Source organism: Microtus oregoni, unplaced genomic scaffold, assembly GCF_018167655.1.
Source record: "Microtus oregoni isolate MIOR12 unplaced genomic scaffold, Mior012 000011F_ref0000422, whole genome shotgun sequence".
Taxonomy (NCBI): domain Eukaryota; kingdom Metazoa; phylum Chordata; class Mammalia; order Rodentia; family Cricetidae; genus Microtus; species Microtus oregoni.
The window spans coordinates 8,424,215-8,496,303 of NW_024543070.1; the positions used below are offsets into that span (position 1 = coordinate 8,424,215).

Genomic DNA, 72,089 nt, shown 5'->3' on the forward strand with positions numbered 1-72,089 from the left:
TGCTTGTTTTTTTTTTTTTTTTTGTTTCTTTTGTGATTGGATTTAGCAAATTACCTACAATTAGTTTTCTCTTCTTCTGGATCATATTCCACTGGGACTTTTTCCTTCAGTAGTAATATATAATCTATTTTAGCTGAGACTCTTAAATTCTTATTAATATATGCGACTCAGAAGTAACCTGCTTTAGAATACAGTTGGGATGAAAGCTGAAAAATGCAGACCGTCAAAACTCAAGACTGTCAACCCAGTGGCACATCCTGTTGGGAAGACTCCCATGTGGCAACAGAAGAAGCTGGGTCTTACCTAACCTCATGACTCCGTGGATCGCAGGTTGCTCATTAGCAAGCAGTAAGCGTGAAAACACTAATGCTGTGGGTTCTCAAGCATTATTGCATATGAAAATGGTCAACAGGGCGTGTTAGAACAGAGGTTACCAAGTCCCACCCTTCATGGATAGCTGACTCTCTAGAACCTAGTAATCTGCCTCTCTAAGCTCCCAGGCACTACTGAGAGGACCAGAATAGTAACCACAATTGAAGAACCATCATTTAATGGAGAAGTAATTCTTTCCATTTCTATCTGTTGAACCCACCCGAGGTGTGCTGTATGATCCTCATTTCAAGACTGAGCTTTAAACTCTCTGGCATCAGTTTGTAATGGCTAGCTTCCAGTTTCTTCTTCCTGTGCAGAGAGCGCTTGCTTCCTGCATCTCTGATCCTGGAACCCAGTATTCTCAGGCTGGCTCCACAGTTGTTTCTCAGGCCTTCTCTGTCTTAGGTGGGCTCACCTTGACATGTCTCTTGGCCTTCTTTCTGCACCCATGCATCTACCTCCTTTTGCACCAAGAGTTCTGTTGTCCCCTGACTTCCTCATGAAATTAATCATCTATAAAACTCCAGTGTAGTTAAGTTTCGCTGCTATAATGGGTAAAATAAATGAGAATTTTCCTTAGAGGTTAAAGGGAAATAGGAATGCTTATTCGATGGAGTCTTAAGGCAGGGTTATGTAAATTGATAGTGGCTGAATTGTAACAACTAATAGCACAATAAGCCATTGAGGATTTAATTAGTAATTGGCTTCACATACACAAAGACATATTGTTTATTGACACAGTCAATCAATGTATTTATTTTCTCTTGTTCTGTGGATCTCACATAGCAAGACTGCTACAGGTCACTCCTTTACCCCAATGATTGACAACACCCCAAATTTTGTGAACAATAGCGATGCCCATTTATTCTTTTTTTTTTTTTTTTTGCCCATTTATTCTTTACAGTTCTATTGGTTCAAGTTTGGTATAGCAGAGCTGGGTCTCTTGCCTGGAGTTTCAGAAGAATGAGATCAAGTATCAACTGGCTGTATGTTCCTCTCAGGGCACAAGGGAGGAAGAATCTGTTTCCAACCTCGTCTCTGTTATTCACAGAATTTAGTTCCTTGTGGCTACAGGAGGTTTCACCTCTTTGCTGTCAGCTGGACACCAATTTCTACCTTCAGGGCCATTCCTTCTTCCCACACAGTGGTAACAGAACCCTTTGATGCTAGTAAGAGAACTTCCTTCAAGGTCAATTCCTCTCAAGCTTCTACTGATTTCTGTTGTCCCCTGTCAAAAAGTAGCCTCAACAAAATTTGTATTTTCCAGGTTAGAAGCGTGAGGACTAGAATTATTAAGCAAAAGGAACAAAGATATGAGAGAAATAAGAGACAGAAACATAGAACAGCACTGGGAGGAACATTCAGTGAATACGGAGCTGCTCACATTTATTCTCCACATGCTTATATACTTCACTCCAAAGTGGGGTGGGGAGAACAACAGACTTCATTAACATGATGTAAGGATTAGACCTGAATTCTCCCACCTTAGGTCCAGGTGGAGCAGATCCACCTCTACACCCAAAATACTAATTACCCACACCCTAGGTCAGGATTTCTTGTTTGTAGCCACATCTGTTGTCAACAACTTTGAAAGAGCAAAAATAAGTTCAAACTCTCTGACCTCCAGTCAAGGTGGAACAGGCTCACGTCTGTGGACCCTCACAGTCCCCAGCCAGAGAAAACTTTACTGTCAAAGGCTCATCTAATTAGCTAGACAAGGTAGACCTATCAGGCGAATCTTCATCTGACTTAGAACAATAGTCGGCACCCTCACAGATTCCATTTGCACTTGAAAGGGGGATAACTATAAGGCTGGGAGTTATTAGAATACAAGTTCAACTGCTATTGTTTACTCCTAGGCCCTAGGGATCCCCAATAGTCTACGTGGAAAATATCTATTTACTCCAAAAGATTCACGGAAGTCTCTTCCTGTCATGGCATCATTTCAAAGTCCAAACACTTATCTAAAGATCACCAGCCCAAAGATGCAAAACACCACCTGTACCAGGTCCAGATGAGGTCCCAGGGAGGAATAAATTCTAAGCAGATTTCCTCTTTATTCAAAGACCTATCTATAAACCTGAAAAGGTAAGCTACCTTCCCCATACTTTTGACATACCATAGTGAAAGACGCACAGGATAAGTGGCAGGCATTTCAGTTAAAAAAACAAAACAAATGCCGGGCGGTGGTGGCGCACGCCTTTAATCCCAGCACTCGGGAGGCAGAGGCAGGCGGATCTCTGTGAGTTCGAGACCAGCCTGGTCTACAGAGCTAGTTCCAGGACAGGCTCGAAAAAAACCAAAAAAAAAAAAAAAAAAAAAAAAAAAAAAAGGTTACACAGGGCTAGAGAGATGGCTTAGTGCACAAGAGCCCTGGCTGTTCTTCCAGAAGACCCAGATTTGATTCCCAGTGCCCACAAGGTGGTCCAAATTTGTCTCAATTCTAAGGGATCCAAAGCCTTCTTCTGACCTTTAGAGTACCAGACACATAAGTGACAAACAACCATGCAGGCAGAATACACATAAAATAAGTGAATTAAAACACACACACACACACATACACACATACAAACATGGCAGGAGGATGGGGGTGGTACACGACTTCAATCCCAGCACTTGGGAGGCAGAGACAGGCGAATCTCTGTGAGTTTGAGGTCAGCCTGGTCTACAGAGTGAGTACCAGGACATCCAGAGCTGTTTTACAGAGAAACCCTATCCCACAAAACCAAAACCCCAATCAACCAACCAAACGAACAAAACCACACACACACACACACACACACACACACACACACACACAAGGTAACAGATAAATTTTCAGTCTAATGCAAGATATGCATCCACTTAGGCCATTAGGTTTTGAAGACCAAGACTGTAGCAATTCTCCTTGACTCTCCTTTATTAGACGCTTGGCATTTCCCTTAGAGGTTTGTGATCTGCCCTTGGGAGAGGTCATGGAGGAGGATGGTCATTGTGTAGCCCACATTTGCCATATCTTGAGGATCCATAGCACATACGCAGGAATGCATGCTACAGTAGCAAAGCACATAGAAATTAACATTTATAAAGTCAATGAAACGGCACCTCATTTTTTAAGCGTGATAATGCTAACCACCATATGCCACACTTACCGCCATATGCCACATTATGAATAAGTCCCTTGGTCATTTCCCCAGTAGTGATTTCATACCCATAAGTGACAACTCCCTGAGATTTGGAACATTTAACGGTAATGGTGAGCTAACAGATAATTATATCAATAAAGAAGTAGGAGGAAAATCAGAGAATCAAGAAAGATATCTAAAATAAATGTTATAAACAAAGCCCACTGGCATTTCTTTAAGTCAAGCTTTTCTTGAATACTCAACCTCATCAACAAGAAAAAAGTCTACACAAATCTCAATTGCATTAGCCAGTCAGTCTCTAGCAAGAGGAATAAGAACAGATTCCCCAAGACCTAACCAAGGTACAATACCCAGCATGAATGGTCCTCTGGGAGATTTTAAATCATCCAGCCTTGGACAGCACATCCATGCAAGACTGTCCCGAGTGGGACCTGTGGGAAAGATGACAAGAAGATTGACATGGGTGGAATGGGGAGAATGTCATTAATGAACTACAGCAGAGGGGCAGGGAAGGGCCAGCCAGGACCGAAGCCTGGGACCAGCTTATGCATCTGATTGTGGTTTAGGGACAGCCTTTCAGATTTCTGAGTGGAGGCAGCAGAGGGTTAATAGTGTTGGAACAGCAAGCCAGAGGTAACCTTGGCAACAGAGTAGTAAATGGACCAGACCAGGATAATAGCAAGAAGAGGACAAGGGGAGAAATTACAGGATAATGTGGACATTTTGTTCTTCGCACATTAAAACAATGGTTCTGGCCTGCTGTCAGCACAGAGTGTTCTCTGGGGCATTTGTGAACGGCAGTCATGGGTTTGTGCTGATGTGGCCTCCATTTCTTGTTCAGACTTGCTCATGGCCAAGGACAAAGATTAGAGTGAGCTATTGTTACAGTTACTACACTGAATAGGGTTGCGTACAAATCTGGTGTGGGGCAGAAGACGCACACACTTAGCTAGCATAAACAGAATATGAATGCTGGAGTCTGGCCTTACATAATTAGATAGATAGAATATACTGAGTGGCTACTGTGTATAAAACTCTGTTTTTTATGACTGTTACTTTACCTAGGTCTCAAGGCAGTCTTTTGGCAACTGGAACTTTCGGCTTCATGTTAAAGCCGAGGAAGTGGGATGTCTGAGAGAAGCTGTCTTCCTGAGGACAATTAGCAGGTGAGCTGTGGTTGTCTCTGTAGATCTGTGCGCTTTCTCTTGACCCATCTAGTAAAGTGAGTTTTCTGCCTGGGGATGGAGCTCGGTTGGTAGAGTATTACTTGCCCAGCATGTGTGGAGTTTTGGGTTTGATACCCAGCACCTCATTATTTTAGTCAGCTATGATGGCACACATCCATAACTCCAGCACTCAGGAGGTAGAAGCAAGGTCATGAGAAGTTCAAGGTCACTCTCTGCTTCAGAACAAGTTGAAGGTCATAAGACCCTGTTTCATTGAAATAAATTAATATAATAAAATACTTTGCCTATTGATGTCTGTTGCCCATGATGGTCTTAGGGGTCATGTGGGTCTCTCTTAGAGAGAGATTGACTGAACCTTTTGTGGGCAATAGACCTGTGTTGAACTGAGTTTTCTGTATGTATAGTCTGCTGTTTATCATCTGGCCTGATATGCTAACTATGTAAATTCAGTAGCCATAACAATACAAAAATGTATCTGGAACAAAATTAGGCCTAGATAGTACATATTAGTAATAAAAGGGCTTTTAGAAATGTCTTTATCTTCAGAAGATTTCATTCTCAACATTCTGTGATCACTCAAGTTCTTCTTACTGAAGAGAAACTGGACTTCATGAAGAGCACTTAGAAGCTCTTGAAAAAATTCTTTCTTTAATTTTCTCTGTCTTGTCTGAAGAACACACAGAATAATGATAGAAATTCAGTAAAAGTTAGTATGCGTCTCCTGGGACTGTTGCTTGGCATTGGATACAACAAGGAAACACAGATGCTCACAGATCTCAGAAAGTTAAACAAGCTGTTGTGGTTTGAATGATAGATAGATATTCCCTAGGTTCCCAGGCATTTGAAAGCTTGGCGCCAGCCGGGTGGTGGTGGCGCACGCCTTTAATCCCAGCACTTGGGAGGCACAGGCAGGCGGATCTCTGTGAGTTCGAGGCCAGCCTGGTCTACAAGAGCTAGTTCCAGGACAGGAACCAAAAAGCCACGGAGAAACCGTGTCTCGAAAAAATCCAAAAAAAAAAAAAAAAAAAAAAAGCACCCAGTGGGTGCTACTCTTTAGGGAGGCTTAGAAAGTGTGGTCTTGTTGGTGGGGAGTATGTCACTGGAAGTGGGCTTTGAAGTTTCAAAACCCCACACCACTCCCAGTTTGTTCTCTACTTCCTGCTTACTATTTAAGAGCTCTCAGCCCTGTGGTGGTGGTGGTGGTGGTGGTGCAGGCACTTAATTCCAGCACTTAGGAGGTAGACACAGTGAGTTCGAGGCTAACTTGGTCTATGAGCAAGTTCCAGGATAGCCAGGGTTACACAGAGAAACTGTCTTAGGGTGAAAAAAAAAAAAAGATGTGAGCTCTCAGCTTGTAGCTCCAGTCTCTACGGCTGCTCGCTGCCACGCTTCCTTTAATCCTTGATGATGGTAGATTTATCCCTCTGATACAATAAGCCCACATAAATCCTTCCTTCTATAAATTGCTCTGGTTTTGGTGTTTATCACAACAAGGGAGCCCCCAACTAAGACAGTAGTTATGGCAAAAGTGAGGAGCACAGGGCTGTGTTAACAGGCCAGGGGCTCCGCATGATCTTTAGGGTGGGGACAAACAGTAGAGCCCTGAGGTGGCATGGCTAGCTAGGGTTGAGCCACGTGGGAAAGCCTGGCCCTGGAGCAGAATACATCACTACTATACAGATGAGGAGTTGTGGGGGAGGAGAGGAAAAAAAAGCAAAAGTGTGGAGCAGGTTTATACTGAAGCATTACACACACAAATTCAGAAAGAAAAGGAAGCACTTTTCTCAGTGTACTTATTATTGTAAAATGATCAGGAAAAGAATCAGTTCTCAACCATGATAATGATACGAGTGTGAGGACTGGAGTTCAGAATCCCAGCATCCACATGAAGCCTATGCACATGGCAACCACCCTGCAGTCCCAGCACTGAGGAGGAGATAGGAAGTTTCTGTGCAAGTTCACTAGCTAGACTAGAGCCAAATGGTGAGCTCTGGGTTCAGTAGAATACTCTCAGTGAAGTAAAGTAGAGCACAATCTTGGAAGAAACTTGACATCAACTTCAGTCTTCCATGTGAGTACTTACACCACACACACACACATGCGCACACACAGAATGGTGGTTATCATTGTAATGGTCTGTCCTGTCCCTTTAAGAATAAAGCCCCGCCCACTCCCTCACTCTTTTGCCAAGGCAAGTGGATCTTTCTTCTGCTTCCAGCCTGACTTCCTGTCTCTCTCCCAAAGAGGCAGCTTCTGCCTCATACCCTTCTGTTGTGCTTTCCTGTCGCTTTAAGGGACAAGCCACGCCCACTCTCATTATTTCTGACCTGCCCGCGGCCATCTTGGGCCCTTCCTTTTCTGCTTCCTTGACGTGCATGCTTTTTATTATAAGAAAGACCTGGGAATGTTATGGTTTTGGTCCCTTTAAGAGACAAGCCACACCCACTCCCCTCCCCATCCGCTGAGGCAGGCTGATCTTCAGCTTCCGGCCTGAGCTCGCTCTCTTTTCCATCTTCCTCTTGGAGAGGCAGCTTCACTTCTGCCTCTCTCCCCACTTCTCTGCTTCCCCCCTTCTCTGTCTCTTTCTCCTCTCTCTCTCTGTCTCTCTCTGTCTCTCTCTGTCTCTCTCTCTCTCTTTCTCTCTGTCCCTCTCTCTCTGTTCCCCCCTTTACCCTTCCTCCTCCATAACCCCCTGAATAAACATTCAACCTCACCGTGCATGTCTTGTCTATCCATGTTTCTGTCTTCTGCCCTCCCGCCATGTGTCTCCCTGCCTGGAATCAGCCATTGCTCGGGGACAAGCAGCCATCTCTGCCTGGGGCCCGCTGTCTGCCGCCACATGGCCCGCCGCCACCACTCGGACCACTGCTCTGGGACCAGCAGCCGTCTCTGCCTGGGACTGGCTGCTCCCAGGGCCCGCTGCCTGCCACCACATGGCCCACCACCACCATTTGGGACCTACAGCATTTCTGCTGCCTACTGCTGCGGGGATCTTGCAGCATTTTTTAAAAATAACAAATGGTACCAAGTGACTCGGATGATTCGCCTGCCCCAGACTTCCACCTGGCACTGGAGTTCCGGCTTTAGGCGCTGTCTGGGACTCTGAGCTCCCTCCCGGGGCAGAATCAGGACCTGAGGACCTTCTCTACAAAGACCCACGTGTTCCATCTGCCTGGATGCAGCTCCTCCAAACAACAAATCAACTAATCGTGAGTGTCCCCATCTTGGCCAGCTTAACCATCTCTTTTAACCCAAGGGATTGACCGTTGAACTCCCATCAACCCTTCACGGTTTTTAGGGATGGGAGACCTCCAACCACGGGCTTTCAGGGCCTCGGTTGTTCCCTTTGCTGGCATTCAATTTGGCTTGTCTCCTGTGCTAAGCCCGTGCCTGGGACGGCGTGTCCTTAGCCCTCAGCTCACCCGCGCCTGGAGGCCCGGGGTCTCCAGTTCTTCCTCTTTTTCTCTTTTCATTCCTTTTCTTCCTTCTTTTGTCGTAACTGCTGCTACAGTGCAGCACGCCGCTACGGTGCGGCCTGACCTTGGCTGAATCCCTCCTGCCCAGGAATCCCTCTCCCGTAGGAGGCTCGAGTCGATTCAGCCAGGTTATAGTACCACCGACCCCGCCCCCCCCAGCTCGGACGCCTGTTCACAGTGCCTAGGTGTTCGTGCTACCTGCATCTTGCCTTAACGGGGAGCCGTTCTTGTTGTAGGCTTGAGGTGCCACGGTTTTTGCGGGTGTTTTCACGGCCTTGACCATGGGAGCCAAGCCATCCAGACCTCATGCTTTAATGCCTTACACTTATCTGTCTCTGTCTAAATAAGTGGCCCCATTAAAACTATACACAGCTGTTTTTGGGTCCCAGCCTTTTGCCCCTCCCCTCTGCCGGTTCACCAACAGAGCAGACAACATGTGGCGGTCGCCATCTTGGCTGAGGGCCAGATGGGTCAGATGACTTTCCGCCATCTTGGCTGAGGGCCAGATCACATGACCACACTCTCCTGGTTTTACTCTGCCTCTTCACTTGGTTTTCACTAAACTCCTCATGCTAACTCTGTTAAATGTGTTTTGAGCAATGGCATATCTCTGATAGGGCCCATCAGAGTCCACATTGCCCAATTCCTGTTCACTCTTTCTATACATAATAATACATATATTTTAAACTGGTCAGAGGTTTTGCAAGGTGACCTCACCAAAAAAATTTCTTTTTTTTTTTTTTGGTTTTTTACGAGACAGGGTTTCTCTGTGGCTTCGGAGCCTGTCCTGGAACTAGCTCTGTAGACCAGGCTGGTCTCGAACTCACAGAGATCCGCCTGCCTCTGCCTCCCGAGTGCTGGGATTAAAAGGCGTGTGCCACCATCGCCCGGCACCAAACAAATTTCAAACCAAATTTATCTCTTATGCTACAGTCGTTATATGTCTAAAACTTCTGTTTTCACAAAGCCAAGGAGTTCTCGTGAGTTCCAGGGAGCCGAATTAAAGAATCCACCTTAAACAGGTCAGATACATCCCCCTCTCCTCCTTTCCCTCTCTTTCTCTGTCTCTCTCTCTCTCTCTGCCTTTCTCTCTGCTCTTCTTCCTTCTCCCCTTCCACCTTTCCCTTCCATAACCCACTAAATAAATACCCACTTTCTCTGTGTGGCATGTCTCTGTCTCTCACCCGCTGTGCGGCTCTGTGCCTGGGACCTGCTGACCCTCATAGACTGCGGGCCACTTGGGGAACTGCAGTGTTTTCCCACCTCACTCCTCGTGGCTTGCTGCCTGCTACAGCCACTTGGGGAAAGGTGCCATTTTATTTGGTACTTGTGATTTGGCCAGGCATGTTCCCTTCAGCCTGCAGGTGGGCTAGCTGAGGATGTCTGGAACTCTGGGCTTGGGAACTGGGTTTCTTCACAACAGCTCTACGTTCTATCTGCCTAAACACAGACCTCTACACACACCAGCAGCTTTGGTGGTGAGTTTTCCCCTTCTGGTCAGCCAACCACAGCCTTCATGGCTATGGTTGAGCCCTGTGCTGACATTCATCTCATCTCTGGTTGCTTCCCATAGCTAAAAATGTGACCAGACTAATCAGGTTGGTGCTCGCACTAAAACTGCACACGTGTGGTGCCTTCAATGTGGGGCCTGGGGTCCCTCAATTTTTTCTTTCTCCTTTTTCCTTTCTTTTTGACCACTCATAAATGTTCCCCGCTGAGACCACTTGGAGAGGTCTCTAGTCTCTGGCTTCCAAGTCGCCTGAACCTGGAGTCAGTCAGGCTTCATCCACACCCTGCCTGTAGAGAAGAGACATTTTCCTAAAGGCTGTTGCTGTTTCATTAACACCCCACCTGTAAAGAGGAGACATCCTCCTATAGGCCCTGTGGTGATTTCATGGGTTATCACATTTTTCAGCTATGGTATAAACCCTCAAACTATCAGCCACCAGCTTGTGAATGCTCTGCCCATGTCCTGCTGGCTCATCCTCAAACTATCCCTGCCATCGCTACCACTGGTCCCACGGAAACCGACAAGATTAGTTAAATCCGCGAGGCAGCTGTTTTCAATTCCAGCCTTTGTTCCCCATTGTAGCTTGTGGCTCTGTGTCTCAACAACGGGGCAGATCATGCCTCTAGGTCTCTCTTGTTATTATGTTCAAAACTCCTGCGGCTCAAAAATAGTGGCTTTTCATACATGTGACCTGCCATTTTGACTAAGGTCAGGTGACCTTACCGCCATCTTAACTGTCAGCCAGGTCAGGTGACCAAGTCCTACCATCTTTACTAAGGTATACCCTGCCTAGTCCCTAGGTTTACTTATGTTTTTGTCTTTAAATTCCTCTTATTGACCCTGTTACATGTGTGTTTGGCACAGTGGCATGCCTTTGGTAGGGCCCATCAAGAGCATCCACTTCACCCAATTCCTGTTCACTGTGTGTATACATACATGTAACTTAAATGCACCTATGTTTACTGTTAGAAGTTATAATTGTGTATTCATTGTATCTCATTCCAGACTACAAAGCAGTAAGTCTCATGTTTTAAATTGGTATGTACTTTTAAGTCGCTTACAAAAATACAGTACATTTAATCCTATCCTGCTTTAAAATATATTAATTTGTTCTATACTATTGTCAGTCCTGTTAAGCTTTATTGTAAAGAGTTCTTTCCTACTTTGTCTTTTCACCTGTTACGTTGAGAGCCATTACAGTCAAGCTTGGATCCAGCTCTCCAGGCAGATTCTATAACTTATCTATACCCAGTAAACAGTCCTCAACTGCTCAGAGATCTAAGGAGTATGGTATTTAAATGCTTAATTATTTAAAAAAAAAACCTTTCATAACAAAAAGAGACAGGTTGGCTCCTAGCAGCAACACTCTACTTCCTCCAAAGAAGACAGAAGATAAATGGGCACAGAACAACATTCATCCACAATTCGCTTCAATTGCCAAGCACTGACCACTGGACAAAACTGCCTTTCATCTAAACTGAAGATCTCCAGACAGTGGACAGAATCCTAGAATCGACAGCCTAGCTTCTCAGGCCAAGGTAGGCTTGTCTTCCTACCTTCCTACAGATTTCTTAGCCCACAGCATCTTCTGGAACCTGGCAGATCCTGCACTAAACAGCAAAAGAAAAATATGACCCTCAGCGACTATGGAGGAACTTGAGGAGTAGCTCTAGGTGCCAACCAAATAAGTTCTCTGTTGTTTTTTAAACAATAACTCAAGTAAAATTTTATCCTTCTCAAAGATCTCTGATACAGCTTGACAGCTGAGGGGTTTTTTCAGTTTAAAAGGACAACCTCAGATAAGGAAAATGGTACATTTACACGATGGGTACTACACAGTAGAAAAAAATGATGACAGCTTGAATTTTGCATGAAAATGGATGGAGCTAGAAAACATTATTTTGAGTAAGGTAACCCAGACACAGAAAGACAATTATCACATGTACTCACTCATAGGTGGTTTTTAAACATAAAGCAAAGAAAGCCAGCCCACAAACCAAATCCTAGAGAACTTAGACAACAATGCGGACACTAAGAGAGACTTACATAGATCTAATCTACATGGGAAGTAGAAAGTAGAAAAAGACAAGATCTCCTGAGTAAATTGGGAGCATGGGGACCTTGGGGAAGGATTGAAGGGGAGAGGAGAGAGGCAGGGAGGGGAGCAGAGAAAAATGTAGAGCTCAATAAATATCAATAAAATATATATATATGGACAACCTCACCAAACAAATTTCAAGAAGTACAAGTTAACAAAATTCTCTCTCACACTGCCTTTCATAGTCTTTTTTTTTTTTTTTTTTGGTTTTTCGAGACAGGGTTTCTCTGTGGTTTTGGAGCCTGTCCTGGAACTAGCTCTGTAGACCAGGCTGGTTTTGAACTCACAGAGATCTGCCTGCCTCTGCCTCCCGAGTGCTGGGATTAAAGGCGTGCGCCACCACAGCCCGGCACCTTTCATAGTCTTAAAGACACTTTTTATTATGCAAAAATATCTGTCACAGTCATTCTGATATAAATATGCTGCTGTTTAAAACTTATGTTTTCACAAACCCCCAAAATTCTTGTAAGTTTCAGGGAGCCAAATTGAAGGATCCACCTTAAGCAGGTCAGATACACCCCTCTCAATTCCATGGTCCTAATTTTTTTTCCCTAAACTTAACTTTGTCCTCTGTTCTGCCAATAACTTAAACAGGTGTAAGAGACACCAGACATTTCTATACCACAAACACCGGACAGGAACAAAGAGACCAGCTACCCCAGGATGTGATCAGCACCCAGCTTTTCTCAGGCTCACCACCAAGACGTCCACAAATAAGCAGGAAACAGTCTTGAGACTCTGCCATCCCAATTCCTTTAACCTGTGGTGCCTAACCTCCCGCCTTTTTATTATAAAAAAGAGATGGTAATGTAATGGTCTGTCCTGTCCCTTTAAGAGACAAGGTCTGCCCACTCCCTCACCCTTCTGCCAAGTCAAGTGGATCTTTCTTCTGCTTCCAGCCTTAGTTCCTTCCTTTCTGTCTCCCTAAGAGGCAGCTTCTGCCTTGCTCCTTCTCCTGGCTTCTCCCCTTTCCCCCTCCTCTCTCTCTCTCTCTCTCTCTCTCTCTCTCTCTCTCTCTCTCTCTTCTGCTCTTCTCCTTTTACCCCTTTCCCCTTTCCCTTCCATAATCCACTAATTACATACCCACTTTCTCTGCATGGCGTGTCTCTGTCTCTCACCTGCCACATGGCTCCCTGCCTAGGACCTGCTGGCTCTTGCAGCCCGTGAGCCAGTTGAAGAACTGCAGTGTTTTACCACCTCCCTCCTTGTGGCCCACTGCCCGCTGCAGCCACTAGGGGAAAGGTGCCGTTTTATTTTTACCATAACAATCATCATCATGATTACTACCATTGTAACATGTTGGCCATGGGAACAGTCGAATCTTAACATTGTTGACGGGAGTTTGTAAACAGCAAAAGCAGGGCTTTACCATTTTGCTTTCCAAGGACACTGATGGAGGGGAGCATAGCTGTAGACAGCACAGAAGCCACTGGCAAATCCAGCTCTCAGCCTAACTCTCCTTATGCCAAGGTGAGACTTACAAGCTCTTACCAAAGAAGTTTCTCTATCAAGCCCTCTAGATAACTCCAAGAGCAATACTACGAGTGCCAAGAAATTTGAAGTCAACTTAGGGACCATATTTTGGGCAAAGCTACACTACCATTGATCTATTTACTCCTCCAGAAGAGGTTTCAAAAACTCAGGCCTTTCTTTCTCCCTTCCCTAGTGACTGAAGCAGGGCCCTGCCCAAAGTATTGTGTTTACCCAATGTTCCTATGGGTTCACTCAGGATTGGAGCAGCTGCATGCTTTCCCAGGAACAGTAGGTGGGGATTTCACATGGTGGTAACATAGGGATCCAAGCTGGTGATTTTGCTAAGGCAAACACACCCTGAGAATTGCTGTTTATTCTAGTATCAAGATGAAGAACTGTAATAGGCAGGGCTCTTCTGGTCAGGACAAACAGGCTTCTACTGCCAGAACCTGCTGTATACACACACTGGATTAGTTGGGTGTGTACATCATTGTTTTTGTCTGATTTTTTATTTTTTGTAATCTAATGAAGACAAGTTACATTCTTGAAAACTCTCTGTTCAAACACAAACTTTGAGATCGATAAAAGCCTTGTGATCTGGTGGCTGTGGAGCCAAATTTCAGCACTGCGTCTTCTCACTCCAGGTAAAGTCAGAAGTTGGTTTTTGCATGATGTCATAGAGGATAGTAGAAGTCAGGTCTGCCCTGCCCTGTCACTCAGGCTCACATGAATTCCTAAAATATTTTATGGCCAGCCTGCTTCAAAAGCTTTCTGCCTTCGATTCCCACTACTTCCTGGTATTATTCACCCAGGAGTAGCATCTTTTAGTTCTGGGGGTTTCATTTTTGTTGTGGTTATTTGTGTGTTTGTTTGTTTGAGACAGGATCTCCTAGCCCAGAATGGTCTCAAGTTTACTGTGTAGCCAAGGACGACCTAGAGGTCTTGACTCCTCCTCCCAGTGCTGGGACTTCCATGTTGGTACACAAGCTGTGCCTTCTTTAAATTCTTAACAGCCAGCCCCTCTTCTGCCTTGGAGCATTTCTCTACTTCTTCATATCTTTTCTTTGTCAATGAAAACAGCCACTAGCCCTTCAGCTTCTGCTTAGTCATCATTGCCTCTGAAAGCCTTCTTCCTCTAGCCTTTGCTCGGCCCACACACAATGCTTCAAACACAACAGGAGAACATGTACAACACGATCTTGCTCATACACTGTGTTCCCAGCCCCCTCACTGGGCGATACACAGAGTCAGCAATCAATATCCATTGACAGAATGAAGTTGGGTGTGAAGAACAGGGCTGTAATCATAGCTACTCAACAGGCTAAAGCAAGAGGATCCCAACTCCAAGGACTTCCTAGAACACAGAATAGGTTCAAGTTTAGTCTGGGCAACTTAGTGAACTCCTTTCTTAAAGTAAATGTAAAAGGAGGCTTGGGATTAGAACCCAGTAGTAGAATACTTGCCTGCTTCATACAATGCATTGGGTTCAACCCTTAACAGCAACCTTAAGACTGACTGAATAAGTGAATGAATAGATAGATGGATGCATGGATAAAAGATGCCTGACTTACATTAATGATCAATCAGAGGACTGTTTTTAATAGGGGCCCAAAAGGCGAGGGATATTTTTAATCCTTAGATTAGACGTCTAAAGGATATGGGAAAGTGTTTACTATTGGGAATAGCGATAATAATTAACTGATTTAACAATAATAAATCATGGGAACCTGATTGAACTATATCCACGCAGGATGGAAGCCCAACAGCCCTCAGTTTCAAAGACACATCATCTATCCTGTTCCTGGGAATGTGATCCAGGTTTCTCAAAGGGACTATTTTACAGATCTCTGTAATGTCAGTCTTTAAATAGCTCCTTGAGGGGCTGCACAAAGAATACCCTCATGACTGACTCTCCAAATAGGAATTGTGAATCAAGACTGGATTGGAAGTATGAGCGGCTACTCTAGGCTGGAAGCAAGGCCAAGACTTGGCATGAAGCTGCCTTACTAACCATGGAGCAGAGAACAATGCCAGTGGAAGAACTGGACAGGAGCCATTCTTATCAAGAGACACAGCAGCCTCAGTCCGAAAACAATAGGCAAGAGATTTTCCAACCAGAAATGCTGGGAGCTCAAAAACATGTTCATGCTTGACTTCAGCAAGAAAGTCAAGAGGAAGTTCCCTACCATCAGGGTTGAGGTCAGGCCTGGGATAAGAATAAAGTATGTTGCAACAACAGGAGAAAGAAGCCAGAAGCAAGTAGGACTGGGGGGGTGGGGGAGGGAAAGATACCCTGCTCAAGTCTTAAGAGTAAGCAGCAAAACATGCTGGGCCTGTGTAGGAAGAACCTGAGATGGAGTGGGAAGTACAGAACGGTTCTCAACCTGTGGGTAGCCTTACCCACAAGGTTGGTCACAAGGGTCACCTTAGACTATCAGAAAACATAGATATTTATATTATGATTCATAAGAGTAGGAAAATTACAATTATGAAGTAGCAATGTGGTCGGGGTCACCACAACATGAGGAACTAAAGGGCACAGCGTTAGGAAGTTTGGGAACCCGTGCTCTAGATTATCAGGAAGTCAGAGGGACTGGGAATGAGATGGAGCTGACCCTCCACATCTTACAGAATTCCACAGCACCATGTTGTAGATTCCACTGAGAGGAGGGAAGGCAGGATGATCCTAGAGCTGTGAGCACCTAGGGCACTGAAGGGGTTCTGGAATTTGGGGTAGTCATTTTGTAGAGGGCACAGCATGGATAATGATTCATCCCAAGCACATGGTGGGAAGAAGGCTTTCAAGCAGAGTATTTGAGGAGGTGGCTAGGAGCTCCTGTGTGTGGGCATCGTATTAGTGATGTGTGGGAAGACAGCTCTGTGTTTTTGCTTCTCCACTTTGCTTGCCTTTGCTTTTCTCAGTGCTGGAGATGGCACCCAGGGCTTGCCCATGTTAGGCAAGTGTTTGCCCACTGAGCATATCTTCCTTCTGAGTAAGCAATTTTGAAATTAAGTATAGAATTGGAGAAGGATGTAAAAACAAAGAAACTAAATTTTGCAAGGCAAGTTGATCTAGAAGGCTCTGAAGGAAGCCCCAGAGGGTCATTCAGGCATTTAGGGACAGGCAGCAGGGCCTCTGCAGCAGGCATTCTCTCCGGGGCCTGAACAAGGCCTAGAAGTGCCCAAGACTCAGGCGGGAAGGCAGTAAGAATTCACTGCTCTGTGTAAGACTTGATAGACTAAATGGTCACAAGAGATCTGACTTTTCTCTACTGGTCTGTTTGCAACTGATAGTAACCTGGTGCCATCCAACATCCATCCGGGTGGTGGTAGAAAACTCATGACCAGAGTATGGTATTTAGGGCGTCTCATCAAGCCATAAGATAATAAACTCACCGTCTCAGTCACTGTTCTATTGGCATGAAGAGACACCATGACCCGGACAACTCTTAGAAGAGAAAGAGCTTAAGGTGTGTGGCGTGGAGTGGGGGCTTGCTTACAGTTTCAAAGGCTTAGTCCCTTATCATAATGGTGGGGAGTATGGTGGCAGGCACGGTGCTGGGGAAGTAGTTGACAGCCACATCCTGACCCATAGGCAGAGAGAGTCTAAGACTGGGTCTGGCCTGAGTTTTTGAAACTTCAAAGTCCACCCTCAGTGATACACTTCTTCCAACAAGTCCACATCCCCTACTCCTCCTAATCCTTTTAAATTCTAGTCCCATTCCCTGGTGACCAAGCATTCAAATATATGCGCCAATAGGAGCCATTCCTACTCAAACCACCAAGCTCACAACGTTGGTGGTATAGCCAACTGGCCATAAAGCCTGTGTCTCTGAGGACAGAACAGTGAGCTCTTGTATCCTAAATTTTCTTTCCTTCTCATCAGGTACTAACTTAATAAGAAGGAATCATGACTGACACCCACAGCAACCAATCAAGGGACTGGGATTCACAGAAGTGATGTCTCTTCTTTAGAACAATCGGGGTAGTGATCTTATATAGCCTTGGGCCTCAAACTTAGCAGGCATAAGAATCATTTCTAGAATTTATTTAAAATGCACACTTTAACTAGTTTTATTAAATAAACTATTAAGAAGGCACACTTAGAACTAGTGGGTCTGAGTTTCCAGGAAGCAGTAACGCAGAGGTCAATTCTGCCGCAGGAAGCGGAGGCAGAGTTTCCACTTCATGAGGATTCGGCAAAACAAGCGGAAATGTGATTATGAGGTATCTGTGAGAGATGTGGTCAGTCAGACTGCATAGCAAATGATATCTGATGAGCAGATGCTGAAACCAGACAACTTCTGCTTCTGGCTTGCCAGTTAGAATAGAGTCAAGGCGATGGAGTTTCTGGTAAGGTTGGAGCTAACCCTGGATGATGAGCTAGACACTAGCATAGGCGGGGAGAGCCAGTCAGGGTCATGGCCAGGGATCACGGTAGGAGGAAGGACTGAGGCTCAAGCTGCAGTCAAGGTTACTGATACCCAGAAATCTTTTCCTGCAGTTCTCAGTGTGCTAGTGCTGGCAGGAGTCTGATACTGATAGTAGCCTTGTATTTGAGACTGGCTCTGGCTGGCTCTCTCCCTCAACCTCTACTCCCCCACTTCATTAGGCAGCTCCTTTAAGCTATAAAGAGTCACAAGAACAGATCTCCAGTCACCAAGTGCATCTCTAGTCCTCCAAAGAAACCTGAGATCATATGGCAGGAAGGCTGGACAATCTTGGGCAAGGCTGGTCTGAAGTTGAAGCTGATTCTTAAGCCCTTTTAGATCCTTTCTCACAGTTTACTCCTAGGGAGCTAGAGTTGGGGCTGTGACAACCTCTGGCAGTAAGACAGCAAGCGAGAGATAGTTTTATAATGACACAAGATTTCTACCCCACCATAATGAGAAAGTGTTAGCACCATACCAAAGACAGAGTCAATGCCAAGAGAAATGATCAGAATCTGGTGACCAACCTACCTGTTCTGTCTTACATCATTCAGTAATTTAGAGACAAGACCAAAACATAAAGGGGGAACCTAGAATTCTCACTTCTAAAAGGATTCTCCCCTGCATATTTCTATAATTTTAAGGTAACGTGGGCTTCATCAGTTCTTCGATCAGATTGCACTCCTAAAAACTGCCAAAGATCAGCAGCATGGAGAAAATGGAAATTTTGGTGAAGCTGCAGAGAGAAGAAATGGGCCATTAGGATATTCTTGAGGGAGGGGAGTCAGGATTTTGGTGCATTCAGAAGGTAGCTTGGGGTACCACTGCATGGAGAGGAAGAAGAAAAAGAGAAGGGGCCACTCCAGGGCTTCTCTTGCTCTGTTTTCAGAATTGTGTTTCTTTACTTCTCCTCCTGCCTTGCAGCTGGGTCTGTTCCTGCCAGTCATTTAAGGTTCAGCTTCACCATCATCTCCTTCTCAGATTTGCCGGCTATGGTTAGAAGTTTTGCACTGTGGGCTCTCACTATTGTTTATATACATATTTTTGCATTATGTATGTATATATGTATATATTTTGAGACAGGTTCTCACTATGCAGCTCTGGCTGTCCTAGAACTCACTATGTAGACCAGGCTGGGCTCGAAGTCACAGAGATTTTGATTGCCTCTGCCTCTCAAGTGCCAGGTTCAAAGGCGTGCTCTGCTCCACTATGCCTGGTTTGCAATGATTTGTTTATACCTAGAAATAGCCCACAACCAGCTCTTACCCAGTCCCACCTTTCTGTTCCCCCTCCTCCAGCTCTGTGAATAATGGCCAGGATCTCACGTATGCCAGGAAACTGTTCTATCACTAAACTTACCTCAAGGGGGCTGGAGAGATGGCTTAGTGGTTAAGAGCATCGCCTGCTCTTCCAAAGGTCCTGAGTTCAATTCCCAGCAACCACATGGTGGCTCACAACCATCTGTAATGAGGTCTGGTGCCCTCTTCTGGCCTGGAGACATACACGCAAAACAGAATATTGTATACATAATAAATAAATAAATATTAAAAAAAACTTACCTCAAACTATCAATTTTTTGAAATCAGGGAAGTAATCTCCTTTCATGCATTTCAAATTTGGTCTGTTGCCCAGCTAGTTACTGAGAACTAGAGATATTTTTGATTCATCTGTCCTATCATATCCCCAAATTACACCTCGTTAACAAAGCTTACCAATACTGTTCAGATTGTTTCAGAAAGGCTTCTGCTCAAACAAAAGTTGCTAATTGAAAATTCTTAGGATAATGTAGAAGAATTATGCTACCAATTACAGATCATATAGACAAAAAAAAAATCAAAAGGATGACCAGGTGTATTTGAGAAACTTGGTAGTAGCATTTTACATATACTATGCTAGCAAAAATTAAAGCAAAACGAAACACCAAGTGAAGTTTTGCAGGAGGCAGTGTTCCCTAGTTGTGGTATGGCAGACTTACCTAACTCTCTAAGAAGTTGTATGAATATCCATTTCCTGTGATTTGTAACATAGCTTGTTGAAAGCAACTATTTGGATGTCATTTAACAAGATAATCTGTTACCCAGTTAGTAGACAATTTCTCAATGTGGCTTAATAATGTCAATTCACAAATAACTGTTCCTTGGGGTCCTTGCATCCCAGAGTAATGCATCGCTTTATGATTCTCAGTGAGTATGAGGTATGCCTGTCTTTGTTTATGACGTGGGAAAGATGAAGCTATTGGAAATGTTGGGAAATGAACTAGCGAGATGCATTGAATACATTTCTTGACCAGCACATAGGTTGTAGGCAAGAGTATAAACATAAATTGAAGGTTCAGAAACCTGAATTGGCCTCAGGACTAATAGTTTGCCTATCTTTTAAGAATCCTTTGGAGGAGCCCGTTGGTGGTGGCACACACCTTTAATTCCAGCACTTGGGAGGCAGAAGCAGGCAGATCTTTGTGAGTTCAAGGCCAGCCTGGTAGAGAGAGAGGGGGGGGGTTCTAGGACAGCCAGGTCAACACACAGAGAAACCCCGTCTTGAAAAAGAAAAAAAAAAAAGAGGGGGAGAAGGCTAGAGAGATGTTCAGGTTAAGAGCACTGACTCTTCTTCACGGGCTGTTCTTCCAGAGGACCTGGGTTCAATTCCCAGTACCCACATGGTAGCTCACAATGTCAGCAACTCCAGTTTTAAGGGATCTGACACCTGTATACAGATATATATGCAGTCAAAACACATAAAATAAATAAATCTTTGGCATGAGCGAGGACAGATGGATCATGAAAGACACGTACACAGGCCTGAGGAAGTTGGCTCAGGGAGAGAGAAAGACGGAGGGAGGGAGGGGTAGAGAGAGAGAGAGCTATAGAGAGAGATAGGGGAAGAGGGAGGCAGTAGTTACTTCTTCAGAAGAGGGACTGAAGGAGAGTGTGAAGCGGGCATGTCCAGCTTTTAAAGGCTGCCTATGCATGCACACAAGGGCTTATGTAGCTGCATCATGCATAGATCACGTGACTATGCTGTGTACACAGTCACGTAGGGCTTAAGGGCCCCAGTTGACTATGTAAGTTGCCTGAGCACTTGATGGTGCACGCACGCCCTGGAACCCAGGAGTGTCAGGGTTTGGGGTGGCTAGACATTTTCCCAAAGCGCTGGGTGGTGGAATCCTAATACTATGGAGGATTCACACCCAGACCAGCAACCATGTAAACTTTCACATCATCTTACTGTAAACTTATTCATCATCTTACACGAGAGAGGCTATTTCATGAAGTTTGCCTTTTACTGGGTCAGGAATATGAAACTGTGACCTATCCTATTAATTTTTATAGGTGGATCATGTCTTAGATTGTTTTAGTAGTATTAACCATACTGTTTTTTGTTTTGTTTTGTTTTGTTTTTGAGATAAGGTCTTATTTTGTAGCTCTGGCTGGCATAGAACTTGCTATGGAGATCAGGCTGGCCTTGAAATCACAGAAATCCACCTGTGTTTACTTCTCCAGTGCCGGGATTAAAGACCAGCACCACCAAACTTGGTTACTTCACATTTGAGGATCTTATAGTAAACACACACAGACACACAAACACACACACATACAAACACACTGATTTCCTTGTAAATGTGTCCCTTTTCAAAATTGTTAAGACCATAAAAATAAGACAAGACACAAAGGCAAATCCATTAGAACTTCAAAGTAATCCTCAGCTATATGGGACTTTGGTGCTTTATACACACACACACACACACACACACACACACACACACACACACAAGCAATAACCTGTCAAGTCCCAAAGAAAGCCAGAACAAGTCTTCTCCCAGGAGTCATCCAGTCACGAATTTCCTTCCCCTAGTTTCTGATTCCTAGAACTCTCTTGGACCTTTTGCCCTCTCTCTTCTCTTCTTCTTTAGCTTTCCTGCTCCCCCAGTCATGCCCAGATGAAATCTGAACCCTTCTAGATGCCTCTGGCTGTGTTCTTCCTCATATCTCTAATAAAATCGTTCTCTTCTACCATACCTAGGAGCGGTCATGTCCTCATTTTCATGCATATACATAAATTAAATTAAGAAGTGTAAAAGCATGAAAAATGTTCAGAGTATATTAAAGGAAAAAAGCAAAACATCTGTATGAAAATCATGATTGACTAAGTAATGGTACATAAACTTCTGAATAACAAAAGTGACCCTGTAGTTGGGCGGTGGTGGCACATGCCTTTAATCCCAGCACTCGGGAGGCAGAGGCAGGAGGATCTCTGTGAGTTCGAGGCCAGCCTGGTCTACAAGAGCTAGTTCCAGGACAGGAACCAAAAGCTACGGAGAAACCCTGTCTCGAAAATAAAAAAAATAAAAAAAAAGTGACCCTGTAAAAACCAAGTTGAATGTTTTTTAAAGCTATTTTTAGTTTTGTGCAGTTTCTCATGATGAAGTTTACATTGATGCTGAAGTTCAGACTTCGTACTCTAGTATTTTCTTTCCCAGTGGTGCTGAAGAATTAATTGTGTGGCCTTAAGGTATGGCCAAATAGTATTCAAGAGCTTGCAAATTTGTTTTCAAACCTGTTTACTCATGATTCATTGTTTCTCAAGGCATAGTTGAAACGCTCCCCAACCTATCTAAATACCATAAACTCCGGAGTTTTGTTTTGTTTTTTGAGACAGTTTCCAAGAGGCCAAGAAGCCAGTCCTGGAACTCTGTAGACCAGGCTGGCTTCGAACTCACAGAGATCCGCCTGCCTCTGCCTCCCGAGTGCTGGGATTAAAGACGTGAGCCACCACCACCACCCAGTTTAGATTCCAGGTTTTAACGTCACGAATTGTATAAGCTTATTTCCCCGCTGTTAATTCATTTCATTGACTTTTTAACAGTTTTCTTTCAGGCTTTGGCTCAGTTTTTATTATTCAGAATTTAAGAACTCGTTGATTTTTGCCAGTCTTCGTATGTAGTATTCATGACTTTCAGTGGCCATTACAAAACAAATCACGTTTGGCCAGGTCCAAAACACAGGAGGAGACCGAGAGCACGAAATCCCCCACCCACCCTCGGCCCCCAACAGCCTCGCAGTCAGCCAGCCCAAGGGAAGGCTAAATGGCTCGGCCCCGCCCCTACCCGTAGCACGCTGGCACGTCTTCCGCTCCGACCGTCGCCTCCACCCAGGACGCCCCGCCTCTCCGCAGCACGCAGGCGCACTCTCCTTGGCGCCCCTCTCCTTCGAAACGCCCCGCCCCCCATCACGCATGCGCGTCGTCGAGTAGCCCGCTCAGGTCCCCGCCCCCTCTCAGGGAGCCCCTCCCCTTCTGTAGCACGCAGGCGCATTTTCCGAAGCGCTCCCTTGGTCTCCCCCCCACACACTTCCCCCCACCCCCTCTCCCCCCCTCCCCCCCCCCCCCCCCCCCCCCGCTCCCGCCCTACAACCCCCCACCTCCCGTAGCACGCAGGCGCAGCCTTCTTGGAGCTCGCGCAGGCCCCGCCCCCTGCCCCTCCGCCCCGCCCCCCCCGCCCTACCCCGCCCCGCCTCTAGGCGGTTGCTGGCGGCAGCCGCCGCCCTCCCTCAACCCAATGGCGCGGCGGCAGCGTCAGTAATGTGAAGCAGTGCACTGGCTTGTCCGGCCCCCAGGCCTGCAGCCCATTACACCATCGGCCGCGGCAGCCGCTGCAGCCCGAACGGCCTGGGAGGGCGGGTGCAGACAGCTCCGCGGGGCGGGGCGGAGCGAGCAGCGCGGCCGGATTCATTCCTGTGGGGCGCGGGGCATGGAGGAGCTGTGCGACCGCAGGCGGAGCGGGGCAGCCTGGGCGACGGGGGCAACGGTTTCCATTTGAAGGGGCGGTCGGAGCCGGAGCAGCGGACGGCGGGACGACCAGCCCCCGGGGCAGGTAGTGGGGGCTGCGGCCTGGGGCCCGGCAGGGGAGGCCTGGGCGGGAGGAGGGCGTCGGGGCGGAAGGCCGCCGGCTGGGTCGTTTGGGCCGCGGGGCCCGGGGCGGCGGGCGGCTGGAGAGGTGGGGGCGAAGGTGACAGGGCGATCGCGGCCTCGGAGCAGCCGGCGGCGGCCGAAGTTAAAGGCTGGAAGGCGGCCGCCGGGTTTCCTGAGCGCCTCGCGTAGTTTGAAGGGAAGAAAGCCTTTCCGGCGAGGTTTTAGCTTGAGCGGGCCGCGGGTTGGTGCGCCTGACCTTTTTGTTCCTCGTCGAAAGCCATCCTGGCCACCATGAGGCCTTCCAGCCTGGCGCCCTTGTGGGTTCTCTGCAGCTGCAAAAAGAAACATTTCTGAACCTGCCGCGTCTCTGGCTTCTTTCGGTTACTCGCTGGGCGTGTGCAAAGCCTAACCAGAACAAAGCTGGGCTGGTTAGAGCCGGACACGAGGACTCCGGTCGCCTGTAGTGTTTGATTTTCCGCACACGGGGAGAAACTGCCTCCCACCGCCACAGTCTGATCTCCGTGTGAACCCTTTTGTATCTTCCGTTCGCAGCTCCTCGGAGGGAAGGGGGAGAATCGTTCCTAAAGTACGGCCTTTCCCCTGTTTCTTTTTCCAAGATTAGAAAATAGGGAAACCCAGATTGTGTGTGTGTGTTTGTGTGTGTTTTCCTCTACTTGATAGACAATCCTAAAACTGCTACTTTTTCTTCCTTCCTTCCTTTTTTTTTTCGTTTTTAATTCTCTAGTTTGGTGCTCGGCTCCTCCGATGTTGGAATGCGATCGGACTGAACACACTCTTCGGTGGTTTTATATCCGTTCTGGGGCGCGGTGACTAACATTGAACTTTGGCTCCTGTAACTTGCCTACGTGGAGAGTTAAACTGGAGCTTTGCTTTGAAGGATAAATAAAGCTCAGCCTCCCGACTGGACATAAATGGATCTAAAGACAGCCGTGTTCAACGCAGCGCGCGATGGCAAACTCCGGCTCCTCACCAAATTGCTGGCAAGCAAATCCAAAGAGGAGGTTTCCTCCTTGATCTCGGAAAAAACAAATGGAGCCACACCACTCTTGATGGCTGCTAGGTATGGGCACCTCGACATGGTGGAGTTCCTTCTAGAGCAGTGCAGCGCTTCCATCGAAGTCGGGGGCTCTGTCAATTTCGACGGGGAAACCATCGAGGGGGCTCCCCCTTTATGGGCCGCGTCTGCAGCAGGACATCTGAAGGTTGTCCAGTCTTTGTTAAATCATGGAGCGTCCGTCAACAACACGACTCTAACCAATTCAACTCCTCTTCGAGCTGCGTGCTTTGATGGCCACTTGGAAATAGTGAAGTACCTTGTAGAACACAAAGCCGATTTGGAAGTGTCCAACCGACATGGGCATACATGCTTGATGATTTCCTGCTACAAAGGGCACAAAGAGATCGCTCAGTATTTACTTGAAAAGGGGGCAGATGTTAATAGAAAAAGTGTTAAAGGTGAGTTCAGCTTTTTTTTTTTAAGTGACTGCCTCCTGTTTTCAGAAAGTTTGATAGCAGTTTTTAGCATCGATGCTGAGTAAGCCTGCATTGTCAGATCTGTGTTTATTAGGTAACCCTTGCAATATTTCCTTGACTCTGTTACTTGATAGTGTGTTAAACAGATGTGGCAAACTATCCCAGATACTATATTAAACAGCGTTTTTTTCTCTCTTGTCCCTATAGTTACAGAGCATATTAGTGGCAGATGAGCTTAACCTTCCTGCCTTATAATTTGATCCATTTGGAAATAGAGTGAAATGCAATACATTGTTATGAATTTTTTTTAGAATCACTTTGGAGTAGTGAGTCACCATCTTATTTATTCTAGGTAGGCATCTGTTTGTTACTCTTTCATAGAAGGCTAGGCCATGCACGCTGCCTTGCAAGGATTAAATCTGAAAGGGGATATCTGTTTCCCCCCTTTCACTTACTTGGGGCCAACAGAAATCCTTTTATGTAGAACATGTATTTAGTGTAGCAAGATAGAAAATGGATTCTAAAGTCCTGCTCAGGGCTAGACAAGCTAAACAGGGACTAGGTTAAACCATTGTGGGTTTGTTGGGAAAAATTTAGGGACCTTCGTCAGGAAGAGTTTAGGTTTACAGATGAGGGTAACCTTCACTATTGTATGAAACTAAAGACAGTGATAGGTTAGAAATTCTTCAAACCTTTAACAGATTTTCTCAGAACAGTTTTGATAGCCTGAAGATCTTAAGTAAATCTGCGCAACAGTAAAATGATTCTCTACCGAATTTTAAAAAGCTGTTAAGATTTAAAAGTAGCAAAAATCAGGCGAAGAATTTTTCAAACATCATAAATTGGCTTGCATTGTTTACAGTGAAAAATGTCTTGCCACCCGTGCATTCCAGACTTATATAGAAGCCTGCAATCATTTATGGTTTGTTTCTTTTAGAGATAGATGGTGCACCCCTCCCTCCTTCTTTACTTTTGCTGTTGGTGTTTGTGTCTGTGCACACAAGTGAATCTTAATCCTAGGTTATGTCGTTCAATTTCAGCAAACATGGCTGACTCATTCTTGTTTTATACAATTTTTCATTGAACATTTATCGTTAATTGAGCTAGGACTGTGCTGGGATAAACAACCCTGCTGTGAATATTCTTGAAGAAACTGTATTAGCACACTTCTGTGAGAATAACTATAGTATGAAGCAATGTATGTGCTGTGGTAGAAGGCGAGACACGAGGTGGGGCCCTGTGCTGCTGAGAGCATGTTTATGACAGTAGCTTTTTTGTTTTCTTATAAAAATGATACAAGGCCATTGAGGTATTTTTCATTTTGCTTTAAGTTTTTCAGAGCAGATGTAAAACTCCTTAAAAAAAAAAATCCTGGTGCTGAGACAATCTTTCCAATGATAGTTCTAAATTTTTTTTTATAATTTTATATTTTTTAAACATACAGATGTGTGTGTGGTTTTGTTTTCTGTCTTGTTCTATAACCTGTTTTTTTTGATTAGTAAGTTATTTTTAAATTCTTAACCATAGTTCTGTAATTTCAAGAACGAAGCACTCATTTCTTTTAGTACATGCTTGTTCATTTTTATAAAATAATTAAATCTCGTTGGGATATTTGATACTGCAGGACATATAGTAGCTTTATTGTTTTAACTTTTAAATTTTTTTTCCTTTTATTGAAGTTAGATTTTTTTTCTCCCACACTATATCCTGATTATGGTTTCCTTCCCTCTGCTCCTCCCAATTCTTCCCCCACTTCCTCTCCCATCCAGATCAATTCCTTTCTGTCTCTCAGTAGAAAACAGGTTTCTGTAGGAATAATGATATAATATACTACGATAAAACTAACGCATTGGAATTGGACAGAAACAAACAAATAGGAGAAAAAGAGCCTGAGATAAGGCACAAGAAACAGAGACCCACTTGGAATCCCGCAAAAACACTAACCTGAAAGTCACAGTATATATGCAGAGGACTGGTGTAGACCTGTGCATGCTGCCTCAGTCTCTGAGTTAATATGTGTCAGTCATGCTGATTTATTGGGCCTTGTTTCCTTGCTTGTATTCCATCACCTCTGGCTCTTACACTCTTTCTGCCTCCTCACTCCAGAGGTTCCTTGATCCTTGAGGGAAAAGATTTGGTGGAGACATTTCATTTAGACCTGAGTGTTCCAAGGTCTCTCACTCTGCATATTGTTTGGCTGTGGGTTTCTGTATTTCTTCCCATCTACTGCAGGCGGAAGCTTCTCTGATGATGGCTGCGCAAGGTACTAATCTGAGTATAGCGGAATATCATTAGGAGTCAAGGGCAGGAGTATTTGTTTTTTTCCCTAGGTCTGTCTAGTCTCAGGTTCATGGTCACCCAAGAAGTGTTGGGTATGGGTTCAATCTCATGGACCTGACCTTAAGTCAAATCAAATATTGGTTGGTTACATTCACAAGCTTTGTGCCACCATTGCAGTAGTGTATCTTGTTGGCAGGGCACCATTTTAGATCAAACTGTTAGTGTCTGGCTTGGTATTTATGTTACTCTTCTGGTGGAGTGCATATAGTATCTTCTGGTACCAAAGATGCTAGAATGTAGGGGTGAAGGTTCTTTACAGGTACCAGCTGACTTCTCCGTGTGTAATGAATTGTGTAGGTGTTGTCTTCAGCAGTGGGGCCCTTCCATAATAGCTTTGTGGAGAGCAACAGACACTTTTGGCGGCAACCTTGGTTGTTTGGGACTTCCCATGGGATCCACTCTGACCAACAACTCAGATGTAACCCATCCCAGTACTGGAAGCTTCATTTGGTGACAAGGACTTGTTCTTTGGGGCTATCTTCCCATTATTTGGCCATTTCATTTAGCTTGCTTTCATTTATGTATATATTTTAGGAAACTTCTACTATATTAGGTTTCCATACTACTCCTCAAATGGCCCTTAATTTTAGCTGTCTCTTCCCATATTCCCCCATCTTCTTACCCTTTTCCACTTGATCCTCCTGTTCCAGCCCACCCATCCATACATAGCTGTTTATTCCCTTTCTTAATAGATTTAATGGTTCCCCCTAGTCCCTTACTCTCCCTAACTTCTGTGGTTCTATGGCTAGTAGTTCGGTTATCATTGATTTAACAGCTAGTATGCACATATAAGTGAACACATACCATATTTGTCTGTCTGTGTCTGGGTTATCTCACTAAGAATGATTTTTTTCTGGGGGGGGTGGGTGCTGGCTCGTGCCTTTAATCCCAGCACTTGGGAAGCAGAGGCAGGCGGACCTCTGTTAGTTCAAGACCAGCCAGGTCTACAAGAGCAAGTTCCAGGACAGGTTCACGAGTACCTTTGTCTTGAAAAATAAATGATTTTTTTTTCTTGTTCTATCCTGCGAATTTCATAGTTTCATTCATTTTAATGGTTGAATAATAAACTCCCATTGTGTAAATGTGCCACATTTTTTATCCATTCTTCATTCCATTGAGGGACATCTAAATTGTTTCCAATTTCTGTCTATTATGAATAGAGTAGCAATAAACATGGTTGAGCAACATTCTCTGTGGTAGGATGACGCATCCTTTGGGTATGGGCCCCAAAGTGGTACAGATAGATGGATATCCCATCTTCCTGAGAAACCACCACACTGATTCCCATCATGGCTGTCCTTCCACTAGCAAGGGATGAGTGTTCCCCTTCCTGCATCCTCACCAACGTGAATCACTTGTTATTGACCTTAGCCATTCTGATGGGTATAAGATGAAATCCCAAAGTAATTTTGGTTTAAGAACTGCATACTTGCCTAGCAATGGTGGTGAACACCTTTAATCCCAGCACTTGAGAGGCAAAGGCAGGCAGGCAGATCACTGAGTTTCAGGCCAGCCTGGTCAACATGGCTAGTTCCAGGACAGCCAAGGCTACACAGAGAAACCCTGTCTTAAAAACTCAAAATATTTAAAAAAGTAAAAAAAGAACTGCATACTCTTCTAATGGAGCTTTACATTGATTAAAATTTTTAATGATTTTTGTAAGCATTTTTCAGTATGTTTTCTTGTTTGTTCCTGATTGTCTTTACAGGTAGATTGTTGAGTTAAAATACTGAACTTTTTTTTTTTTCAAGGTAATTAAAACAAAAAGGGGGATGGCTAAAATATATGACCTCTTGGTGAGGCTTTTTTGATGTTTTGTTCCTTTGTTTAGGACTTTTTATTTATCAGTTGAATAATGTCCATATTACTGATAGAGCCAGAGGTTAAAGTCTGATTGGGGTGTGTTTTAAGTTCTTAAGTCAGTAGAGAGATGAGTACTATACTGTTTATATTATAGTTTCTAAATTTGGTATAGATACCTCTGTAGATAGAAAAGGAACCGGGCGGTGGTGGCACACGCCTTTAATCCCAGCACTCGGGAGGCAGAGGCAGGCGGATCTCTGTGAGTTCGAGACCAGCCTGGTCTACAAGAGCTAGTTCCAGGACAGGCTCCAAAGCCACAGAGAAACCCTGTCTTGAAAAACCAAAAAAAGAAGAAAAAAGAAAAGGAACAGCCCCTTTCTCACCACCATTGTGTGTGAGGATCTGTGAGCACTTCTTTCCAAGTGATATGCTAAGTCTGAGTCATTTTCTTGGGTATCAACATTCTTTTTAAGAAGACAAGTAGGGCCAAGCAATGGTGGTTCACACCTTCAATCCCAACACTCAGGAGGAAGAGGCAGGTGGATCTTTTGAGTTTGAGGCCAGCCTGGTCTACAGAGTGAGTTCCAGGACAACCAGGGCTACACCCCCGCCCCAAAATAAGACAAGGAAAGAGTTTTACCAAATATTATTTCAGATACCTTGTATTTTAAATACACACACAGATAGAAGATTTTATTATTTTATGTATACTGTATTAAACTTTTTGTGAAGCCACTTTTGGGCCATAATTCTTTTTTGGGGGTGGGGGTTTAGAGACAGGGTTTCCCTGTAAATTTGGTTCTTTTTCTGAACTTGCTTTGTAGACCAGGTTGGCATTGAACTCAGAGATCTAAGAGTGCTGGGAATAAAGGCATGCACCATCACTGCCTAACTAGACCATGATTCTTTACAGATGTTGGTAACAGATTCTAATATATACACACACTTACCCTCCTGTACTCTGATCTTGCATCTTTGATTCTTTGATAATTGTTGTTTGACTGATCCTGAGATTCTTGGGTGAGGACATGAGGGAAGGGAAGTCATTGATGATCAAAAAGAAGGAACTACTTAAAACTGATCAGGTTTAGAAGAGTATCATAGCTGATTTAGCAGTGAAGAAGGATTTTCTCCCAGTTTTTAGCTCTACTTTCAAAGTGATAAATACTGATAAGACTAGGTGCAGAATGGAGCAGTTTTTCTTTTTAGTGGTAGTGGGGAACCCAGGGTCGCATGCATGCTAGGCAAGGGCTCTACTTCTGAGCTCCATCTTCAGTCCAGTTTCTTAGAACATACTATGTGTCGTCCATTGGAAAGTATTTGGGAAAAAGATAAATACCAAGAGGTTATGCTTGGTCTTACTTTAAAATGCATGTGAGTCCTTCTTTCCTTTTTAACAAGTAGTTGACAGTTGACTATTACTTAAGCTTTTCCATTACTTTTTAACAGACTATTGGCAGTTTTTGAATGTATTTAAACAGAAGGTGGAATTCATTCATTAGTTGAGAGGGTACCTAAGTCCCTTAGTATGCCAATGGGCTGTTAGACCTAGGCTGTCCAAAGATGACTAAGGCAAGATCCCTGTTCTTGATTCCCAGCCTTTAAGGTTTGATCTCGGAGACAGCTTCATAAGCAGATACTATTAGATGTATGGGAAAATCTTTATCCCCAACAGCACACTACCTAAGGGGCAGTGGTTCCTTCTTTTCCCATAGCATTCCATAAGGGGAGAAAATATTTCAAATATTCAGGAGTATCTTTCTACTTTAACAAAACAATTGATCTAAACCATTTTTAATCTCTATTTTTATCTTATGCATATGGGTCTTTTGTCTGCATGCATGTCTACATCATGTTTATGCAGTGCCTGTGGAGACCAGAAAGGGAGTGTTAGATCCCTGTGGGACTAGACAGACAGCTTTGAGTTGTCACGTGGGTTCTGGGAACCAAACTCAGATCCTTACCACCAAGCCATCTCTCTAGCTCTATTACAGTTGATTTTTAAAAGTATTTATTTATTTCTTCTTTATGTACATATTTGTCTGTGTGAGGGTCCCTGGAACTGGAGAACTGCCATGTGGATGCTGGTAATTGAACTTGGGTTCTCTGGAAGAGCAGCCAGTGCTCTTAGCCACTGAGCCATCCATCCCTCCAGTAACAATTGATTTTTGAGACAAGTTGGTTTAAAACCAATGACCTCTAAATCTGAAGAGGTTATATTAATCTCCAGAACTGTCACTCAGCACTTTACATTTATGGTCTTCTTTTGCTACTATTTCATTTGAGATTTTTTTATTTATGCTTGGAGTTTTGCTTTTGCAGCTCTCAAATGAAGTTACTTAAGCCCTTCATGTCTGTTTTTATATCCAGACTGCTGGGAATTTAGCAGGTCAGAGTGTTGGATTAGGCTCTGTAGGTTCAGTTGGAGATTGGGCCTAGAAGACGTCAGATCTTCACTCCTGAGTCAGTCATTTTAGACAGTCAAGATGATGAAGTAAGTTGGTAATAAGGCAATTATTGTGGCATGTGGAGGCTCTGAGATATGACTGCTAAAAATGAGTGTGCACTGACTACAAGTGCTTTTTGGAGAAAGATAACGTGTAAGGAAATAGATAGATCACTAGTTCAGAGTGATTTTGCTCTTTTCAGCGAACCTAAATTTTAATCTCAGCACCCATCCATCTTGGGCAGGTCACAACCACTCCAGCTCCAGAAGATCTGATATAGTCTTCTGGCCTCTGCAAGTACCTGCAAACACCTCTTAGACATAGATACATATGCACAATTCTTTTTAAAATCCAAAATATGAGTATAGTTTGTAAGATAGAGAATTTTAAAAATAAATTTCCCTTGAAATAATGTTGGATTGAGATGTGTTGAAAGGCTTTGATAATTTTTCAGGCTTAGGAAATGATATGGAGATGCATATTGAGAAAAATGCCACTAGAATCCAGTAATTGGGATGTAGGTAGGTATAAGCATAAGGACCAAAAGGCACCCAGGTTAGAATATAAAAAGAGCAATAAATTCAGGTAAAGAAATTTAATTTTGAGCTGGGTGTGGTGGTGCATGCTTTGAATCCCAGACTGACAGCCAGGAAGGACTACATAGTGAAGAAACCCTGTCTCAAAAAAACTGGGGAGGGGGACGGGTGGGGCATGTCATGCAGTGGTATTGTAGAAGATTGCTTTTCATTATATTTTTGGTCTTGAGCCTAGCCTTGAACAGCTGAGCCACTTCTCCAGCCGGATAACTCTTCATTAGATTGCTTTTTATTGTTGTGGTAATCATGACCAAAAGCAGTTTAGGGAGGAAAGGGTTTATATTAGCTAATGTGTCTCCGCTGTAATCATAATGAAGGGACATCATGTCAGGAATTGAAGAAATGTGGGGGAACCTGCCTACTGGATTGCTCTCCATAGCTTGTTCGGCTTGCTTTCCTATACCACCCAGGATCTATTGCCCAGGGGTGGCACAGTGGGCTCAGCCCTTCAACATCAATCATTATCAAGAAAATATTCTATATAGACTTGCTTTCAGGCAATTTGATGGAGACATTTTCACAAATGATTTAAGTCCTTTTCCTAGAAAATTTTTGTCCTGTGTCATGTTGACAAAAACAGTAACCCAGCAAAATGTTTCCAACGGAGAACTAGAATTTTAAAAGCTTTCGGGTACACTGTGAGTGCTTGAGGCTGGAGACATCATATTTTTATCTTGTATATTAGGAAAAGGAATCTGGTCCAGAGTATTGGTAAGTAGGCTTGCTAAATGGCTAAGTTGGATTAAGAGAGGAAAGGTTTGGTGGCAGGCAAGCCCTGTGTTTTATAGTCTTTCATTGGGGGATAGGTCCATAAATTAAAAAGGTTATACAGAAATCAGTAGTGTAGGTAGACTTGGTAGGGGTTGAGAAAAGAAGAAAAATCTGTTCAGCTATGTGACAGATAATTGCATTAAAAGATTTGTGAGACTTAATTTGGGCAGGTTTTTATCTTTGGTTCTTTAGTATGATACCATTTAAACAGAGATGAAGAGAATATGTCAAACTACAGTGTACCAATCATCTTGCTTTAGCAAATATATTCACATTTCTCATATTTTATTTTAAAAAATGCATTTCTTTCTGGGCTGAGGTGGCATATGCCTTTAATCCCAGCAAATTTATGTGTGTGTGTGTGTGTGTGTGTGTGTGTGTGTGTATATATATATATATATATATATATATATATATACACATGTGTGTTCTTTCATCGCCTCTAAATAGTTGGAAGCAAACCCAAGGCATTGTTCCTTTCTGTCCCACAGTAAGAAGCACTTTAGTGTGGATGTAGATCCATGCATCAGGGACTTAGTCATTTGATCATTGTATTTAAAGCTCTAGCCGTGTGGTGTTGCACATCTGTAATCCTAGCACTTTTGAGGCTAAGTTGGGAGGATCCTAAGATTGAGGATTGCCTGGACTGTGTTTTGAAACTATGGGAAGAATACTTTTTGTACACTTAAGTGTATAGGAATCTCAACTAGTAAAAGCTCTTTTATAAATTAAAAATTGTTGAAGATAATAGACGAGGGGTAAGGCTTGTCATTGTGGTAGATAGTTATTTTAGTGTACTTGAACACTGTTGAAAGCCGGTCTCTGTTCTTTTGAGCTCGAGGACATTTATCAGCCATTGGTTATCTTCAGCACACCTACTTGCAGAACAGAAGGACTTAAACCTTCATTCTGCTCTGCTGTCTGGTTTCAATTTGGTTTAGTAATAGTTCAATAATTTACTAGTTGAATTCACTAACATTTTTAATGCAGATGTTCAAGTTGATCTCAACTTGCTTTTCCTTTGTTCTCTTCTTATCTCTATGTATCCTTGGAAGACTTGACGTACTCCTTGCAGGTTAGCTATAGAAGATGTGTAAATTTAGTTTACGAGAAATATCTTTGTGGTTAGCTTTCTCTGGAGATGAAACTTTAAACTTTGAATTCTCACAGAATTAAACTAAGGTTGGTGAGAGTGAGCAGTATGGGATTTGTCTGCATTTTCTAGTTATTGTCCCCCGCCCCCCATTAACTCCCAAGTTTTATCTATTAGCTTTTAGATGTGTGGTCCCCTCATGGTGTTCATTTCAATCAGATTTTCAATGATTTGTTAAACCTTTTTGCTTAAAATAAAATTTAGGATTTCTTGATATTTTAGAGATTTGTGCCTTTGATGTGATATATTAAGACAATGTGTGATAGAAGAGAGGCGGAAAGGGAATTTCCAATTTCAGAAGGCACTGTGAGTGTATCCATCCAAAACATCTCTCTTCTTCCACCTTTCCCTTCCCTTTGGGAAGAATTGTAGTTACATAGGAGCCCATGAATTAGAACAGCTTGGAAAGGGAATTGTAATGAAATCTGGATGTAACATTGGTGTTTTCAGCCTTCAAAGGAGCTGTTTTACAGATGGGAGCTGGTTTTTCTGTTCTCATCCCTAAGCTCCAGAGAGTTTAGTCTTGAGAACTACTTCATATCAAATCTTCTGTAGTAGTTTTTTCATCCATCCTGCATCCTGCTTTGGCAGATAGAAACAGTAAAGTATTTACTCTTGTTGTGAGTTCATTGGCTTGTGTTACTGAGTTTCTGTATGTTTCTGTTTAGTGCCTCGTGCAAACACTTAATGGAGGGCACACAACAGTCATAGCAGTTTGTCATTTGTAACATGAGGGCTTGCTTTTTGCCCTGGACAACTGGCTAGCTTAGCCCTGAAATAATCACACAGAAACTGTATTCATTAAAACACTGCTTGGCCCATTAGCTCAGGCTTCTTATTAACTCTTGTAACTTATATTAGCCCATTATTCTTATCTATGTTAGCCACATGGCTCAGTACTTTTTTCATTGGGGCAGGTCATATTCTGCTTCTTCGGTGTCTGGGCAGGACTACAGAGGAATGGGCTTTCTCCTTCCCAGAATACTCCTGTTCTCATTGCCCTGCTTGTACTTCCTGCCTGCCTACTGGCCAATCTCGTCTATTTAAAACATGACTAACAGAATACAGCATTGTCCTGCACCAGTCATAAATTATTTTTATTCTTTCCTGCTCCTTAGTGTCTCCCATGATATATAATATCCATGGGGGAAGAGAACCGTCAGGACCTTCCAGTACTCCTTTCCTATTCTAACTCACTTCTGCATTTCTCAGCTCCTCAGTGCAGAAAGGGATCTGCCTTTTGGTGCATGTGCTCCACCCCCACTCCTGTCTGGATCACTTCTAAACTAGGCCCAGGTACAAAGTCGAGGAAGAATGAGTCATTGGTCACCATAGTAAGCTGAAGAAGAAAAATGAATTATTTTTGTGTATTTTCAGACATATATTCTACAGTATGGTCTTTGTTTCTCTCGGTCAAAACTATGTTTTACCAGAAAAATGAGTGTTTTGATTGTTACTGAATTTTCAAATGACTTTATTGAGATCCAGTTCACATATCATCCACTCATTTAAAGCATACAATACAGTGGATTTTTATTTTTATTGTGTTTAATGAGTAAAGTAGCTAGCACTGCAGGCTTTCATGCCCCAAACTCCATATTTGTCTACTTCATTAACTTCTCTCTAGTGATTACTAAGTTTCTTTCTGTTCCTGTAAATCCTCCTGTTTTAGACTTGTATAAGTACAGGCGGAACATATGGTCTCTCATGACTTGCTTCTTTCACTTAGCATAATGTGTTCTGAGCTTATTCAATTGTAGCATGTCAGTTTAGTTTTTATTATCAAATAATAATGCCTTTGTATAGATCAGTGGCTTTCAACCTGTTGTTCACAATTCCTCTGGGTTGAGCAATGCTTCCACAGGGGTCACCTATGGAAACCTATATCTGTTTTCTGGATCACAGAAAACAGATATTTACATTACGCTTTATAACATTAGTTAAATTACAGTTATGTAGTAGCAACAAAATAATTTTATGTTGGGGATCACCACAACATGAGGAACTATCTCAGTATTAGGAAGATTGAAGACCACGGGTATAGATACTACCACTTTTACTCATTTAGCAATTGATGAGTACTTGATTGTTTTATTGTTCAGCATTATAAGTAATGCCGTTTATATTTCCATTTCTCTCAGATGTATGTCTTACTAGGAGTAGAATAGGGTTACAGTCGTCACTGTTTAACTTTTGAGGATGTAACAGGCAATTTTTCAGAGCAGTTGCATAGTTTATATTCCTCAGAATATAGGAGGGGCCTAATGTTTCTGCAGTCACCAGCACTTGTTCTTTCTATGTATACCCATCCTAGGATTGGGATTTTGGTTCATATTTTCTCATGGCCAATAATGTTTAGTATCTATTCATATGCTTACTTGTATTTATTTGCCATTTCTGTATCTTAGTGTCTTCATTTAGCTTTGTATGCTTTATAATTGAGCTATTTAGCTTTTTTGTATTACTTAGCTTTAAGAATTGTTTATATAGCTGGACCTGGTGGCATATGCCTTTAATCTTAGCACTTGGGAGACAGAGGCAGGTGGATCTCAGTGAAATCAAGGCCAGTCTGGTTTACAAAGTGAGTTCCAGGATAGCTAAGGCTACACAGAGAAGCCCTGCCTAAAAAGGAGTTATTTTTGTTTTGGGTATACAAGTCTTTTATCAGATATATATTTACAATTGTTTCCCATTCTATGGATTGTTTTTCATTTTTGATGGTATTGTTTATAGCAATTTGAGTTACTTTACAGATTTAAAATTTTCCATTGTAGATCATTTGCATAATATCTGACTTAAAAGAGATAGTTGCCTATTACATTTTTATTTTGTGTTAGTATGTTTGTTTGTGGGCACACACATACCACAGTATACATGTGGTGGTCAGAGATAAAGCTGTAGAGTTTACTGATACTGTTTATGGCTTAAGAACTTTACTAAAGATGAAAATTGTGACTTAATTGTAATATATACTAATTTCTTACTTTGACTCTTTTAAATTTAGATTAAATAGCAGGGCATAGTGGGACACACACTTCTATATCTTTTTCTCTCTTTTTTTTGATTTAGGTTGCTTAGTAACATTTATGTTTAAACATTGCATTCTATTCACGTGGGCTGAAGATAGATAATTCTTGAGGCTCAAAAACAGTCCTGGTAGCCGGGCAGTGGTGGCGCACGCCTTTAATCCCAGCACTTGGGAGGCAGAGGCAGGCGGATCTCTGTGAGTTCGAGGCCAGCCTGGTCTGCAAGAGCTAGTTCCAGGACAGGAACCAAAAAAAAAAAAAAAACACCAGTCCTGGTGTATTTTGGTATTTTGGGTTACTGACTTTGAGGAACATATTGACTCCATTGCTTGGTATAGACTCTTGTGTTTGCTATTAATTAATTGCAGGAATCTTTAACATTTATATCAGTGAAAATGATCCCTCCAAGTGCTTTTTAAAGGAATTTTACCATGTTTTAACACCTGAGCACCCAGTAGGTTGCTGTTCTGAATATCTTTGGAAGCATCCGCTGAATATGGCTACTATCTTTCTAAATTCTCTTTGCTATTTTTGAAGCTACATAGCTGAAGATCAGTCATATCATATTAACTTTCTACAGAAAGTCTGTGAGTTAATGTTTAATATGCCATTAGCTAGCTAGCTTGAAATTTAAAAGGATGCCCACTTAATAGAGGTGCCTTTTGAGAAATTATACAAGTTTCCATTATGTATTTGGTGAAGGGAATTATTTTTCTTCAAATGAATTTGGTCAGGCATTGAAAATTGTGTAATACAAAGAGCATTTCTTTTTTTTCTTTAAATTTATGAAATTTCAATGTCAAATACCTTTATTTTAAACCATTTTTAAGATTCTCATTTTTATCTCATGTGCATTCATGTTTTGATTGCATATGTATTTGTGTGAAGGTATTGGGTCCCCTGGAGCTAGAATTATAGACAGTTGTGAGCTGTCATGTTGGTGCTAGGAATTGAACTTGGGCCCCCTGGAAAAAGAACATGTGCTCTTAACTGCTGAGTCATTGTTAGCCCCCAAATAAACTTTATTTTGATTTATGATGCTTGATAGCATTTTTGTTTAAACATTGCATTCTATTTTTCATTGTTTCTTACTTTGAAAGTAGAAGACATAAGGTAACCCTGCTAAGTCTTTTGGAACTATAATCTTTGTGTTGTGTGGGTGTTTTAAGAGCTATAAAATATGGGAAATTCTTGAGTCAGACATGTAGTAATTGGCATATATTGCTTAAAATCTGTGATGATAGCTGTCAAAAGTATGGTCTTTGGCATGTAATTTAACATGGGTGACTAGAAAGAATATAATGATTTGATGTTTAAATTTGGATAGAATAGTAATGTTTTACAAAACATTTAGTAGTAAATTTAACACTTAAATGACTGTAGTAAGTATAACAAATAATTGTCTATCAGATTATAAAGAGTTTATACATAGACTCATCTCCGTCTGAAGTAAATGCCTTTTCTTCTTTTTTCTTTTTTGAGACCAGGCACTGTGTAGCTCTGGCTGTCCTAGAACTTACTGTGTAGATCAGGCTGACCTCAAATTTACAGAGATTACCTGCCTTTTCTTCCAGAGTGCTAGAATTAAAGGCATAAGCACTATTTCTAGCTTTGATTAATTTTTTTAAAAGCAGAGAAATTTTTGTAAAACAGGATAAAAGGTTTCATTAACTAGGAATGAAGTCATAAATTAAAAAATAAATTCATAATACTATAAGAGTGACACTGGTTTTTTTTTCCCATTTCCAAATTTTAATCTTTTTATACAATGTATCTTAATCCTGTCTCTCCTAATTCTTGGGTGGCCTCTAACATGTCTCTCTGGTCCTTTCATGTCCCCTCTCCCTTCCTCCCTTTTTCCCTCTCTACATAACCTACTGAGTCTCATTAGTGTTGCCTGCTGGAATGTTTGGTTGGATTGGTTTTGTAAAAGTAATCCTAATGGCAGCAAGTTCATGACTGCAATGGCCGTGTCTAGAAATCAGTGTTTGCGACACTTCCTCTGTCTCAGACGTCTCCTGAATCTTGTGGGGGTATAGATTTCTCACTTAGGACTGAATACTCAATAAATAGTCATTTATTCTCATAGTAAATAGTCATTATTCTCAGAGCTTTGACCAGTGGTTGTTTCCTGCATTAACTACTGACTCCTGCAGAGACGCTTTCCTGGCGATGATTGAGGGCAGCATTAATCCGTGTGTATGAACGTGAATTTTTAGAAGGCAGTTTGACAGTATTTTAGTGAAGCAGTAGTGGGTTCCCCCGGCCATATGACCGTCTGAGCCTGGGCTTTTGACTAGCTTTGCAGGATCTGGCATAATTCCCTCTTGAAGAGCAGGTCTCGTATCTAATCAGGTTTTCAGTTGGTTAGCCCCATAACAGCCATGCCACTGTGCCAGTGTGCACATTCGCCTGGCAAGTCAGTGTTGGGACATGTAAGGTGCGCTGCTGAGTGAGTCCATCAATGACTTTTCTCTTCCAGCGGGCTTTGTAGAGCTTTCTGGCACTCAAAAGGCGTAGCTGTCAGGGAGAAAGTTTTCCAGTCGGTTCCAGCTAGGTTTCTCTATGTCCTACAGTAAAGTGTGCTGTCTTCAGCAATAGTGGTGTAGGAGGTTCTTCTTTTTGTGTGTTGTTTTCATTGGTTGAATAAAGAGACTGCCTTGGCCTTTTGATAGGGCAGCCCTTAGGTGGGCGGAGTAGACAGAACAGAATGCTGGGAAGAAGGGAAGTGTGGCAGATGCTATGATTCTCCTGCCTGAGACCTACCCTGGTTAGATTCATGCCGGTAAACCACAGTCAAGTGGCAATACACATTAATGGAAATGGGTTAGTCAGGATGTGAGAGTTAGCCAATAAGAGGCTAGAGCTAATGGGCCAGGCAGTATTTCAGTGAATACAGTTTCTGTATAATTATTTCCCCAGGCTAAGCTAGCTGGGCGATGGGACACCACCCCCCCCCTCCCCGCTCCTCATTACTACACAATAGGATCTTTCTAGCTAGTTATTGTGGGCAGCCTAGTGCAATGGCAGTAGCCTGTATTGTTTGGGGACCCTCCGTAACCTCCTTTGCCAGTAACTCGTAAGGGGGGGGGTACCACCTTGCTAGAGATTTCCATTTAATAGCCTGTATCTTCTAGAAGTATTTTCAATTTTTGGCAGGTATTGGTACTGGCATAGAAATGTAAGAACAGAAAGTCAACTTCTTTTCCCTTTGTAGTTAATCCTTCTTTTCAGGCCCCAGCCTCTGTCCATCATTGGTCTGCTACATGTCGTTACTGTAGGCACTATTTTAGTAGTGAAATTTAAAGATTTATACCCACAGATTTTCCCTTTTTGTGTATCTGTGCCCATGTCTCCTGGCTCCCATGTACTGTTCCTTCTGCTAAAAAAAAAAAAAAGAAAGAAAGAAAATCCAAGATATTTAGGCTTTTCTTAGTAATAAATGTTTTTTATCTGATAATGTGTGTTGTTTTTATTTATCTATGACGTGAATCTAGAATTGCAGTTTGGCAGTTCTTTTCTGTTAGGGGTTTTCACTGTGATTCAGTGTCTCAGCTATGTTCCTAGTGAAACTTTGCTGTTTATCTTGTTACTTTCTAGCAGAGAATGAGTGGAAAGCCTTCTGTGGTTTAATGCTTTTCTCTTTGACCCCCCCCCCCACACACACACACATCCCTTTATTGAACCTTAATACAGGTGCCCTCTACCTGTGTTAATTTTGGAGACAGGGTCTCTCCACAGCTTTGAAGGTGTTAAGTAGACTGGTCTGACACTCCCTCCCTGGTGCTGGGTTTGCAAGGGAGTGCCACCACACTCAGCATTCTCTACTCAGGTTCTAGGAATCAAGGTCATTTCCGTGCTTGCAGGGGGAGCAGTTTACCATCTGAGCATTTCCTCAGTCCCCTCAAATCATCACAGAGGAGAAAACAACATACAAACAGAAGAGCTGAAGAAAAGGTCCAGGGAGCTGGGTGGTGGCAGCACACACCTTTAATTCAGCACTCACAGAGGCAGGTGGATATCTGTGAGTTCAGGGCCAACCTGGTCTACAAGAGCTAGAGCTAGTTCCAGGGCAGGTTCCAAAGCTACACAGAGAAACCCTATCTTGAAGAAAACCAAAAAAAAAAAAAAAAAAAAAGCCCCATGAAACAATCATGAATATAGTTACTGACACAAATTTCTATATGAGGTTTAACATATTCACAGAGATTTTTTTTAAAAAATTGGATATTCAAGGAAATCTGAAAACTACAAAAAACCAAAGATACTGTAGAACTAAAAAAATCCAGTGGGTGGCTTTTTAAAGTGGATTACTCCTAGCAGACTAGAAAATTCATGAACTAGAAAGTGGCTCATAAATATGCTCAGAGTGATGTGCTGCAGACACTTTCTACAAACATTGTATATGTACATACCGAAAATCTGCATGCCGGCTTCACTTCTGATCAATGGTCAAATGGTTATTGTTACCCTTAGATATGATATCTGATGTTTATATCATACTATTTCTATAGTCTGTTAGTAATATGCTAGTGTCTTTTGTCAGTTTTAATTCATGTTTAGGGTGATGTGATAGTGTTAGAATGTTTAGTACATCTAAAAAGAATGTTTAAAAAATTAAATTGTAACAGGAAATAACCCATTATAAAAGGGTTTTATTTGTCTCCTTTGAAAGTTTATATTGAACCACTTACATATTTTTCAGATTTTAGCGGACTTGTTTTTCCTATGAGAGCAGTGTTTTTAAGAATTCTTTGTAACAAATTTTGACTTTAACAGTTAACTCAGTTGTTTAGGGGGGAAAAAAAGCCCACTATAAAAATGAAGTAGCTCCTAAAGACAAGATTTTCCATTTATAAATGGGGAAACTGACCCAGAGATCTGACTGTCTGCAAAGCTACAAATGACTTCATTTTATTTTATTTTATTTTATTTTTTTTGGTTTTTCGAGACAGGGTTTCTCTGTGGCTTTGGAGCCTGTCCTGGAACTAGCTCTGTAGACCAGGCTGGTCTCGAACTCACAGAGATCCGCCTGCCTCTGCCTCCCAAGTGCTGGGATTAAAGGCGTGCGCTACCATCGCCCGGCTATATGACTTCATTTTATTTCATCCATTTTTGTTCACAGAATATCACTTTTATTTGAATATGAATGAGAAGTGCCAAGGGGCCATTGATTAAGGAACATTATCTGTTGACTTTATCTGGGTGTGTTGTTGTTTTGTTTTCCTTTTCATATTCATCTTAGTTGAGTTATTTAAGAAGTTTCATGAGTATTTTCTTTGGCTCCTGCTGTGTATCAGACACTAATGTTAGGTGCTGGAGGTAATCATTTTCTCCTCTGTGATTGTAATAGATCCTACTTGTGGCTGATTGGCATTGCCTGTGCTTTCTTTTCAGGTTGCATTATAGCCTGGTTGTTCACAGTGTGTTTTTTTCCCTTCTCTTTAAGGCAATACAGCATTGCATGATTGTGCAGAGTCTGGAAGCTTGGACATCATGAAAATGCTGCTTATGTATTGTGCCAAGATGGAAAAAGATGGCTATGGAATGACTCCTCTTCTCTCAGCAAGTGTGACTGGTCACACCAATATTGTGGATTTTCTTACACACCATGCCCAGACCAGCAAGACAGAGCGTATCAATGCTCTAGAGCTTCTGGGAGCTACATTTGTCGATAAAAAGAGAGATTTACTTGGGGCTTTGAAATACTGGAAAAAGGCAATGAACATGAGGTACAGTGATAGGACTAATATAATCAGTAAACCAGTTCCACAGACACTAATAATGGCTTATGATTATGCTAAGGAGGTAAACAGTGCAGAAGAGTTAGAAGGTCTCATTGCTGATCCTGATGAGATGAGAATGCAAGCACTGTTAATTAGAGAACGTATTCTTGGTCCTTCCCATCCTGATACCTCTTACTACATCAGATACCGGGGCGCTGTCTATGCCGACTCTGGAAATTTTAAGCGATGCATCAACCTATGGAAGTATGCTTTGGATATGCAGCAGAGCAATTTGGACCCTTTAAGCCCAATGACTGCCAGCAGCCTACTGTCTTTTGCGGAACTATTTTCCTTTATGCTACAGGACAGGGCTAAAGGCTTGCTGGGTACCACAGTTACATTTGATGATCTCATGGGCATATTGTGCAAAAGCGTCCTTGAAATTGAGCGAGCTATCAAACAAACTCAGTGTCCAGCTGACCCATTGCAGTTGAATAAGGCTCTTTCCATCATTTTGCATTTAATTTGCTTACTAGAAAAAGTTCCTTGTACTCTAGAACAGGACCATTTCAAAAAGCAGACTATCTACAGGTTTCTTAAGCTGCATCCAAGAGGAAAGAATAACTTCAGCCCTCTGCATCTGGCTGTGGACAAGAATACTACATGTGTAGGGCGATACCCTGTCTGTAAGTTTCCATCTCTGCAAGTTACTGCGATACTGATAGAATGTGGTGCTGATGTGAACGTCAGGGACTCTGATGACAACAGTCCCCTGCATATCGCTGCTCTGAACAATCATCCAGACATCATGAATCTCCTTATTAAATCAGGTGCACATTTTGATGCCACAAACTTACACAAACAAACTGCTAGTGACTTACTGGACGAGAAGGAGATAGCTAAAAATCTGATCCAGCCCATAAATCATACCACCTTGCAGTGTCTCGCTGCTCGTGTCATTGTGAATCATAGAATATATTATAAAGGGCATATCCCAGAAAAGCTAGAGACCTTTGTTTCACTTCATAGATGATAATTGGAACAGTACTTCAGCACTGCTAAAGCACGAGTTGGTAACAGTTGTTTCATAAATGAGCACTGTTGTGATAACACCAGCATCCATTTAGCTTGCTATCATTGTGCTCTCATTGGCTAACGCATTGTAAGCATCAAATTTGCAGGATTGGTTTCCCAGTATTTAATATAAATATACCATATAATATATTGTTTGTGAATTATTGAGAAATGTGATATCATATTCAAATTTCTAAAATTGTCTGCCAAAGGCCATTCTGGTTTTGTTTGCTGTTGGGTGGTAGAGACGGAGTTAACTGTTTTCAGTGATGTCTTAATACTTCACTAGTTTGTGAATTTTATGCAGTTGAAAGTCATCCTCTTGGGCTCCCACTTCTTTTGTCTTCAAGTTTTGCCTGTTTCCACTTTTTTTCGCCTAACCATTTCTGCTACATGTTCCCTGAACCTTTGGATCCTGCTAGGTCATAAACCTTATGGACTTGTTCACCATTTGCAGACCATAAGTGCTTTATCTTCTCTATGCACCGGCTTAAACTGGACTGTTGTGTGTTGGCATATTCTCTATGCAGCAGTTGGTCAACTTCAACTCAAAACACTGTTTTCTTAAGTTACAAAGTTTATTTCACAAAAATAATCTTAGAGCATGTCAGTTTTTAGAATTGCCGGTAAGCTGTTTGAGCTCAAACTTTTTTTTTTTTTAAATTTTATGTTTTGTTTGGTTTTGCTTTGTTTCTTCACATCTGAGGTTTCTTTCTTCAATCTACAGAAAGTTTTTGTATGCTAAATTTGGGAAACAAATCTATTACAACTCATTAACCCAGTTGAAATTTAGGTCTGTCATCTTAGTATATCATGCAGTAAAGGAAGACCTTTCTTTCTAAAGTGACCTGCCTTTCCTGCTGCTCCAGCGTTGTCCTGCTTGTGCTGATGGTGTGACTAGGTATAGAGAATCTGCTTCAATTTAACCTCAGAGTTTATCACACAGCTTAATGAGTCCCATTGAGCTACTCAGTCATTGAACTGCAGACCACCTTTAGTTACAAAGAGGCTAAAGCATGTCAGTGGCATGATGCTTGCCAAGCCAGACCTAGGCGTTTCAGGTAATTACGGTATTTTAGTATGCAATTTACTGCCATAGTATCAAAGGTCAATAACAGTGTTCTTTCTTTCTTCAAGTTTATGTATATCTTTTAAAGATAACGTGCATGAATTACTTTGATCTCAATTATTTGTCACCCTATTAAACACAAAAGATTGCACAGTGATTTCTGTACCCTTAATAATAGCGCCTCCTCCCCATCTTTCCCTCCTTGCCACTTCCTCTCTCCTCAGTTCTTTCTCCCCTCTCCCTCTTATTATTATTATTATTTTTTCCTATCATAGATTTGTTAATGCCACAGAAAGGGCTCTTTTGACTTAAGGAAAGATAAGTGAAAATCCAAACATTCAGGTAATCACTCAGCACTTTACCGTACTCAGTAGAATTCACAATGGTACATTGCCCTGCAGCTGTAGTAAAAGAAATTATTCTGAATTAAATGCTCCTTATTGATTCTAGAGAAAAAAATCAGTTTGCCTGTGAACTTCATGATCTGGATCACTTGGATTTAGAGGATGACATTTTATCCTGAGGGTTGATGTAATGTTATTTAAAGAATTGTCATTGCGATCACATTCATCTTTATTTAGTAAAAATTTGTAATGAAGAGTAGTAAATAAAGAACATTAGATGTTTTCATTAAGCAATTGAGGTTTAATTCTTTAAAAAGTATCTCAATTCATTTTACTACATTTTTATTTAAATTTTACTGTTGGAAAGATGAATTACTTATCAGTGGGCTCTTTTTTAATCCTTTGATGAAGAGGTTTTTACTGTGTTTTATTTATTGTGGGGCAAGTCTGATAAAATATTTGAGCTGCTATATATAAGAATAATATGTCATTTAGACAGATATTAGAAATATCAAACTATTTTGAAATCGTCTGCCTCTAACTTTGGTATGCTTGAACTCTCTTTTTCTTTTTTAAAGACATGAAAGCTTGGCCATTTTGGTGAGTCATCATTGGTTGATCTTACTTTTGGGGTAGAAGATGACAATTTGACCGTAAGGGATTTAATACCTGCCTTCCCCTTTGCCCAGAAGAGTCTGGCTCTCATGTTTTTAGAGCAAGGCTCATCTGACTTGCATCTCATAACCCCGTATGAAATCAGGGTATCTCAGAGTGGCTCCCTTAAGGAAGAGCAGATACCTTGGAACTGGTCTTCAATCCTGAAAGCTGCAGTGCCGTATTGCAGTCAAGGGGTGGCTTTTCCCTTTCTGTTTGTCCACTCCAGAAATGCCATTGGGAGCTCTTGAAAAAGCAACTCAAAATTAGCCAGGATTTTATTTTATTTAAGTTGGTTCAGGAGTGCAACCTCAAATAACTGTTAGGGCCTTCATCAGAAAATCATGAGACTGAATAAAATACACAATTCTTAAGTTTGAGGGTTTGGCTTTGTCCATGGTGAAGAAGTGATCTAATTGTATTCATTTGAATCAAACTAAACTGGGCACTGTAACGTGGTAGTATTGGCTGGTATTAATATGTAAATCTCAACAATGTTTCTCCAGAAATGCCTCTGAATTTCAGATGTTCTATAATTTTGATCATTTTAATAAGAAAAATGGTTATTTTATCCTGATACCAGTCTCCTTTCCAAAGGCAAATAGATTACAGGTTTAATAATGTCATTTTTTCTTATCCCGAGGTCTGACAAGCATAAGCCCCAGTCAGCAAGATAACTTGGTGCCCTTTATGATTTTGAAATTAAGTGATTGCTCATTTGCAAAGAAACAATTAGTAATCTTTAAAAAAGAACCGAACTCATAAGTTCAACTTATGAGAACTCATAAGTTCTCAACTTATTACTATAAGTTGAGAAATTGTTTATATTTGGAATTTTTTTTTCCAGTTGCCCAGCAGAACCCCTCAGCTGAATGCACAGGTGCGTTAATACCTGTAAGGAGTTCCCAGCAGGAAATGGGTGAGGAATAGTGTTCCTGCACCCTATACAGTGGCACCGTTACTTGGAACTTGAACCACTTTGAAGTTAGATACTAAGGAAACTTGAATTGTTTGTCATCATTTTTCTTTTCCTTTTTCCCTCTTGTGTGTCACTAAACAACTAGTTTCTTTCCCTTTTGTTGGTTCCCATTGTGTATCTTTTCAAAGAAGTACTGTATCAGATGCCAGCCAATAAATTGTCACACAATGGAAAAATGATATGCCACAGCATTGTAAGGTTTAATAAAATTAAATTTGCACCAAACTTAAGTATGCTCTTATTAACTCTTAATTCTTAATGGGTGTTACCTGGAAATATATTACAGTGGATTCCGGGATTACTTTTTTGGAAAAACTGCCTACTTGATAATTTATAGCCAATTAGAACTTAAACCATTTTTTTTTTTTTTTTGATTTTTCGAGACAGGGTTTCTCCGTAGCTTTTTTTGGTTCCTGTCCTGGAACTAGCTCTTGTAGACCAGGCTGGCCTCGAACTCACAGAGATCCGCCTGCCTCTGCCTCCCGAGTGCTGGGATTAAAGGCGTGCGCCACCACCGCCCGGCGAACTTAAACCATTTATTAATGCTCTGCTATGTAAATAAGATGACTTGTATACAGTTTGTTGCAATGATTTTTTTTTTTCTGGTAAATACTATAGGAAGGCTAGTGAAAAGCACAAAGGACTACTTTTAAGCTTGTTCTTTATTGTATTAGAAGTGTGTGCAGTGATAGGCTTACAATGATGGTAAGTTTTCTGTATTTCTGTTTCAAGTGATAAAATCTAAGTTCCTTTCCCTATGTCTTAAGTGATCTAATACAAGATTTTAATTGACCTAGAAAGTTGGTCATAATTCTAAACTCATGAGTATAAATTATATTCCAGTGTCATAACTTTTCCCCTTTGGAATGTCAATCAATGTACCATATTACTGATAAGTATATATCTCTTTTTGAGCATTCGTCTTTAGTCCTGTCTGTGTGTAAGCTATGGTTGTCCACATCATCGCCACAAATACTAAAAGAAAAATCTTACCAAACTTAAAAGGAAAAGGGTATCTTATTTTTAAGATTTTGAACAACAAGATGTAAGTGAGATCCCCTACCTCACAATGCCATGTTTTGTTGGAGTTTGGCTTTTGGGAATTTAGAGGAATAATTGGTTCCTGAGTATCATGTTACTTTATTTTATGTTTATCATAAAAGGGCCATTAAAGAAGATTTTCTCATTAAATTATAGGTTTACATTACTATGTGAATTGAATTGGTTTTCCTCATGAGTCCCTTTTAACGATTGATGACAAATGGTTTTGTTAGTACAGTTGGGATGTACTTATTTTCTATGCTGTGGTGAGTGAGAGGTACCCAAGATTTGACATAATACCAAAACTGAAAATGGAATGATTATTCAGTCCATATATATATATATATATATGAATCATAAAAATTCTCTATTCTTGGTGAAGAGAGTTTTACTAATGCAAGATGTTTGAGTTAGTTTTTTTATGAATCTGTTTTCTTTTTCCAGTGCTGGAATTACAGAAATGAGCCCAGTTAACAAGTCTGCTTTCTTGGCCAGTAGGCAGCAATTTCTGTTTATTTTTCTGGTAGCTAGTGTTAAAAGATCTGTGACTTAGATGTGTGGACAGAGGCTGCTTATTCGTTTCCTGGCCGCCCAGACCTGAAGTAATCACACAGAAATTATTAATTAAAATACTGTTTGGCAATTAGCTCATGCATATTTGTAGCTAACTCTTACATCTTGAATTAAGCTATTTCTATTAATCTATGTGTCACCGTGAGGCTCATGGTTTACTGGTAAGGTTCTCCAGTGTCTGTCTCCTGGCAACTGCATGGCATCTCCTCTGATTCCACCTTCTTCTTTTTTTTTTTTTTTTTTTTGATTGTTGTTTTCTTTTTTTTTAAATTTATTTATTTATTAAAGATTTCTGTCTCTTCCCCGCTGATTCCACCTTCTTTTCTCCTCTATCTGCTTGGAATTTTCACCTTGCTCTATTCTGGTCTGTCATAGGCCAAAGCAGCTTATTTCTTTAACCAATAAAATTAACACTATATACAGAAGGACTTCCCACTTCTCTGTCCAAATAAAAAGGAAGGTTTTAACTTTAACGTAGGAAGATGAAGGCTTAAGTCACAAAACAATCCCACACCAGTTTGGAATTATGATTAATAGAAGGGTTATTTATTTAAAGGAAAAATTTACAGATCACTGTTCTAGACAACAGCCCTCTGTGCTACCAGGAACAGAGTCTAGTAGCTGGAAGTGGAGTCTGAAGCAGGAGAGAGCGTGCGGCTACCGCTGCTTTTTAAAGCAAAAGATACCACGCCCAAGTGGGCTGGTATCTTAAAGGCTATTGGCTAAAGGAGCGGAAGGATCTCTTGCAGCAGCAAGATTGCATACAACAAAAGTTATCAATCAAGAATTATAGTTATAATATTTAGTCCATTTACATTTTGCAAATTAAGGAAAATATCCTATCTTTGTGAGTCTAAAGTTTTATATCTAATCTATCTTTTATCATAACTAAGGAAAACTATAACTATCTGTTCTTCAACGCCCATCAAAGACTGCAGAAGGATATATTACTTAAGTTGGCAGGAAGTGCATCATAAGCAACTTCCAAAACATTAGAATTGACAGAAATAGCTGGGCTGTGGTGGTACACACCTTTAATCCCAGCACTCGGGAGGCAGAGGCAGGCGGATCTCTGAGTTTGAGGCCAGCCTGATCTACAAGAGTTAGTTCCAGGACAGGCTCCAAAGCTACAGAGAAACCCTGTCTTTAAAAAAAAAGAAAAAAAAATTAGAATTGACAGAAATAACTCACTGCCTTGATAGTCACCCAAAGTTCTGTAGCATTGGGGCATCTGTCCTCAGCCTACAGGCCCGTAGTATCCAACATACTTTTCCATGAAGCAGGTAATTTGAAAGACTTTCTTTTTTATTTGCAGTTTGTTAGTCACTTTCTTCAGTATCCTGCAGAATGTCTGGCAGACTCTTTGATGAAGCAGGAACCCTGAAGGACTGTCTCAACTTTAGGGAAATTCAGCAGCCATTTTTCTGTAGATCTCTGCATGTCCAGTTTATACAGCTTACCATCATGCAGTCTAGGCAAGAGCAGTTTCTTGCCCAAATGGCTAGCAAACTCCATAAGGAGAGTTTTCAGTGCCCATCTTCCTCTTGAAGTAATTGGTACTGCCAGGAACAGACATGTTTCACTGTTGAGGAAAGTCTAAGTTTATAAAACATTTTATTTTATTTATTTTGGTTTTTCTTTTTCTTTTTTTTTAAGATTTATTTATTTATTATGTACACAGTATTCTCAGTACTCTGCCTGCAGGCCAGAAGAGGGCACCAGATCTCATTACAGATGGTTGTGAGCCACCATGTGGTTGCTGGGAATTGAACTCAGGACCTTTGGAAGAGCAGGTGGTGCTCTTAACCACTGAGCCATCTCTCCAGCCCTTATTTTGGTTTTTCAAGACAGGGTTTCTCTGTAGCTTTGGAACCTATTCTGGAACTACCTCTTGTAGACCGGGTTGGCCTCAAACTTGTAGAGATTCTGCTTGCTTCTGCCTCCGAGTGCTGGGATTAAAGGTGTGCACCACCACCACCACCACCCGGCTGTAAAACATTTTAAATGCCATATTCTGTAGTCTTTGGAGTGTTGAAGATTATGTAATTGAAATACATCCCTGTATATATAGAAAACCTAACCAACATGACTATAACCTTGGCTGTTATAGATGACTAATAACTTCTATTTCTTAATTATACATTACATCTTTAAATGAGCTGCACAAACATAATACCTTAATCAAGAGCAGAAATATAACAAAATTGACCTTAAATTTGTATCAATAAACCAAGATCCATACCAATGCAAAGTATTCATCTTTGTAGCATATTCCCCTTTAAATGTAAACAAACATTTATAAACAATCATTTAGGGAATTTGGGCATTCGCTTGACTACCTCCTGCTGATCGGGGGTGCTGTTAGTTAGGTCTTTTATGGAGTATCGTGTGGTAGGTCCATCTCAGCCAGCAATCCTAAAGTTGTCATGAATATTGGACCTTTTATGTCTGAATTGGTCCTTTTGTGTATCTAATCTTTTTCTGTCCAGGAGTGCTTTTTCAAATGCTAAGCGGCTGTGGCTAGGACTAAGGCTGCTTTGTCTTTTGGCTCTGTCCAGTCCAACATGGCAGAGGTCTGTTCAGTGCTAGGCCATGCTCACAGCCATATTTCCAGGCACACAGTGGGTCTGTGCTGCCATTAAGCAAGTTGTAGCACTTAGCTCACAAACCCCCTTCAAATGCTTGGTCTTCTGAAAGATCCAGAGCTGTTCATGCCCTAGCGTGAACCAGGAAGCCTTCGTAAGGTAGACACACAGGTTTGCTGCTACCACTTGAGTCAGGAAGACTTCTCTTAAAGAAATTTGTGCTTCTGCTTGCTTCTAGCAAACAGCAAATCTGGGGGCGGCGGGGAAGGGCTACCAAGAAATTGTGTTTAACTCTGTTCTTTTGTGTCTAGAATTCCTTCCCAAGCTTTCTCAGGTTTTATGCAGATATAGTCGTCCCATGTTGTAACGTCAATTTGTAGGGGGATACTGATCGTTTTGTTTCCCAGCTGCCCAGACCCAAAATAATGACACAGAAATTAGATTAAATAAAACACTGCTTTGCCAGTTAGCTCATGCATATTTCTAACTAACTTTTACATCTTGAATTAACCCATTTCTATTAACCTGTGTGTCACCATGAGGCTCGTGGTTTACCGGTAAGGTTCTCTGGCATCTGTCTCCTTTGATAGCTAAATGGGGTGTCCCAGACTCCGCCTTTCCTCCTATATCTGCTTGGAATTCCTGCCTTATTCTATTCTGCCCTGCTGTAGGCCAAAGGAGACTACATTAGCCAATACAAGCAACGGATATACAGAAGAACTTCCCGCACCATATATGAATGAAATTTTGTAAAGAAATTGTAGAAACTTAGTTAAAGATACAAACTTCTGACTTGTCTATGATCTTAACAACTGGAGTGTTTCAGTACTTAGTAGAAGACATGCCCTGCAGTGTACATTTCCATCAGCCAAACTGTGGATACTAGATTTCACTAGTTTCCACTAATGTCCTTGTGTCTGCACCCACTCGAAGACCACTTGCATTTAGTCCTTTTGTTTTCTTAACCAGTCTCTATATTTCCCTTTTTCTTAAATAGTGCTTCAAACTATTTTATAGTATATTCCTTAATTCAATTTTATCTGCTATTGTACCAGGACTGAGGTGTATGTTATTCTCATTTTCTCAGTGTGTATATATACAGTTTCAACGTGGCTTCACTAATGATGTGAACATCAATGACTTAGTAAAGAGCATAACCACTAGGTCTCTATATTTTAAAGTTCCTGCTTTTTCATCCCACATTCTATTCTCTGGAAGCAAGTCACTAGATGCAAGCAATGCTCAAGAGGAGAATAAAACTCCACTTTCTAGAAAGGCCCATTTGCATATATTATTTGGAATTCGAATGATTTGATCCTTCTTAGTTATTCAGTCATGTTTCTGTATATGTTATCAATACTTTTTGTCATAACTCAGAGATGATATTTTGTTGCTTCTATTGTTCCAGCTTTTGCTAAAATGAGCCACTACAAGATGCCCAAGGCTGGGGTTATGCTCAATGGTAGAATACTTGGGTTCAGCCTCCCTGCCCCGTCTCCCGTACCAGACAGTGGGAACTCACGGCATGTAGACAATAGAAATGAAACCAAGCCTTATACTATGAACAAGGCAGGCAGGCCTTCTTCACTAGGGGTTCACTTTTTTTGTAAAAAGGGGCAAATGCTAAGATTGGGCCACTCCTTTTGTTCAAGCTTTGCGGGACTAAGCTCCAGTCAGTAATAGGCCAAGTTAACCTGAGCATGAGTTGGAATCAACATGCAGAGCTAGGTAGGATCTGAACCAAGTTAAGACTTCAAAGAGGCCAGACACCACAGCACCACCCATCAGTGTTTCCAGACTTGAGCAAATTCTTCTTCTTCTTCTTTTTTTTTTTGGTTTTTCAAGACAGGGTTTCTCTGTGGCTTTGGAGCCTGTCCTGGAACTAGCTCTTGTAGACCAGGCTGGTCTCGAACTCACAGAGATCCGCCTGCCTCTGCCTTCCTAGTGCTGGGATTAAAGGCGTGCGCAAAATTCGATGTTTGTAGCACAAGTGGCCTTTAAGTTTTTGCAAAGTAACCTAGGCAACTATTATCGTAATTCAAATGTCAGCTGTGATCTACAACAAAGCTATTGGGAAATCAGCGTCTTACTGAACTGTATATCCTCCAAAGTCAAGGGCAGTTACTCTAGCAGACCTGACTTCTCCGGTTATGAGGGAGTATCTGGGGCCATTTCAAGGAATTAAGTTTTTCTTCCAAAAGAATCTCTCCCCATTTGTCTTTATTTACCCTATACTCTTGAGGGATTTGAGGGATTTTCATGACCATCACAAATGCACCTATTTTGCCGGGCAGGTCTAGTCAAGGGGCTTCTAGTCTTTAAGCATTCTGGCCTACTCCGTTGATGAGTCCAGGAATGCAGACACAAGAAAACAGCACATTTGTAATGAATAACAGGTTAAGAGACCAGAGTTTATTTGCTTTTTGTTGGGATTGCTATTACTGCTAACAAGTCCTTTAGATTCATCTCGTATTTTGTCTGTGCCAGCCCTGGAATCACTTATTGCCCCCAAACATTGTCCGCCTCTCATGGGAGAACAGTTTTGTGCAGTCTGGGATGTGTGTGCTGGATGCGCTTGTTGCTGTTGGGACTTGGCTGCTTCTTGACCTCTGTGAGTCAGTCTAGCAGAGCTCGGAGTGTGTCCTAACACGCACCTCTGAAATGGGTCTGTTTTAGGATTGGTTTGACTTGGTTCCATTTGATTTGGTTGAGTACAGTTTAAACAGTCTAATCGTGTAGTTGAGGCTGACCTGAAATTCCCAGCCCTCCTGCCTCAACTTTCCAAGTGCCAGTACTCTAAGCAGGCCACAATGTCCAGCGCTGCCTGTGTAATTATAAGTTTTATACCAATATCTCTTAACTCCTAATCCTGCCCATTCAGGTTCATTCTAGTCTCCCCTTTGGTACCTTTCCAAAGAAAAGCTAACCTCTTATTATTTACAATGCAGTTGTGATTGGTTTGGTGTGTGTGTGCGCAACTGTGCTTGGACACATGCCACTGTGTGCCTGTGGAGGTCAGAGGTCACCTCAGTAGAAGTCAGTTCTCTCATTCCAGCAGGTGCGTCTCAAGGATCACGCTTGGCAGCAGATACCTTTACTCGCTGAGCCATTTTCCTGACTCCATTAATGGCTTTTTAAATAGGTGCCATAGGAATCAAGGTGAGTAACAAAGTGATAGCAAATTCTGACTACCAGCTGTAGCTCGTCATAAAAAACAAGCATGTTAGCCAGGTGGTGGTTGCGCACGCCTTTAATCCCAGCACTTGGGAGGCAGAGGCAGGTGGGTCTCTGTGAGTTTGAGGCCAGCGTGGTCTACAAAGTGAGTTCCAGGACAGCCAGGACTGTTACACAGAGAAATCCTGTCTCAGAGAAACCACAGAACAAACCAATGAGCATGTTAAAAAACAAGTAAAGTTGAAAGCTGTCGTTTCTTAACAATTGTCCTCTTCTTCTCAGTTGGGCCTCATGTTTTCCAGACTGTCCTCCTACTTCTGTGAATAGTGCATCGTCTATTAACTGAATTTTCCTCAGTTTTCAGACATCATCATTATGCTCAAATTTGTGCTTTGTTTTTGCAACTTGTGTTTTGTAAGTCGGGCTCGATGGTGGATGCCTTTAATCTCGGCAATTAAGAGGTGAGGGCAGGGGGATCAGAGTTCAAAGTACTTCATTATACAACAGCTTCAAGGCCGACCTGAACTACGTGAAACCTTGTCTCAAAACAACAAAATCATAGAACTCGCTTTTGAATGTGAGTGTATGTTTGCAAATGACGTACAACAAATCAGCTCATTACCACTGATTCATCCTGTGTAGTCCTAAACCGTGCTCCCTATGGCAGCTGGAAATTACTCAGATCTCTTTGTTCTTTGCAGTCTCAGGGATTTCAAGGGATTTATTCTTAAGATGTGGAATTGGCTGAAGAATAAAAACAAGGAGGAGATCAAAAACAAATATTAAGGTTTTAAAGTTTTGTTAATCTTTTTAACCATCTAGAAGTAATTAAAACTTTTTTTTTTAATCTGTGAAATTGGCCCAGGAAGAAACAGCTCCTTAGCCACTGCCTATAAAGGAGATTTTACCTTCAAAAAGAATGTTTTTCCTTTTGTAAAAATCAATTCTAATATTTTCATTTTGTAACCTCTATGTAGACTGTTCCCAATATTGTCACACATCGTGTTAGTTACTTTTCTTATTGCCGGGGCCAAATACCCAACAAGCCACTTGAAGGAAGGATGTGTTTTGGCTGTTGCTTGGAGGGTACCAGCTGTCGTGGGAAAAGTCTAGAAGCTGCTTGCTCACATCAGGGTAGACCAGGAAGCAGAGAGAGGGGAAATGCTGGCACTCAGCTGGCTTTTCCTTTTCCTCTAACTACTCAGTTGGGGCTCTTCTGTTGACCATCCTTCCAGACAGACACATCCAAAGGTGTGCACGTTAGCCTGAGGCCATCATACCCACTGAATGCCATTTTCAGGTGAGTGCGGCTGGGACACTGAGGAAGGTATTCAAAAAGTTGAGACCAAAGCCAGTAATTGTCGAAAGCATTGCACCTTGTTCTGCTTTGTTTTTCATCTGACACTGTCAACAATTCTATCTTAACATTTCAGGCATTTTTAGTTTATTTATAGTTGCTGCCACTGCCATCTTAATGGCCTTTATTTGGCTTTTGTTTCCTTCTCCCTACCCTTAAGGAGATCGCTTCCTGTGGTGCTTTTCTTCCTCCATTTGCTTAGCGCTTACGCTTTCTGCTTTTTAGGTTTCTTACCTGGCTACCTTTATATTTTTAACGTGAATACTGGGTTGAATTTTGTTTGGACCCCGAAGATTTGTCTGCCCAGAACTTCAGAGCATGAATGTATTTAGAGAAAATCTCTGCAGATAAAATTAAGGAAAGAATCCCAAGATGATGTCGTTTGGACTAGGGTAATTCTAACTGCAGCAGCATATTCTTAGAAGAGATGAAGGGTGTGGTCGTGCACACCTTTAATCCCAGCACTCAGAAGGCAGGGGCAGGTGGATCTCTCTGAGTTCAACCAGGCCAGCCTGGTCTACAGAATTGAGTTCCAGGACAGGATTACACAAAGAAACCCTGTCTCAAAAAGACAGGAGATGGGGAGAGAGAATCTTGTTTGTTTGTTTGTTTTCGTTTTCGACACAGAGTTTCTGTGTAGCCTTGGAACCTATCCTGGAACTAGCGCTTGTCTTGTAGACCAGGTGGCCTCGAACTCACAGAGCTCGGCTACCTCTGCCTTCTGAGTGCTGGGATTTAAGGTGTGTGCCACCTACTTCTAATTTCCTACTTTTGACCTCCATGACTGAGATACTAAGTTTCCAGAGTTTTAAGCTCTGAGAATGTTAGCAGGTCCTCAGAACATGCAATGAGTAATGAGTATTGTCGTAAGTGGATGATTCAATAACGTTATGTCTCTGATCTCAGTGTTTCATCTAAAAACATTTAAAACTTAGTGTTTGGGATTCTGAGACCAACAATATGAGATCCACTGGTGTAGAAAAACTTACACACAAGTTTACTAACACACGTACAAGAGAATTCTGAAAGCTAACACTGTTATAATCCAGCTGGGAATACCCAGATACGAGTATTTGTCATAAACAAGAAACACAAAGGTCCGGCAGTGGTGGCGCACGCCTTTAATCCCAGCACTCGGGAGGCAGATCACACACACACACACACACACACACACACACACACTCTACCATCTTGGTTTGGAGACTTCTGGCTTCATGACCATGGTCAACAAATTTCTGCTGTCTTTTAAGACAGCATTGAGGTGGAGGTTGTTATGGTGATCCGTGGGACTTGACACCAAGCATCCTGGCTTGGCTAAGCTATGCACTGCACCACCGAATGGCTTGACCTAACCAACCACCCTCACTATTTCTTTTAAAAAAATAGTTATAAGTAAGATGTTTGTCCACTGTTTTTTAAAACCTCTCATCTGAGGAAGGGTTCTGTTGTGGCTTGTTGGTTATTGTTTGTTGACAGCAGTATCTCTTGCTGGAGTCCTGTCCCCACGGTTCAAAGTTTTCTCCCTTTTCAACTACTTCCTTTAAAGTTAGGAGGAAGTGTGAGTGTTCCACTGTCGGGCCTCTTTGTGATTGTTTTCCCCAGCGCTCTGAAGCTGTGAAGCCATGGTCTTTCCAGCCTCTAATGCTGCTGACGTCTGTCTTTCTTTGTTTCTTTGGGGTGAGGGTTTTTTCTCATTTCGTTTTGAGTGTTCCCTATCTTGGGTATTTTGTAGTTGTGCTATGATATGACCAGGGCTGGTTTGTTACGTCTCCTGCTTGTCACCTCCGGGCTTTTCCCTTGGTTTTAGCACTGCTCTGCTCTCTGCGTGTTGATTCTTCCTCGTTTATAAGAATAAATTATTGCCGGGCGATGGTGGCGCACACCTTTAATCCCAGCACTCGGGAGGCAGAGGCAGGCAGATCTCTGTGAGTTCGAGACCAGCCTGGTCTACAGAGCTAGTTCCAGGACAGGCTCCAAAGCCACAGAGAAACCCTGTCTCAAAAAAAAACCAAAAAAAAAAAAACAAAAAAAAAACAATAAATATTATGCAGCGCTAGACTTCTAAGTCTTAGAGCTTTTCTCAGGTCTTCCTCTTCTATTTACTGGACTCCATGGCTTTCTTTAGTCTGACTTTCAGAAATTCTCTTATCTAGACTACTGCCTGACATATTAATTTTCTAAATTTCATTGCTTTTGTTTTTATTTCTAGAAATTCTGCTTCCTCAATTTACCTGTTCCCTCTCTCTCTCTCTCTCTCTCTCTCTCTCTCTCTGCAGCTTCTGAGCATCTCATTTTAAACATCCCATTGCATGCCCTCTCCCTGTCCCCAGCCCAGGTTCTCAGGGTGCTACTCCATCTGTTAATCCTAGACAACTCTCTTGTGTTGGTTGTACCCTTTTCTACTGTATTCAGTTACTATTTTCCCAGGTTAAAGAAAGAATGTGTCCACAGGGATTTGGGAGTGTAGCTGCATCAGGGCCCAAGGATTCCCCGAATCAAAGTTTGTATTTGGTTTTTCAGTTGGATTTGTTTTTAAGATAGGGTCTCAGGTTGCTGGGCCTCACCTGAAACTTGCTATACAGCTGAGGATGATCTTCACGTCTTGCCTCTACCTCTTGAGTGCTGAGATTACAGGCCTGGCTTGTGTGGAGCTCGAGAGTGATTCCAGGACTCCCCGAAAGGCTCTGCCGGCTGAACTGGTACCACCAGCTGAGCCCCAACCGCCAGAATTGGGTTTTCACAAAGTTTCCATTTTGGACATCCTGTATCAAGAGAACTCTGGAGTCTATTAAAGTGCAGGCCCATAGTTCCATTTTGTCATGGGAGCATTTGGGGTTTGACACAGTCCAGAGCAATGGGTAGACAGCTTCAGTTCCTGCTGTTTTACTAGAAGGCTAGGTTTTCTTGGCCTCTGCTGAATCTCTTTCCTGGCATGGTGTGTGGATTTCAGCTCCAGCTTCTTGTCAGACAAGGGACTGAAGGAGATCCCTCTTGCAAATGCTAAACCAGCAGTCCAGCCAGCCATTTGCTTCTCTTCTGGTCCTATTGGTGAGACTGTTAGTGCAGGTACTGAAGGCTTTTTCTTCCAAGATCAGTTACCTGATTAAACTCATTTGTCTATTTATCCAGGAACTTGTCTGTGATTCTCCTTTCCAGCTGTGCTGAGTTACCACTATTGAAGTCAGTGAGACATTTACTGTCTCCTAAATCAGAGCTGATTCAAGGCCATTCTTACCCTGATATTCTCGCTAGAATTCAGTTCTATTCTGTGAACACAAAAATGTAAAATTGGAATTGTGCTGAGAATCATGCATGACCTTGGGCACACCCGTGGCGTTCGGTTCTGAACGTGATCATTATCATTCCTCTGCCATAACAGAAAACAAAGTTGCTTGGAGCAACCCACACTGAGGCCAGTCTTTGGAACTGAGAACCCTTTGACACACAGCCTGTCTGCATTTGCGGTCACAGATGTAGGCCCAGCTCAACTAGGCCTTCCTGCAGGGTCCAGGGGAAGGGGGAAGGGAGGATTTGCATGATGCTTTTCCTTTCATTTGCTAGAAAAACTCGCTCCTGCCTATGGCCAGGTACAAAGTACACTTTTTATCTTTATTCTTATTTGCTTGTAGAGATAAACATGTTGGATGTTGTCTCTACTAGTCAGTTAATTCGGTGAAGCCACTAAAGGACCCTACCATATGCTGTCTGCTTAGTACATTGGCCCCAATATAGTCCATTTAATGCATAAATACATGTGCATTTATTTTTCTATACCATATACAGATAGAAAGAGTGCCTTCCGAAGGCCCTAATCTCACATAGATGTAACGACAAAGTGTACTGTTGGGTTGAGCCCAATGCATTACAGACAGTGCGTTTGCTAGGGTTCTCGTGCTCTTCAGGAGGTTCTTAATTCATAATGGCAAGGTTGCTTTTAGGTATAGAACGCGCAAGCCATTAGGTGTCAGGTGCCTAGAAAATTTAGATCCATCAGATGGGAACACACTTTAAATAATTGTGACCACATTTGTTTTGCTTGCTGGTTGCCTAGCAACCCATAGGGCAGGGCATGACTGAGGTGCAGTCATGGAGAAGGTATGGTCCATTGCTCCGATTATCAAATAGCTGGAAAATAGTTTGGCCCCGGTTGGTAAGAAACTCATCTGCTCGAAAATAGCTCATAGCTCATAGGCTCACTTTTACTACATTGAATGCTTTCAACTTGTCTTCGAAAATATACAATAAGCACATTAAAGGGTTAAATGTTAATTCTGGATGCATTCACGTTCTCTTGGATTACTACTAAGGGATGCCTTTTCTAGAAGCTTAAACGTCTGTGTAACTCTAACTATTTGTTTAATAGAACCAACAAACTAAGTCAAAGGGAATGAGGAGCTGAATGCATCGCAGAAGCTTTAAGGAAATTAATGGATAAAGTCTCAGAAAACAAATATGACACCATTGCTTCCTTGCCTACTAGCTGTGTGACCTTGAAGGCTCAATGTCATGTTAGGAGTTTTATGAGGTATAAATAACATAGCTAAGCAGAGCATTTGGCACACAATGTCTTATAGTAGCTGCTAGAAAGTAGATCATTAAAATATTTTAGATGATAGATTTGTTTTTTGGCTTTTGACCTTTAAATGGACCATACATTCGCAATGAACTCATTTTATATTTGGAAAAACATCAAATTCTTGCTTTCTGTGGTTTAGAATGTCAATCTGAAGAGTACAGCTGGTATTTGGAGCAAGTAATTGATAGGCTTTCTTTGAGAGATGAACTGGGGGCTGGTGGGAGGAAATAGCTTAGAATTAGAAAACTTCATTCTTAATTTTGAATCATGACAGTCAAAGCCATGGAATGACATCAAGATTCTGCAATATCTGTTAAAAATGACTCTCAAAACAACATAACCTGGAATGAGAAATGAGCTAAAAATGTCAAAGGCTTCCATTTGAAGGGTCTTAATTGTGTTCTCTTTCATAGGTGGAGAACTGACTTCTAATTGACATGGAGAGGGAAATTGGCCACATTTTCAGTATTATGAGCAGATTCCTAATGCCCAAAGGGAATTATGTTCTGTCTTCTATTGCCTGTGGGAAGCGTGTTGCTAAGAAACAGGATTCCTGATCCATTCTAAGGAAAAGCAGCTTGTCATTTATCAGAGCACAGACAATGAAATGCAGCAAAAGCAATGTGTTTTCAAAAACTAAGGCTGTTAGTGGCCAGGGCATTTCTCGTTGGTTATCAGGTCCATCTGATTGTGAGCGAGTGTGTTGGCTCCTGAGGTGCATACCACATGCAAACCATTTTTTAGTGGTTGGCAGCTCCGATAGAAAGAGCTGCAGAGTTTGAAGGCTGGAAGTAAATGCACAAGCTGTGTATATGAGCAGTGGGCCATGCCCTTCAACAGCCATACCTTAAGGTCTGTCCACTATAACCTGTGGAGTAGATGTGTTATGTCCCTTCAGATGGAGGGAATGAGTTCATCAGAAACTTAACGAAAGTTACAAGGTTAGCAGTGCCAATCTGATTAACCTGAAGCCTGTATTTTTCTGGGTCCAAACAGAGTATTTAACACTTCACTTCCCAGGCATCCACCTCCACTGTCAGAGGCCAGACAAGAGCAGAGTCCGCTCACCACTGCCAAGAGATGAGACACATTCCACAGCATTCAGAACCAGGCCTCCATTTCTGGTCCTTTATTTTCTGAATAGGAGTTTCTTCATTTTATTTTTCTTTTTTAGATTTAAAGGTATTGTATCCTCAGTTGAATAGGCCTCTTGCCAAAGATCTGTAAGGTATGGGAAGCAGGGGTGATGTTGCAGTCTGGCACCCTGGTGGGGTCTCCAGAGTCCCGACTTTGTTGCCATTCTATCTCCCTGCTTCCCACCTTTCGTGTTCACCTTCTCAACACTTACATCCACTTTCTCCATTACCATAGCTGGCTTCAAAAATAGCTTGTGGGAATCAATGTTGTATGCAGAAATAGTAAGATTCATTCTTTTAACAGGAATTAATTGAGAAGGTATTACGTGATAGGCAGCATTGCAGGCAATGAAGATTCAACAGCAATGAAGGCAAGTCCCGTTCTGATGGAGCTTGTTCCCCCGTGGAAGAGAGATACACGGTACTCTGTGGTTGGTTTCTTATGCAGTGGAGAGGGACAGAGAATGAGTGGGAATGGATTTGTAGAAAGGGTGAATCACAGAAGGCTATCTAGGGACCTCCCAATCAAATTGAGACCTAAAGGAGGGAGGAAGAAGCAAGCCAGGCAGCCTTGTGTAGGCTGGGAGTGGGCAGCAGAAGCAGTAGAAAGGCCCTGAGGTAGGTTTCAGGCTGCTGCTTTAGAAATGGGAAGAACATAGCTCAAGACGGGGGAAAGGCTGGTGGGCATTTTCAGGCTTTGCTGGTCATGTAGAAGAGAGTGGATTTTATCCTGGGTATGCCAGGGGAGGCTGACCCGAAAGTGGCATGTTCTGTGTTATTGAGAAAGATAAGTCTGACTACAGACTGAAGAACGCATTGCTGTGAATGGAAGCTGAGAAACCTCAGGAGAGGCTCTTCCTGTGCCCCACACAGAAGATGAAGGCAATAGAGACTAGGAATCCTGGGAAGAATGCTGGGCAGTGCAAGGGTACCAGCCGGCCCTCAGCAGGGATTCCCAAGGCTGCCTGGAGGAGGCATCAGAGATGCTAGACAGATGTCACTTTCTTTTTTTAAGATTTATTTTTCTTTTATGTGTATGGGTGTTTGACTGCATGCCTATCTGTGCATCACTTGCCAGAGGAGGCCAGAAGAGAGCATCACATCCCCTAGAACTGGAGTTCCAGACCGTAGTAAGCTGCCATGTGGATGTTGGGACCTGAACCTGAGCTGCCAGAGCAGCAAGTGCTCTTACCTGGCTGAGACATCTCTCTAGCCCCAGATGATGTTTTCTTAGCATTCTAAGATGTGCCTCTCCGGAGCACAGCAGCAGTGACCGGTAGAGCATAACCCAACCAGGGACACTAAAAGTTGAAGAATTAAGAAGTTTCATTTAAATTATTTTAATTGTGTCTTTAAAAGAACAAATTTTGTGAATCATGAAGAAAAACAAAGATACTTAAATAGGTGAGCCTTGTGTGTGGCTGTTGGTTCAGACGGAGCACAGAAGTCAACCTCACAATAAAATGTGGGCCTGTTAGAGACTCCGGGGTGGGAGATGATGACATTCAGATACCCATGGCTGGAATATGCTTCTTCCTGACATGACAGCAGTGCTCCTGGAGCAGACATTAGCGATGTCTGGTGGCTATCCAAGGGCACAGACGCGAAGGGTTACAAAAAGCAAAGTGTGGGCCGCTGATGGAAAAGGGAAGCAAGACTACAAGACAGCTGCAGGCATGTGCACTGAGAAACCGCGGTAAAGGGAGGGCTCAGAACCTCCCCTCCCCAGGGTGAGTCCTTTCCAGTCAGCAGTGGGTCCCCTGGCCCCATTGAGCTATTATATCAACAAAATTAATTCTGTGTTAATTGCATAATTGTGTGCTATTAGTGTTATGGAATTAGTATATAAGGTACAGAACGAAGACGGAAGCGACCTTCCCAACAAGTCACCTGATAAAGATGGGCACCCATGCACCACCCCACCACTGCCCAGGATCATGTGCCTGCTTCCTAGAACAAGAGCTTCTGGCTTCTGTCTGGGAGACAGTGGCTACAGCCCTGGCTGGTTCATCTTGTCCACACCATCTGCAGTAAAGCAATAAGATGTACAATTATTGGGATAGCAGTGTGAACTTACCATGAACGTTAGTAAATGGCCAATGCTCCCACAACCTGGCAGTGACCGTTTAGGAGACTACTGTTGATTCTCCTACCTCAGCCGTCAGAGCAGCCTGGACCACGTGCTTCTTGGTCCTTCCGCTTTTTCTCAGCAAGTTATCAATGCCTGCACTCTCCTGCTGACCCCTGCCTCCCTTTTCTGGTGACTTAGCAGGGGTTCATTTCTATTCCTTACAAATGGAGAGCACGAATGGAAACAGCTATCTCTTCTTCATTAAAATTCTGCTCTGAGTATAAACTATGTTTAAGCAGAAGGATGTGCGAGCAGAGTGCTGTGCTCTGAGTGTCTAATTCTAGCTGTGACTTCGGGGTAAGTGTGCCAGGCAACTGTGCATTTAGAAACGGTTGCACATCAGCTCTCGTGACATTCACGGAGAGACTGTGTGTGGCGTAGCTGCTCATGTAAAGCAATGATGTTCTCGTGCTCCAAGCTGCCTTTATATCGGGTTTTAAAGCAACAGCGCTCTGTCTTACCCAGTTTCTTGAAGGTCCACATTCACCTTGCACGGTCCTTTCTGGCTTTGAGTTCGCTCACAACTCATTGTCATTCTGTTCCGCAAGTCTCTTTTAAGAGGATTTGTACTATCCTAGGTTGGACTTAACAAGTACATTGAGAGGAACAGGCCATGTGGACATGGTTGTTAGGCAAGGCATGAATAGGGCCTGTCCCAGCATCCAGTGGGGAAAGAGGAGCTTTTATTCTGAAAGGTGGGAGAAGAAAAGAGTGTTCAGTTCCTCTTCTGTCTGTTTGTCAAACGTGTCCCTCGGCAAGGTAAGTCCGTTACTTCCATGGTGCTGCCTTGGTTGAAATGAAGGATCTACATACAGTTACAAGAAGACAATCACAAGAAGTAGACAATAATGCCACCAAGGTGAAGAACAACTTGACTTGTAAGTGATGTGAAAGACAGGAGGAGTGGGAAGATAATTTACTTATGCAACCTCGTTCATGCAGAAAGGGTGATGGGGAGGCAGTGCACTTAACACATCATAAGCAAGGGCCTAGTGAAGTGTGAGTAGTGTTCTATATAGAAAGTAAGGTATTGGGTGCACTTGCTGAGACAGCATTGAACCGCGATTGAAATACACTCTTGGAGAGCTATACTAATCAACCTCTTGCACCTCAGCCACTTGTCTCAAACTTTTTAAATGACAGACAATTAGAAGGATCCCTGCTACCCTGACCAATCCCTTTACCAAGTATTTCCACTGTCAGCCCCTTCTCTATACCCCTTACTAAGAACTAACTGATTGTGGGGGCTGATGATCTAGTCCACATTAGTCTGGCAGCTTTCCTAACCACTATACTCTCCATCCACTGTACCCTGAAGTGTGGACAGCTGATTTAGGCCTAGACCCCACAGGCACTCCAAGAGACCTGTGTCTCTTTGTTCTTGCTATCTGGGGTAACAAGGAATGGGGTGACAGCTTCCAGAAAATTCACGGTGGAATTCCATCAGGACGTCATTTGGTTCAAGCCATCAATAGGCATCATGAAGAAATCAAAGCAACATTTGATGGAAGGGAAGGGGTTAAAGGAATGGACCAGGAGCCTCCCAGAAGTGGTGTGACAGACTTGAGTCACGCATGGCCTTTGTTGGATTTAAAGCCCACTGTGGGGGGGGGGGGGGGGGAGCGCGCCCATACCTGACATTGCTGAAATGCCAAGAGACCAGATAAACTATAGGCCCGAGGGCAAAACCTATTACTATTATTTAGCTGAAGGACATAACAATAAATGACCTCTAATGACATATTGCTATACCCATAGATGAGTACATCACTCAACCTGCATCAGGGAAGCTTCGTGTACTCGATGAGAATTAACACAGAGACTCACAACAGGACAATGTGCTGATGGGGAGAGACTCTGGCGGGCTCAGCCCTAAATGGGATGTCTTCATCAAACCCCTCCCCTCAGGGCTCAGGGGTCTGTCACAAAAGAGGAGGCAGAAAGATTCTAAAAGCCGGACGTGGTACGTAGATGACTTCATCCAGGGAAGCAGTATCTTCCAGACACAAGAGGGCTGACGCACGTAAGAACTCACAGAGACCATCACAGCGCGCACAAGACCAGTATAAGCTTAACACAGACTGAGGGCTGGTAAGGAGGAAGGAAGGTGGACAGGAAGTCCCACCCCTAAGCCGAGGAACCATCGGCATTGGATTGCTGTGTAGAAAGGGAAAGTCAGCTTTATCCTATGGAACCACACTCCAGGACCACCCCATGCCCAGGCGTCGTTGGCGAACACCAAACAGATTGCATGTTTTGCTTGTGCACTTTTTGTTTGGCATGTTTCTGTCTTACTGTTTTTCCTGTTTATTTTAGTTTTGTTTTTTTTTTGTTTTTTTTTTTTGAGAAAGGAAATGAAACTGGGTGAGTAAGGGAGATGGGAAGAACCTGGGCGGGGGAGGAGTTACAGGAGGTAAAATAATATAAACAAAATAATATTATATGGAAATTCTGTTTTAATTAAAGAAATTTGTTTAAAAGAAACTGAGCCGTGAATGCTGTGTACGAGATTTGAGGACAGCACGGTCCTGGAGCGGGTACAGCAAGGGCGAAGGCCCCGAGGCTTGGCTTTCCAGAAACAGTAGGCAGACAGGGAGGATAGTAAAGTCTCCGGTCAGAGAGAGGCGGCGGTTCATGTAGGAACACAGACCCTGGAAGGAGTTTGTTCTGAACTAGAAGAGAAAGGGCTGAGTGCGCTGAGCATAACGTGACACGGTTACACACCATCGCTGAGCATAACGTGACGTGGTTACACACCATCGCTGAGCATAGACGTGACGTGGTTACACACCATCGCTGAGCATAGACGTGACGTGGTTACACACCATCGCTGAGCATAGACGTGACGTGGTTACACAACATCGGCTTCCTTTGTTTATTCTCTCTACAAATAGGCGTCTTTAAACAGGATTAACACTTTAAAGCGCCCACTCACGATTTTTGGTGTTATCTTAACACTCTCTTATATGCGTGTGAACTGAACAAAGGTGGCAAAATGGCGCCTTTGTAGCTGGAAAACCTAGGACCCCAGAAGGGACCTGGAAGGCTGGCTAGACCTGTGTATAATTCTGTGCTTAGATACTTCCAGTTCTAGGGGACTTACTGTTTCGTATAATTTAAAAAAAATTAAATTGTCCTAACACCCAGGAGGTGGAAACCAGAGAATCAGGAGTTCAAGACCACCTTCCCCTACATAGTGAATTCAAGGCCTGCCTGGGCTATATGAGACCCTGTCTCAAAAAAAGGTACTTAAATGTGACTCTAGAGAGAGACAGATGCACACAGAGAGATAATCTCTCCTCAGCCTTTCTGTTATAAAGTAAAAATGAGTCCCGTTGGTGATTTATCTCAGTGTTAGAGTGCTTGCCTAGCATGCTGAAGGCCCTAGTACCACATATCAAGTAAGAAATAAACGAATAAAACATAAAATTCGTGAGTCTCCTTAACATGGAGTCTCTCTCTGGAGCACTGCACTGTTGGGAGCAGCTTTATCAGCCCTGTACCTAAAGGGTGCAGGAATATGTCCCTTGGCTGTTGGGTCAGGATGGATTTAAGTGTTCATCAGAAACCACTTAGAAAGAAAAGTCTCATTCCATTTGTCCCCCAGGCTGTTGCCAAATGATACTAGAAGCCCTCGGAGCCCATCACCTGGCTTCTGCCAGAGCCCTGCAGGTCGCCTCGCCAGCCTGTGCGTGTCTGAACCTAACCGCCGCTGCATTCCACTCCCGCCCTCCATCTAGGTCAACAGACATAAATAGACGCGAGGAGAGAGGGTGGTGGCCCAGTTCCAAATAACTATGCAAATATCAGCTCCATTCTGCCCTGGGATACTTAATTTGGAAGGACCACACACGCGGGTTCTAATTTCATCCTTGATGGCACACCCCTTTCTACGCTCTACCTACTAAACCTGGCTTTGTCCTAATACTGACATTTTTATGTACTTAGGATTAGGATGCAACTATTTGTTGATGAACAAGACTGCTTAAAAATGGGCTTCTGAATAAAACTTGCATCTTATAGTTCGCCACAGAAAGTGTCTTTATGTGGGAGGAGGAGGAGGTCTCAGGACACTGTAGACTCTAAAGTCATTTAATTGGTGGCTGGGGGTGGTGGCTTAATCCCAGCACTTGGGAGACAAAGGCAGGTAGAGCTCTGAGTTTCTGGTTAGCCCGATCTATCTACATAATAAGTTCTAGGCCTGTCAGGGCTACATAGGGATACCCTGTCTTTAAAACAAAGTGAAACAAAAACTTTGATTGGAAATTGACCCTGAGTCCTAGGAAAGAATAAAAACATTAATCCAATAAAATGTTTTGTGTAGGGTTTGCTCCAACCTCTTGAGCGCTTTGCTTTTTACTTTTATAAGGGATACCCTTAACAGAGGTAGTTGCAGAGGGCCTGAGTCTGCCACTTGGAACACCTCCAGTCATCCTGGGATCTTTCGTCTCATCCTGCTACTATAGACTGAACATCTGTGTGCCCCATCCATTTCTAAAATCCATAATTTGAAATCTGGTCCTAGTGGGATGGTAAGAGTTGGGGCTTTGGGGAAGTGAGTAATGATAAGGGTAACCCACTGTGAACAGCATTAGTTCCCTTGTGAAACAGACCCAGAGGAAACTCCCCTGAGCCACCTATGAGGACACAGTAAAAAGGTGGTCGTCTATGAACTAAGTCATGGGCCCTCAGAACTTACCATTCTGCCAGTGCCTAGCCATCCAGCCTCCAGAACCCACAGGAAATAGACTTTGATTGCCCAGGCTACCTGATCTATGGTATTTTTGTTAGCGTAGACAGTGGACTAAGACATTTGATGTTGCAAGCGCTTGAACGTAACATCTTTTGCTCTGATGTGTTTTCTTAGAAAATTCAATGGCCACAGCTCTTTGTCAGGGAGAGAAAGCTATCACACACAGATGATATTATTTTTGGTCATTTGGATTTTTTAGGAAATTGAGGGTACAGCTGAACTCGGATTTTCAGCAAGCATTAGCCACTGTATACACACGTGTTTTCCTTTTCTGTAACTCAGTGAGCTCCCTTCAACTTTCATCAATGCCCTCGTCCCCTTACAGGAAACCAAACTTCAAATATACACATACATATATACACGGCAGCCACATTTCTTTCTTCAAAAAATGAGTACTTTCTCTTCTTCAACATTTCCAAGAATCCTTGGGCTTATTGGAATATTTGTGGCATCATTTGTTCTAAATAGTGTTCCTATTTTTCACTTAGTGGTCATTATGAGAAAGAAATAATATATCAGATAGACTCATATGTTTTAAAACCTATCCTGTACTTAATAAACTATAAATATACAAGGAATGGTAATAATCAATGAATTCTATCTGTATGTGGGTATATTGTTTGGAAGTAATTGTTACCCTTTTAAAGGGGATTATCATAGACATAGACACATGCATGTGTGTGCATGTATGTGTTTATCTCTGTGCATGTGTGTATGCTTTGTGTGTGTGTGTGTGTGTGTGTGTGTGTGTGTGTATAGAAAGAGGGCCATTTCAATCCTATCAGATATGGCCACCGTTGAAATCCTGGTGTACTTTCTCACTCTTTGATGGTGGAAACTTCACAGCCAACCACTCTCCGGATAAGGCAGACATTCTCTGAAAATTGTGTTTTCAGCTTTCATCTCAGAGAAATGACACTCAACAGATGAGTGGATGTGGTTTATTTAAAGAGACTCTTCGGATTCTGGAGCAAGTGGCTACATTGACATTCCTCCGATTTTCAAGGTATATGTGTAGCCCTCATCTATTAAAGTAACCTTGATCCTACCCCATTGAGCCTTGGGGTTTAAGGATGTGTCTGAAAGTAGACGCAATAATGATTTCTCAGTTATTTGAATGGCGGACTTTTTGCCTGTTTGTTTCTTACCACGTGTCTTGATGATCAGGAAGATTTTCTGAACTGCATACTTATTGCAGTTTTATACTTCTCTGCTTTCACTAATGGCCTGCAAATATCCCGAGACCCCTTTTCTTCTGAAGAAAGGCGGTTAAGCCGTAAAGTCTGTGGCTAAAGTTCCCTTGCCCTGGAGCCAAAGTTCAAGGGCCTCAGCTGTTTTTGGAAGATGCCGCGTGCATGTTTCTCAGCACAGGCTCCAATGTCCTAGACTAACTAGAGAAGCACACACACTTGCTTTCCCCCTCCTGTCCAGTCAGGTTCTGCACCAGGTCTCAGCTGCATGGACAGATCTGTGGAGGAAGAATAGACTTGAGCTTAGGGACGTACTGGCTGCCGGCAGAGGGAAGGCAGCATAAGGGTTTTGCCCAGCAGGCAAAGCAGAGAATCTTTTCATTCTTCCTCTGGACAGAAAGGTTCTCTTGACCACACGTGTTTCAGCTTTGGGTTTTTTGAATTTTACAAAAATATATTGGACGGTTGTTAAAGTTAACATTTTGGTTCTCCAAAAAAGGATCATAACACAAAAATCAATTTAATATCACTTCAGTTTAGCTGAAGTGCTGCCTCCAGGACTGTAGCAGGGGCAGACTTGCCTGTGGTGTGAGGGAATGAAGAGAGGACAGACACACAGACACAGAAGAGCTGGAATCAGGTTGTCTGGCCTCTCTGATGGAGAAGCCTCAACACCTGGGAAGTTCAGCATGTTTACTGTATACAGTTGAACAGGAAGATGGGGTTATTGCATGCAGGTAAACAAGGAGCCAAGGGTTATGGTTGTCAGGGTTTCTGTTGCTGTCTTAAAACACCATGACCCAAAGCAACTTGGGATTGGAGGAAAGGATTTATTTCACCCGAGGTTCCCTAGCAGCATTATCAAACATGACGAAGGCAGGAAGTCACACAGGGCAGGACCTGGAGGCAGGAGCTGAGGCAGAGGCCTTGGAGGGGTGCTGCTTTCTGGCTTGTTCCTCATGGCTTGCTCAACATACTTCCTTTAGAATCCAGGACCACCAGCCCAGGATAACAACACTCACAACTGACTGAGTCCTCTCCTATGAATCTTTAATTTAAAAAAAAAATTCCCCCACAGGCTTATGTACAGCGATCTTATGGCAACATTTCCTTAATTGAGGTTCCTTCCTCTCTGATGACTTTAGTTTGTGTCAAGTTGACATAAGACTCTCCAGCACAATGTTATACAGCTGAATCAAGGAGGCGGGCTGGATTTATGTCAGTAAGAACAGTCTCTTTACAGAGGTTCTCTTAATGCTGTAAGTACCTGGGGATGGGGTAGGAGAGAACACTATGGCAGACATTTTCTACACATACTGTCAACATCTGTACACAGACCAGAGGAAGACTTTGCCCTCCCTCTGGAGCGTCATTCATGAAGAGTCATTTCCCCATGGGTCTGAGGTTATGGTCCTTGACATGACTGGCTCATATCACCAACACATACATACTCAAGCCTTCACACACTCAGGGCCTCAACTCCCTAACTCTAAGGAAGTGTTCTCAAGCCAAGCATGGTAGCACAGACCTTGAATCCCAGCCGAAACAGTCAGATTTGTGTTGTGGAATATTAGTTTAAGATGTCTTACATTTGTTTATGCTGTGGAATGTTTGTTTAATGATGCAAAGATGCATTGCATTCTATTATGCTGCATTTGTTTAACTCTGTAAAGCTGTGTTATTTTGTCTGCCTAATTGGCCTAAAAAAGAGATGAATAGCCAATAGCAAGGGAAGAGAGAGAAATAGGTGGGGCAGGCAGAGAGAAGAAATAGAAGAGAAGGCCAAGGAACGAGAAAAAGAAGAGAGGAGGACATGCAGCCACACAGCCAGCCATGGAGTAAGAAGGAAAGAACGATATATAGAATAAAGAAAGGTAAAAAACCCAAAGATAAAATGTAGTTAAAGAGAAATGGTATAATTTAAGTTAAAAAGCTCACTAAACAAGTCAAGTTAAGGCTGGGCATCTGTAAGTAAGGATCAGTCTCCTTGCATTTATTTGGGAGCTGGGTGGTGGGCCCCCAAGAGTTAAAAAACAAAAACAAAAAACAACTACAGATTTGTATGTGTTGGAGGCCAGCCTGGTTCACATGGAGGTGTAGAACAGCCAGGGCTACATAGTGAGATTCTGTCCCAAAACAACAATGAGTAAAAAAAAATACAAGAAAGACACACTCAGAGAAAAGTGGGGGAGGGGTGGTCTATAAATTGAAAAGTATCAACTTTACAAAAACCCTCAGTAAAATCTTTTATTTTCCTTTGATCACCCTTGGTAAAACTTCGTAGAATTCCCTGGAGAACCATTGGTCTGGAAGTGGCCAACAGACTATTCACACGGCCATTTCTGTGGCTACACAGAACACTCACTCACTCATGCACTGTTGTCTATGCTGGCTTTCTTGTTACAGTATTGATCTCACTAGTCCTGGCAGTCGCCAGGCGGTGGTAGCGCACACCTTTAATCCCAGTGCTCAGGAGGCAGAGGCAGGTGGATCTCTGTAAGTTCGAGGCCAGCCTGGTC

General features: G+C 42.5%; 1 protein-coding gene across 1 annotated transcript; it reads left to right on the forward strand.

Moving 5' to 3' along the window:
- The first annotated feature begins 23,401 nt into the window (after positions 1-23,401).
- Fem1c (fem-1 homolog C) lies at positions 23,402-47,305 on the forward strand. The gene is made up of 3 exons (XM_041659954.1): positions 23,402-23,540; positions 24,324-25,054; positions 42,658-47,305. Exons 2-3 carry the CDS (start codon positions 24,511-24,513, stop codon positions 43,965-43,967), a joined length of 1,854 nt encoding a protein of 617 aa, XP_041515888.1. The 5' UTR covers positions 23,402-23,540; positions 24,324-24,510; the 3' UTR covers positions 43,968-47,305.
- The last annotated feature ends 24,784 nt before the right edge of the window (positions 47,306-72,089 follow it).

What these genes read in the sequence shown, in the direction of transcription:
- Fem1c (XM_041659954.1), top strand. Translation starts at nt 24,511, where the DNA reads ATGGATCTAAAGACAGCCGTGTTCAACGCAGCGCGCGATGGCAAACTC. An exon ending in TAATAGAAAAAGTGTTAAAG is followed by an intron (nt 25,055 to 42,657) that starts GTGAGTTCAGCT and finishes CTTCTCTTTAAG; the next exon opens with GCAATACAGCATTGCATGAT.